Source organism: Vidua chalybeata, chromosome 1 (assembly GCF_026979565.1).
Source record: "Vidua chalybeata isolate OUT-0048 chromosome 1, bVidCha1 merged haplotype, whole genome shotgun sequence".
Lineage (NCBI taxonomy): Eukaryota > Metazoa > Chordata > Aves > Passeriformes > Viduidae > Vidua > Vidua chalybeata.
The window spans coordinates 89962017-90034105 of record NC_071530.1 but is presented as its reverse complement, the minus strand read 5'-3'; the positions used below and the strand labels follow the sequence as shown (position 1 = coordinate 90034105).

Sequence of the window (72089 nt, the reverse complement as noted above, 5' to 3'; positions counted from 1 at the left end):
CAACATATTTAACTGGATTTTTTTGTAAATTGGTAGGAGTTATGTATGCCAGATCTATTCTTGTGAAGTGGATACAAGGCAACACAGACACGAAAGCAACAAAAGGGAAAATTCTACAGTAAACTGAATTTCATTATGATGATTTCTAGCATTTTTATCTTAGAGTTCTGAAGAAATTTAACATTGGTGTGTCTAAGCTCTTGTCCAAAACATCTACCCTGTTTATCTAGCTGCCTGAACTAGTACATCAACAAGCTGATATACGTCTATTTCATCAAGCATGCGTATGGGAATGACAGATATGAAAGTTACTTAAAGTACAAGTAAATCAGGTTAGACAGAAAAGTTATGCAACATAATGGCAACCAAAAATAGTAACTTTTGCAAAGGTCATTTGAAATATGAACCAGTTTTCTTTGATGATGACAACAGAACCAAGGACAAAGGAAAAATTTAAATCAACTATTTGATATTTTTTTACTTCACTTTTTATAAGCTTTTGAACAATTGCCTGACAGCTTGCTGTTAACAAACAATAAATAGTATGTTTTAGCAAAGATAGACAATAATTTAGCATTGCGTGTATGACTGGGTAAAGGCGCTGTGCAAAATGTCTAAGTGTATAATCATCATAATGCTGCTTATACAAGTCAAACCATCAGATTTGAAAGAATTTCACAAAGTTACAAAGACACTTGGAAGTGAAAGTAAGATACCCACCTATGTCTGGTTCTTGGGAAGACTCAACTCAATCCTCCCTTCACTGACTCTCTGCCCAGTGTACCAGAAAGTATTTGTTATGTTCATCCCCAACAGAGTGTCTTTTCATTTAGCTGTATCTCTCTGGGGCAAAACTGAAGACAGTTTTCAGTCATCACCAACAGGATTTTCAGATTCCATCAGTGTCCTATACTGGGATGTCACATGCAAATCCAGAGGACTTGGAGAAAGTGGCAGCAAGTGGCAGTAAAGCAGAGCCTGATGTCCCAGAAAAAACTCCCACTTATTCTATCAGTACATCTTAGAAGGAAGATGTAGTGGGCTGACTCTGGCTGGATGCCAGACACCAACCAAAGTCACTCCATCATTCAGCACCATAACTGGACAGGGGAGAGAAAATATAGCCAAGGGTTCATGAACTGAAATAAGGTTTGGGAGAGATCACTCACCAAATACCATTGCAGGCAAAACAGACTTGAACTGGGGACATTAATTGAACTTATTACCAAATAAATCAGGGTAATGAGAAATTAAATAAATCTTAAAACACCTTCCCCTACCCCTCCCTCCTTCCCAAGCTCCATCTCTTCCCTCTCCCTAGTGCAGGAATACAGGGAATGGGGGTTATGGTGAGTTCCTCACACATTGTTTCTGCTGCTGCTCAGGGAGGGGAGTCCTTCCCCTGCTCTTTTGTGGGGTCCCTGACACAAAATACAGTCCTCCATGAACTTTTCCTATATGAGTCCATCTCCGTGAACTGCTGCAATGTGGGTCACTCTTCCACAAGGTGCAGTCCTTCAGGTACATTGAACAAGCTGGTGGTAGGACACCAGTTTTTCTACTCACCTAGAAGTCAAGAGAAGTACAGCATGTGCTATCATTACTCAGTGCCTGTGGTCCCAAAGTTGTGCCCAAGAGTTTTGAGTTTAGGGGCACTCCAGGTGCCCAGAACATAATATACTGCACGTTTTTGACAGTCCACACTGCGATTTAACTCAAGATATGTCTCATCTTCCCCCTGGGTAAGATTCATTTAAACACTTGCAGGAGCATCCCAGAGCTGTGGGAGGCAGGAATCCTGGCTGCACACTCTGCTGTCATTCCTGGGGCAAATGGGACAGTCAGTGTCTCAGAGTCCTGTGATCCATTTATTATTCTAATTAATGCTACATATTGTTTCCTGCATTTTCTTCCTTGAAGTTGAAGTGAGGTAATTTCGGTGTCCTTTGTCCCTGTGAGCATTATTTTCTCTAGTACTAGCAAATAGTCAGCATCAGATTTCTAAACAACAGCTTTCAGGACATTATCCTAAAACAGATAAGCAGCTGTGATCCTGAGTTTGCCAGAAAAGATAGCGGATAATGCAGACTCATCAGCTGCATCTCAGCAGTCATAGTACAGAATGCTCATAGTAGGTGTTGCCAGGTTCTAAGATACTGGAAAAATGGATTGGGCTTGTGGTGAAACTGCTGCAGTGAATGTTCAAAATACGTCATTGTCCAAATACAGCAAAGTAAGAAGAAATTTCTGGCCTACATATATGATTAAAAAATTACTGGTTTTCATCTCTTTCATGTGGAAGAACTCCTGCTCAAAGACTGGAGTTTTCTTCCACATTGTGGAACAAAATTTCCTTGCAAACTGTCTTAATGATAGGCATGCTATTCTTCACTTTTTAGCTAGAATCCAAGCTAGAAAACAATGTGTTCTTGTTCTTCAAATTTGTTGGGTTTATACACAATCATCTAGGATCCTGTACACCCCTCTAGACCTGCAGACTTCATCATCCTTAGTACCAAATCAAACCTGAATCTCACCCAAAAAAAGAGGAAGGGGATTTAAAGATCAGAGTATGCCATTATAGCAGTCTCTTTTGACTTTCCTGAATAACAGAAGGCTGAGATTTCTACTAAAGGTTTCCTACATTAATTCTACATATAATAATTTAATCAGAACATGTATTTTATGCAGTCATCAACCTTGTAAAACTTCAAATAATGCAGAAGACATTACTAGAATCAACAAGTTGTGTTGATAAAACAACAGTCCTCACCATTAAAAATATGTGCTTTATCTGAATTTATTTCTCTTTAACCTCCATATGAAAGACCATCATACTTTCTCAAACTAGATGAGGGACTCTTCCATCTGAAATATTTTCAGCTACACATAAAGTACAGAGGCTTAGTCACTCAACGTTTTATGAGATAAAAAAAACCAGATTGACTTCTTTAGTCTGTCCCTTAATGAAGTTCTGTAGATTAGGAATTATTACTATTGCATCCTTCTGAATCCTTTGAGGTGAAAGTAGATCAGTTCTGGCATTAGTGGTACTTTATCAGGTCTGCTATAACACTTATATTAATAGGTTGTTTACCTAAAATAATATGAACAATGTCTCTTAAGAACATAACTGTGGCAAATTTTATAGTGCTTTTCTTAATCTATGTTTGGGACTTGTAAAACGCAAGATTAATTAATATGCAATATGAACAGTCTTGTCTTAATAAACTCACTTATACATTCAAATGAATGAGCAGTATTTTCTCACTTTAAAAATATCTTTCCAAAAGATTTTGATTAATTTTGTCAAGCATTGAACTATGTTTATAAATATTTAAGTGATAATATTTAAATTAAATATTTAAGTTACGTTTACAGTTACTAACTTTTAGATTCCTGGAATCAGAGCTATTTATTTTAAGGGCTTTGTGAACTATGCAAACAATGTGTGTGTCACTCCTTGAACCAACTTGTTTGGTGTATAGAGCTTCAAAACAATACAAAGTGTGTTTCTAAGACCAATGTCTTGAAAAAAAGATTGCTTCTTAGTTTCATAAACTCCAGAGTTGCTAAATTCCTTTACCTGACAAGTCTAAATTTTTTTTGAACCAATACTATGAAATTTCTGCATGATTCAATTACCATAAGCTCTGGGGCAGAGCTCTGAAAGATGTTTACAAAGTTTATTAAGATGTCATCATATTTTTTAACTCTGAAGCTCAAATGTCCATTAGCAAAACATTAGCTAACTAAAAATATACAACAGGAATGCAGGTGGCTGTGATTTTCTGTAAAAAAACCCATATTGCTAGATGCAGGTCAAATCAAGGTAAAATAGCTTCAGCCAGAAATTAATTTACTCTAATTACCTTGGCACTTACTTCAGATGTTGTAGATAAACCAAAATGAGCTACAATGTAAAAGCCGGAGAAAAGACAAGAGATAGTCACTGTAACAGAGGGTGAAAGCATGGATTGTAACAGCAAATTTCCAAAACCCGGAAAGAATGGTATATCAGAAAAAAAAAAAAAAATCTGTTACACCTACATCCCTGCTAATGTCTGAGCTGAGCTAGGACTGTCAAATGAAACTTCTCTCCTCAGCAACATGAGTGTCGGAACCCAAAGTGTCCCTCAGACACTCTTGGATGTTCCGGGCCCAAGTCAAAAGCATTTGAGACCCTGGCATGCAGCCAGAAACCCCTGTGGTTTTGAATCTGATCCACAGAACAATTTACCAACCTTACAAGAAGAAGAAAAAATCACAAAAGTTTAGATATTATGGTAGAAATAGTCACAAAGTGAAAGGAAGAATCTTAGAGTGCTGTACAGGAGGGTTTTAGGCCTTGTACAGAGGGGTCTGAGTTTTGTACATGAGAGTCAGAAGTTCTAAGATGGAAAGATTTGGGCGTGCCCTGTCCTCCTTCTTTCTCCTTCCTAACCTCCATGTCCATAGTGATGGCACTCACAGATTGGTTTAGAGTAGAAAGCCACCATTCAATATAGGAAACAGGCATTGGGGGAAAACTATAAGCATTTAACACGTAATGTGTGATATAAAAGATGGCACCAGCCCCCTGGGCAGTCAGAGGGTGTCAGAGACAGTGTCAGTGTGTGTGTGTGTGCCTTTGTCCGACCTGCTGAATGGACCACAGCAGTTCAGGAAGGAAATCTGTTAGATAACATACAATAAACTACCTTGAGACCAGACGGCTGAAGACTACCAAGTCTTTCTTTGAAGGCCCGGGTTAGAAGAGAGACTTTTCCAGCTTTGGGGGTCACCCCAATCTGGGGGTGAGCCCCGGCACATGAGAATCATTTTAAATCCCAGGATGCATCAGTTGCCTAACTTCCAGTCACAGCCCAAACACTGTATCCAGTATCCAGTATACCTGTGTCTGGGAGGCCCTTGCTGAGGCTGGCTAGGCGTCATGAAAAGTGGAAAAAGCTTAGAACATTTTAAGGACCAACTATCTTTTTGTATGTTGAAGTGGTCAGGCTTCAGCCAGAGCATTCTTAGCTTTACTGTGATTAATAATTTACTCATTCCTCTCTAAAGTTTTGGCATGCTATGGGGTGATCAAATTTATTGCTGAAGTTTTTGCATCCTCTGTTTCAAAAGAGAGGATATACACTGATTATCCTGCAATGGCATACATAAACTTTCAAACTATTTCAGATTGCTGAATGCTCTTCCTATGCAGATGTTCACTCAGTCCAGTTCCAACACAATTGTCCATGCTGTAAATAGCAAAGGAGGAAGTTCTCATATACAAGGCAGAGATCCCAACTAAAACAATAGGATAAGCAAATGTAAGATTTTTCTAAATATCTATGCTAAAATGGAATTTCATATCTTTTCGAGAGGGTGTAGCCTATGTATCTGACAAGATAAAAAGTGAATATTTAAAAGGTATCCTTCAATAAAGAATATTAATCTGTTCGCATATAGTACAGTTATCAATTATATTTTTATATTAAACAGCTGTCATTTATTTTTTTCTTCCATCCAAAAACAATATTGTTTTACTGTCCCGATTTCATAATATAGGTATGCTGTGTAAATGGAAAGCTCTTCTATTTCTATTAAAGATTAAAAGTATTAAATGATCAGAGGTGTTGCAGGAATATAATTCAATTTAAGACCAGCAATTTGTGTAAATAAATGTCTAATAAGAAAGAATCACCACAAGTGGAAATCAAGAATGTTCAATTTTTCATGATACTTATCAAAAGAAAAAAGAATTCATGTTCATTAAAAAAGTTCTAAAAATAGCAAGGTTCAGTTCCTCCTATGGCTTCATATGAATTTTTTATTTTCCATTTGAAAATTAGGATTGTGCCATATACATGCTTTTTTTTGTGCATGCATGAATTGAATTTAAACTTTTCTGTTAAATTATTAACCATGGTTTTAGTATGCTCTAGGGTGAGCAAATTAAGAAATCTTGGATTGTAGGAGCTGTAAAAAGTGCTTGTATCAAGGGAACTGGTGTTAAAATTGCCAGGTGTTATCCAGGAAGAGGTATTTAATATTTTCTTGCAACAAGAAATGTGTGCCTGTTTTTGTGTGCCTGCATAGGTTCTTTTGGCTTTTGATTGATTAATGCTGGTAGATTACAGTAGGTGATTTTTTTTTCACAAAATTGAGTTTAATTGAAACTGAGGGTGTTGCACAATTTATACAAACCCATTCTAGATTTGTATTTCAACAAATTAGAGGTAAGCATGTGATAAATTACTAACTTCCTAACAAAGTGAAAACACAGTAAACAAATTACTTAAGAACAATACTGTCAAGTCAAGGGCTGGAGTTTAGTATTTTGGGTTGGGTTTGTTGTTTTTGTTTTTGTTTTTGTTTTTTCTTTCCAGAGAAGCACAATAGTTTAATATGGATTTAAATGTAATCATTCTGGAAGGGCTAAATTCTGAAGTCTTTCTGCTATGACAAAGATTCTTTCTTTTCTTTACAATTGGTTATCTAACTGGTCTGAACTATGCCTTCCTCAATGTACCAATGGCATCACTTGAACATGCAGTGGGAGACATTCAAGTCTCAGACTGACAAGACAACATCCTCTTGATGACAGTTTTGGTCAGTTTTGTCTACTGAGAAATAAAGGCTTCTTGTAAAATGCTGATATCTAGTGTCCAAGCAAGTCTCATGCTTAATATTGTCAGCTTGTATAAATAAATATTTGTGATTACAAAGATTGTTATTTTCTATATAATGGTCTTTTTTTTCATAGGCTTCTACATAAGAAGACAACTCAGAAAATATCTTCCTTATGAATTTTAGCATTAGCTGACTTTTTATCTATGGGGATAAAATTAAGCTTGATTAAGCTTAGATGTGATTAGGCTTAGATGTGGCAAAGACATAGAGCTGCTCTCTTGACTGAATATCAGTTCCCCATGATGAGATTCTGATGGAGTTTTAGACAATTCAAATTTCACATCTACATTTGAGCTCTTTACTTTAGACTGCTGTTACAATCAATGCAGAGAAGTGCTCCTTAAAGGCAGTCCAGCTGTCCTATTTTAAATGCTTGTCTTAATGACTCTGGAGATGCCTCTCTTCTTCCACTGACCACAGAGAGCACACAGTGTCACTGCATCAGGACTAGACATCATGCCTATGAATGACAAATTGCAGCAGAGGTATCCATCATCAGCCATGAAAGTAAACTTGTGTGATACTGAGTTTTCAGCCTATTAGCAGCCTTTTTATTCTTGAGCCATTGGACCACAGAATGCTGTTAATTCATATCCAGTTCCTCGTTAAGTAGAAGTGGTTTTCCTTTCTAAGAATTTGGTCATCTGTTCATAGCAGTTTTGTGCAGGATTATGGGAAGTTCTGGTTAAATCCTCTGCCACTTCCCTCATATATAAGAGGCTGCAGTGTGTATATCTTTCTCCTATCAAACTTGGATGACTATGCCTTCACCTTCTGAAGTCCATGTCAGTACTTGTCAGTACTTGTAGTTCAGTCCATATCAAACAAAATGAAGCAAAATGTCAAAGGTTCTCAGCTGTAAATATGAGGTGGGGTAGTTGCAATCCCTTTACGGTAGATTACTTATTCTTTTCTAGAATGATCTTTAATTTCTGCCAAATACTGCGGCCTCTGTTCTTACCTCTTGAACTTAGCTCCAAAAGCAAGCAATGTTTTAAAGGAGATTTGAAGTCTGACTAGTCATTTGTAAGTTGCTATATTTAGGCAAAACTTCAGATCCTCCAGACTGAGCCACTAGAAACTTTTTAAACTCATTATATCTACTGTGACCATGTGAGTTAGTAGTGCTTTTACCCAAGTCAAAATATATAAAAATACTAACGAATATTATTTCAGCCATTGTATTTTAGAAGAAACTTGAAACTTTCTACTTGACTTAATAAATTTTTTAATACTGACAATATTTACAGAAATAATTACCTTTATTTGTCTAACATTAAGTTCATACAAATGATAACATCAATAATAACTTTACTAGGGGAAAATAAAATAGGCAGAGTAATTATAAAACTCTGCTTAATAAAAACTTAACTCCTTTGCCTTTAGCATTGACAATATAGCTTCATACAATGATTATAGTTTTTAAGAAAAAATAACTGACGTGTTTGTCTCACTAGCTTTATTATTTAAATGATCATATATTATATCATTACCTTCAATGCAACCATCTTATCTCATGGAAGATCTGCGGGAAGGGAAAATAACTTAAATCTAATGACTTTTCTGGCACAATCAGTCCTTCATTCTCTACCCTTTTATGTGAATGAGAACTGATACAAATTTGAAAAGGGGAGCCTTGAAATGCATAAGAAACACTGCCTCAAATCACCTGGATGCCATAGAGTAAGTAGACTTTTCCAGTCATCTGATACCCAGATCCTATTCCCAGAAACATATCTATATCTGTGCTAAACATCTAACTCATCTTGCCAATCTCTACTCAGGCTTTTTCAGAGGACCAGTTTGTTGTTGTTTTTTTTTTTTTTCTTTTGCTTTCTTTGGGTGCATCTTCAAACTTATTCTCTCCTCCCACAGCTTTGCACTTCTGTCCCAGCTCCCTTTGTAGGTGCAATTTCATAGGAAAATGTTATCATATCACAAGACTCTCTTTGCCCTCCAGCTCAGCTACTAACTGAATCTTATTATGCTAGCAAATTTCACTACAAAGTCACTGGTGCTCTGAACCCAGTGATCAGTGAGCATAGGGAAGGGGGAATCTTCGTGAGAAGGAGAGAAGCTAGCATGGGAGCAAGAGAAGAATCCTGAAAACTGGAAGCCCTCCAAGTCTCATATCTCTAGATAATTGCTTACTTGATAGCAAGACGTGGGCTCCTGCAAATAAGTTAAGCCATGTCATACACAGCTGAGACTAAAGGATGGGTGATAGTTGCTCATTCTGCCAGCCAGGCAATTTTGTGGCAGACAGGACAACTGGCATTTGTATTTTATAGTACTTTGTGTGGCACAGGACCCCTCCATTTTATTTTGGAAGACTTCACACTTTTGACTTGTTTCAAAAGAAGAATTTACCACAGTTCTATCAAAGCTGCTCTAGGAGAGCCAGTGGCTCCTCTGGGCAACCAGTCAAATGATCGTTCTGCCCATCACATCTGCTGTACCTAAGAAAAGAAACAGAAGCTGGGGAGCACTGCCAGAGGCCAAGGAGCAAGATAGGATATATCCCAGCAGGTTTCCCCATTCGTTATGAAACAGAGCTGCCCTCAACCCTAGGCTCCTGTCAGTTTTCGATTTGCAAATCCTTCTCTTGGTAGCCCAAGTGTTCACCCATTTATTCTCCCTAAGATTGGAAAGATTTGCATAGGCTATGCCTCTCTCAGGTATTCTTGAGAGAAGATATGTTGCCTTATCACCTGATGTTTGCGATTATGTGTAAATGAGCTGGAAATATGGAAATTATCAATTAGCTAATGCCAAATACAGAATTACATAAAGCTCAACAAATAATTCATCTGCTCCTGGCCACAGATTTGGCAAGACTGTAAATTATTGCACTCTGGGGCTATATAGGCATAAGGAAGCATACTGTTGTGAAATCTGAGTCATTCTTCAGCACAGAGAAATGAATGTGCATCTACTTTGGGAAAATAGAGATGACTGAGAATAAATGATGGATTGATTAAAAAGCATATGTTTCTGATGAAATTTTAAGTACAGTGTCACAAGTAAGTTATACTACAGTCAGTGACTAATTGAAGCCCCTTCAGCAAATAAATATCTGTGTCATGTGTGAACCAGAAGAGACCTAGATTCCTCTGGCTTCAAACCTTGAAATTGAGTTGGCATCAAACTGTATCATGGTGTGGTGATTAGCCACACTGCAAGTAAGCTTGCAGCAATGTTTCTGTTTGAAGAAAGATTCTCAAACCCCTCCAAAAGCCACACGCAGTGATGTCACCTTGAACACTGACAGGGTGGGTTTTTCTTGGGTCTTTCACATTTGAAGTCTAGGGTTAGAAGTCCCACATTCTGGATGCACCCAAGGAATAGAAGATTGTTTAAGTAAAAACAGCAGGGGAGGATGAAAGGGGCTGACTGAACAGAGGAGTCCACATGTCAGCAATAGGGAGCTGGTACTGTCTGAACTAGAAATGTTTAAGAGCCCTCTCCAGCATGATGCACCCCATTCTGCAGGTTTACAATAGGTTTAACCTATTTCTACGATTCTTCGGAAAAAGCCCTTGGCAGAATATAAAACATTAAATATGACAGTCTTTACAACAGTCTTTTTCACTTTGAGGCCCTACTTTGTGCTGAACTTTGAAGAGAGGTGTTGCCTTCTTCATGGAGCAACCAGTATTAAAGCTGTATGTAAAAGACTGAAATGAATTTTCAGATTTGTTTTTCAATGCAGCAGTGCTTTAAACAGCTAGTAAAAAATCTGATTAAGAATTGCAACTACTGTGTTCAGGATGTTGTAATAGGATTCCTTTTTTCAAAATGTTTTGTAAGTACGGCCTGACAGCAACAGGACTGTGTGGCAGACCCTCAAAGGAGAGGTGATTGCTGTGTTTTGTGGCATGAGAACCACAGGAATGCAAAAAATTGCAATTCAGAGTCTTTCATGTTTGTGCCATTATGGATTCTGTGAAGTTAATGTTAACTGTTCAGAGTGTCTAACATTAGTCAAAGCTTCCTTTAAATAGCACATTAATGTACTCTATTGTTTTTCATGTCTGTTGAATTTTAGCAAATTGTTCAGTTGCCCCAATATTGTAAGTTTAAGGAAATCTAGCTGTCAATTCCTATTAAACTGGCCTTAGTTTTATATTGTTAATTCACTTGTCTTTCACACTCTAGCTGCTAAATCTAAAGAACTCTTTACAAAGGCAGATTTATGATGGATGCCATCTGGCCTGATAGAAGGAAACAGATATTGATTTTTAATATTTTCTCCAAACTTGTTTACTCTAGGATAATACAGCAGCTGTGTGGCGGCTTGTCTCAGAGTGGAAAGGATTATTACCAGTGCCTTTTGATGAGATAAATTACCTAGAATGACTTGAATGGCTAAAGGGTATACTTTGATGTTATGTCGCTTCATTTACCCTTATGACTAAATGATTATTGATTTTATATTTTTAAGCTCTTGAAACGTGAAAATAAGTTGGTAGAGAAGCCTAGCTGTGTTAGTTTTATTAATTTATTTCTGCAGGGCATAATTCACTTTGGACCAGGTTGTGAAGGTTTTGGGTTCATGACCGACTCCAGATACAGTTGCAAAGAAATGGCTTATTTATATAGTCATTGCAAGTAGTTCCAAAATCAATACAGTCTGGGATTGGATGATTAAACTTAGTCCCTTTGTGGGATTCATTCCTGTAGCTACCTCTGAAATGATCTTGACTGAAGCAGATTCATGTGATCCAGTCTACAAATAGCAAGTTTGTTCAAGTTGAAATACTATTTTTTGCTCATCATTTTTTTTATCTACTCTGTTCACTCAGTGACATTTTAACAACCAGAAAAAAAACAGTTGATTGACTACTTCAATGAAATCACTAATCTGCATTCAAAGAGTTGCCTCCAAAGACTACTTAGATTTTCCATGGATAGATTTAACTACTGCTTTGATCAGTTAGTCCCAGTATGCAGTGGATTTAGGTCTCTGTACTTATGTAGGCAGCAGGAATCCAAGGTGTACACTAAACCTTTAAATAGTCTTCACAGTTCAAAACAGCTATTTGCCTTTTGTGTACAGCAGACACATACATATTTCTGTGAACTATTGCCTTTTCTGTCATCATTTAACATGTTGGTGCTATTTAATGTTTGCCTGAAATGTGACTCTTGTCAGTCTGTTGAAGTATTTTGTAGACACTGGAACAAGTGCAAAAATGTGCTCAGAAAAATTCTCTCTCTCTCTAGTTTCCCACAATGACTATTTATATATGCACTTTGCTTGGTGCTTCTTTATACTTTAAACAGCAGTACTTTTAAGCTTAATTTCTTCTGGAAAGTTTCAGCAACAAATACACTGTCCTGTCTTATTTAGTCTCAAAAACTGGAATTCAGAATCCTGGCATTTCATTTATATAGACCATTAGTAAATTATAAATGTTGCTAATGCTATTTCAGCTGTCTAGAAAGAACTGAAGGCAATAACACATATAACAAAAGACATAGCTCTAAAAAAGTTTATTACTTGGAAGAGTTAGCAGAGGAATGACTAAACTGAAGAACAATATTTCACAATTTAACAGTACATATCTATCAATCTCCTGTACAGGCTGCTAACCATGTGCTTGTTTCTTGGACAGATGTAACTAAATTTGAAGTTGTGTGGGTTTTTTAAAAATGCATGTTTCACCTAAAACTGTGTGTTTCTAAGACACAAGGACCTTTCTCAATGCTACATTTATGTAGGGAACATTACTTTATATAAGTCCGTGTGTGTGTGTGTGTGTGTGTGTGTGTGTATTGTCGTTCAAGAATATTATTCCCCCAAAGGTTCCTTCATTGTAAGAAGCCTTGGCAGCATATTTTGCAGAGTTAAAAAAGGTGTAAAACACTTTTCCATACTTTAGCCACATGATATGTATAATTAATGTGTAGTAAATTATATTGCCCAGTTTAAGGCTTGTTTAAATGCATAGAATTTGAAGTCTAATGCAGGAATAAAATAACTTTTGGATCAGTGTAATGTAATATGTTGATCCATTTTACAGGGTGGTGGTGATTATTTAATTAATCACCTTTTGACAATTATTCACACTGGTCCAAATCAAGGTCTCCATTAAAACCAAAGAATAGCTTCATTACAAATGACCCATAAAAGTGTCAAGTGCTGGCAGTGAAGACAAGTAATTTCCTTTCCCTTTAAAACCATTAGATCGAATGATGGGGGTGGGGAAGGTGATGAAGTGCATAATAGTGTGATTACAAAGAAAAGCTTAAACAGTAAATTTGACAGCCATGTTAGAGCAGATAGAAGATAAGGATTATAAACTGTTGGTTCTATATCTCCAAAATATTTTAATTTCATAAGAAGATATGAATGAGTGGGTTATATTTTTGAGAAACTTTTTAAATCGTCTTTTGGTGCTTATTTATAAATTGAGATTTTAAAATTGTTTGACTCAAAGCTTTGGAGATACAAAATAAACATTATCTTGCATTTGAATATTGCTTAAAGTAGCAGTTAATTGAGACAAAATTGCTTTACAGCTCAGTGAGTGTTTTCAAAGCCTCCTTATCTACAAAATCTTTTCTATATCTTATTGGTGAGGATAGCAGCAGGACCTTTATGTCGGTGTAATTATATTGGACACTCTCTTTTACATCTGGAAAGTACCAAGAACTACTGATTGATTTTGTGTAGAGATAAAACTGCTCTCATCTTTGATTAAAGGTGGATTCTGCACCTTTTGCTAAAAGTCCTTGTGTTCTTACTATTCCAAAATATGTTAAACCCTTTTAATTTTCAACTTCTGACAAAAATGTGTCTATTTCTCTAATGACCACTGCAGTTTCCACACACAAGGATTAATTTTTGAGCCTTTCAAATCCAGATATCATATTGCAGTTTAATATTAAATCCTGGCAAATAGACACATACTGAAATTATACAGGAATGTAGCTTCAGAAAGTACAACTAGAATATTACAGTGTCCATTTCAGAGGGGCTGAGCTAAAGAAAGCATTTTTCACAAACTGCATTCTGATTTTGAACACACATTTAATAGGACGCTTGGTTGTAATTTTGTTTGGTTGAACTTTATCTTGTGGAATAGAGTCTTATACTGACCCTACCTCTTATGACCTGCCTGAATTGTGAGAGTTAACAGGTGGTGGTTCTTAGCTCAGTTATCATTGCAAAAAAAAGTGAAAATAATGCTTTCACCTGAAAGTTCTGGGTAATCTTGCTAGCATAGATTCCACTTACTGCAGGAGGTGAATATATATTTACTATATATAAACATAGTAAATATATGCTCTTTTTTCAAAAGAGCAGCAAATATTGACCATTGCCAGAGATGTATTTGTTAAGTCTACTTGTCATTCTTTCTTTGATCTTCATTTGTTTCAAAGTCTTGCACCTAAGGTTGGAGTAGTTACTGTAAAAAAAAATCCCAAAAGTTCAAGTGCTGCTTCTAAAAACTAATGGCTATTGATGTTCATTAGGATTTCTGTGATGTTATCTAACCCTGTAAAGACATTTGCGGTATGCAGTTTACATTGTATCTGGTGATTGTATAATCATTATTGATTTTCCTTGTGTGTAGTACCTATGTCAAACAACCTAATATATTTAAATGGTGATTATTTCAGCAATATATCTATTATTAGATAAGATCAAAGGCGGTTAAGTGTGTAGCAGATAGTGTGATAAGATGATATAATGTATGTTTGTGCCAGTGCCTGTGCCCTTTTGTTCATAAAACTGCAATTCATAGTCTTTAATGATTAACTCTCTGAAGCACGTTGTGATTTCTATCCTGTAGTAGAATAAAGTATGACAGATGGATTAAAAGAAGCCCACTTTTTAAGCAAAAAGCCTAGGAGTTATGTAAATGTAATACAATTAGATGAATTGATTTTCAAAGACCATGGGAAATCACTCTCTATATTCCATTCACTTCTTGTTTTCCTACCAGTACTTCTGAAGAAAACTAGAAATATATTTAGAAAGCTGCATGATTTCCCAAGGGATATAATCGCTGTTAATCCCATGTGTATGGATTAACAGAGTAACTTGGTCATAACAGCAAGTGATTTCTCAAGCTAATCTCATGAGTAGAATGGTTATTGTATTTTATTAGTGATCAAGCAGTTTTCTACTTGGACTGTAGCAGAAAAGCAGGAAATGTAATGCATTCATTTAATATAAAAGAATTATATATTTTACTTGTGGAGTTTTTCTGCTTTTATTAATATAATTTTATTAAAATATGCTTCTGGTGAGTAAATAGAAGTTTCACTATACATTTAATGCAAATTTAAAAAATTAAAAAGTACAACCCCCAAAAAGCAATATACCTGTAGCGCTGAGATGAAAGCAGAAACCCCAGGTTTTTGCTCTGTCTTTTTACTGTAAATATTTTATCGCATTCTACATTGCCCTAAAAAACAGATTATATATTTGAAAATATAGTAAGTGTGCATATAAAATGTAGTACCCTTGAAGGTGTAGATGGACTTTCTTAGCAAAACTTTATTAGGATTTTTAGGTAGTTCTCAAAGGTAAGCCCCTATCATGGCACAACAGGCCTCATTTTCTGTGGCTCCATTTTCAGTTTTGAGGTGGTTCATGTGCAAGTACTAAGCTTCAAATCTGAGTTATTACTCACAAGTCACTGTGTTGTGTGCATGTGCCAGCTGTGTTAGGGTTAGACTGAGATCTTCTCTGTCACTCTTCATCACACAGTATGGAGATGCATGCTTTGGACACTAGTTTCTACTGATGTCCACAAAATTACTCTTTGATTTCACTCTTTGCTTTCCCCATCCAGCTGTAAGAATTGAAACAATTATGATCCCAAACTGTGTGCTCCACCAGGAATTTACCAACATTGACGTCAAATGCTGGAGCAAATCATATCGATCTCTCCCAATTAAGCTCAAGGAAAATCAGACATATTATTTAAACAATTAATCAGATTTTGTGCCATAGCCTGTGTAAATCTGCTTGAAGTAGCTGAGGAATGTCTCAGAAACTCCTCTCCCACCTACTCTGACTGAAGGTGATCATTCTGATGACCAAATGCTAAAGGGGTAACTCCAGCAGAGAGTATAGGTTAGCAGTGAGAGCATTTATCTGTTCACCAATATTCTGGACTGCAAACAGGATGTTCACATTGTTCTGCTTTGTTTTAGCCCATCCATGAGGATGAAGATGCCTAAAAGCCTGTAGTGCCACACTGGAGTGTGCTCCAGTGCAAGGTACTCACACACAGTGTCACTTTGCTGTAGTTTTCCACTGTGGCCTGTTTTTGAATTCCCCTGATGATCCACAATGACCCCCATCATGGGTAAAAAGAACAGTCTTGATGATGGGTACTCTCCTCTCAGATACAAAAACACTGCTTTCAGTTGGAAAAGCTTCTTCGAGTGATGGTGAATATCCTTTGTTAATTCCCTGTTGTGGAAAAGCAGTCTTTTTTGTTGGAAAATACTCTTATGTGACTGAACAGTAGAGCTGAATGATAACTTATTTATTAAGAATTTTCTCTAGATCCTAGTTGTGCAAGTCTCACAATCAAAGCAATTGCAATCAAAGAATTGTGAGGAATAATTCTGTTGAGGCTGGTAGAATAGCAAATGTAGCTATAAAGCTATTTACCATATGCGAATGCAAGGACAAATTTTAGACTGTAAAGAAGATTCCTTCATCTTTAACATTAATTAAAGATATCTTATTCAGCACAAAGAGTTGGAGCGCTCCGAAAATTATTGACCTGTCACTACAAATTGACATAGCTATGCCTGTGCAAACCATCCAGATAGGCACAGTTGTAGGACTTGGACCTATGTAATCATCTCTGTTGTACATACAACTGCACCAGCTGAACATTATGCTACCCTCTCATGTGTCAAGAAGGCAAACAGAAGTAGGAATTGGTGGTTTGAAGAGGAAGGTCCTAAATTAAGCCATCTTCACAAAGAACATCCCACCTTTCTTCCATGTACTCGTGATTCAAGTCCATCTTGGCACTATTCGGAGCTAAGTCAGCCTCACAAAACAATAGGTGGAAAAGCACAAGTGACTTGTTCTTAGGCATTTATTTCTCTGCAGAAAGTACAGGAATGTTGTTTTAGTTTGCATTTAGAATCTTAACTGTATAGGAGTTCCCTCTTTATCCTCTGACATTTTACACTTGGAGTAAAAATGCCATTATTTGCACAAGACTGTGATTCAGCCTATTGCAGTCACTAGGAAAAAATTAAGAAGAAAAGCTCTACGATAGCCCTGTCTTGAGTCTACACTTCGATTTACTATAGTCAGAGTGTGGGAGAAGTCAGAGTAAGCAGCCAGGAGCAATGCTATGAGCAAGTTTGCAGGGGGTATCCTAGCTGTTAAGTTATTCTTCTACATTTCTAAGTGTAATCATTTAACTAAAATACTCATTTGTTTACTTTAAAGTGGTCTTTTCCGTGTGCAGACAACCAAGTACCCAAACAGGAACAAACTTGCTCTTTATGTAAATACACATTTTAATAATGTTTTAAATGTATTTTTTCAGTTGATACAGTTCTTTCTCAAACTCCAGGCATATAAACATTCCAAATGAGTCTGTATTTACTGCCTGAAGCTTTAAAAATGTCTGTTAAACAAGCCCAAGTAAACTCCCCCAAACCTTAAATCTTTTTATGCCAAATACTAAATCTCATGGCATAAGGATCCAGAGGCTAAAAGGGTGCCATGGGAGGGATTGCAGATGAAGTCTCTAATTCTCTGTGTCCTTGAATTTTATTGCACAATTTTTGTCATTCCTAAAGGGTGCAGAGAGGAAGCTGGGAGAAGCACATTGAGAGTTAGACTGTTATTATGTCTCTGCATCCCATAGAGCCGCTGTGCCAGAGAGCTCTGTAGTGGTTGGTTACAGCAGCATAACTTCCATGCATCAGAGCTTTGGGCTGCAGGGAAACAATTCCCCCACCAACCCCCACTCCACCCTCCCCTTCAAATTGTCATTGGTTTTCTCCTTTGCCAAGTCCATTCAGTCAGATTTTGAGTGGGATGCAGGAGAGCTGGAATGACATTCCACTCATCCATTACCACTGCACTTACGGACTTGTGCTTGGAAGAAATTCACCCTCCAAGGTGTCTTTAGGACCAAAAAACTTTAGAATACAGAAATTTAGAATTTCTGTAGGGTAGGATGCCATCTTTGGTCTTTTATTTTGTGCTACCTTTGAATATGTGACAAGCAGTTTCCCCTCTCTTCTTCTCTCAGCTCCCAGCAGCAGGACAAAGCCTGGGAGGCAGACACCCTGACGGACACAGCCTTGTGCTAGGGTGTGTAAACCCTTGAAAAAAGTTCACTTACAGATACATGATCCAATAAAGAGACTTGTAATTTCTTCTGTCATCTGCTGCTAATTATACTCTGGCCAAGGATTTACCCCATATCCCAATCTTTCCTTTTTAACCGGCTATCTGGCTAATATGCCTCCTGGCCTCTCCTAGACTCACCTTCACTTCACAGTTATTGAGCATGTCTGAAAATTTTGGTGGAGAACAAAAATCTCTACCCCAAGAAAAAAAATAAGAAAAACAGACACTATTCCTTTTTTCTCCTGTTTGGCTTTGGACAAAATTAAGCCTTTCAAAATATTCCATCCAAACCTGTGGTACTTTAATGGAAGAGAAAATGGGAAGGATTGTTGTTTTCACCTTTAAAAATCAAAAGGCTGTTAGGAAAGGTATTCCCTGCAGATGTCTGCCATGAGAGACCCATATGAAGGCTTCTGCTTGGTGGAATACAGAGCAGAGACAGGGCTCTCCCATGCTGGAGTCTTCAGATCTACTATTCCAGAGGCATCCCATTGCCCTATTTAAGCTTCATCAAGGGATGTTAGGGAGGAGTACCCAGTCTGCTCTAGATCCAGGCTCTACTGTACTGTACTTAAATTAAATCCACTTACTGTAAGCCCTTCTGCATTTGTTTCAAAAAAAGTCTGTCTTTTCATGTGCTAAACATGGAAAAGATATTTTACTGAAATTAAAAAAGAAAAAAAGAAAGAAACACACTGTATTTTAGGTTATAGTCATTACTTATACAAAATAAATGATCAAAACTAAGTAACAAACTCACATCTCTCTTTTGAGATTTTTATGCATAAAGAAATTGGGTTATCTACAAACACATTATGGTTTTGAAATGTGTTACTGCATTCTAAATACTTGAATTAAAACAATTTGGTTTGAATTGTACTATTATAGCAGACTCAAAATCCTTTTATCAGAGGTTCTTTTTTTCCGCCTTCTTTCTTTTTTTGGTGTTATTAAAGGTTTTCAAGCTTTGTTATTCGAATTAGATAAACACTATGGTAACTAGGAAAGCCAGCATGTTTTAAAAGTCTGCAGTTCTGAGTGCCTTCCAAAGAGACAAGGTAGTATCTGTATACTAATATTCTCTCAATACATGAAATATAATAAAAAGGAACTATTTCAATAATATTCCTTAAAAACTACAAGGCATAAAAATCCTGACAGACTGAAGATAATGCTTGAGGCACACCTTCAGTATCGAGGTCAGTCCTTATGCAAAAGTATCATAGAGTGGAGGAATCTTGTTTTTTGCGGAATAGAACACAACTTTTTTCAAGTCAATCCTAAATGCTAAGGCAAAATATTTCACTCACAGGTTTGTGAAGATTCTACCTGTGCATGTCCTTCTTTTGTGGACAGGTGGCTTAAACAGCCATGTGAGAAGAATAACATATGTCTTTGCTATTCAAATGAAACAGGAAGTCAGTACTAAAACGTTCATGATTGAAGCTTACTAAGTAAAGATGGCCTAATTTCAAAAACCTTGAAGTCTCAGTTTACAGATCTGGATATAAGCGTGAAGGCTTCTGAACCGTACAAATGTTTTGGATGTGAAAAATATGGACGGACATCTTGTGAGAATTGCCTGTTTCATTTCAGAATATGTGTCCTTCAGACTTTTCTTATTTCCTTTTTTGAATCAGAGCCATGTGCATGAGGACATATGGCATTGTGCACTTGCTGATGGTCACAGATCCATCGGAAGGTGTGTCATAACCATGGCGAAAAAGTTCAAATATGAAAAAAATTACTTTTCAAGATGCACTAACATCCCCATTGTATTATCTTACTTTAATTAATATATATCTTAGACATATTACTTTAAAATAAATAATTTCTTTGACTATTGTGAGGTTAAACATTGTTGAATTTTTAATTTCGCTTTAGTTTATTTACAGCACACATTTTTGCTAAAGAAATTACAGATTCAGAGTTTTGATGTCTTCACAGCAAATTCTCTGCCTCTAGAAGAATTAACTACAAATTTTAGTAAGTTACTCAGTGTTCCTATACTTCAAATTCCTTTCCATAAGCTAAAATACTATTTGTTATGGATAGACCCTTTCATCTATACACAGCAAAAAGACTTCTGCAGAAGTGGCAAATATAACTAGACGGAGTTTGCAAGTAGGTCAATGGGTCTGCAAACATATGAAATTATTTACTCCACATTACAGATTAAATGTGAGTCAGTAGAAGAATGAGAGTCTACTATTCTTTTTGTGAGTCTTTGATCAGCATGTGTTTTAACATTTTAGTGACTTATTTTATAAATAGCATTTAGGATGAAAAGTTTTCAAACATTTTACATATTTAAGATGCTTGGGACATTTCTTCTGTAGGTACTTAGCAAAATGCACTGCTTTGTATCTTTAGTTCTAATTTCTGTCTGCTCTTTTAAGAGAACTCAAGATGTTAGATACAAATCTAGAAGACAAGAAAATTAATGTATACCATTGACACCTTAATTTAAGTCAAAAGGGCAGCAATGTAAATATGTCTAAACATAGCCCATTTCTGGATTATTTCCATCATCCTACTTGGTCCTCAATTGTTGCTCCAGAAGTGTACGGGTCTTCCTTCTATAAGTCTCATGTCATATCTGACATCCCTGCACAGGACTTCCATATGTATCTGGACTCTTTGTTTAGGCACCCGAGTCACTTCCAGGAACCCTAGGACAAAGATACAGAGAATATTCCAGGACAGCATTAAGCTGTCCTTCGTCTGCTTGCTCAGCTCTGGTCAAAGCACCATTTTCAGCATTTGAGGTTATTTCCTGACAGACAAGATGTTTTTTTTGTTATGCTGCCTTATTTGAATCCAGAAGCAAGATTCCTCATCACATCCCCTCCTCAGCAATTATATTTTTGATCTCTGATTATAATTTTTCCCTAAATGTCAAAAATCATGTTTGCATGAGTCTTTCAGGGCATGGAAATGTTAGCTTCCCTTTTTTGTATTTTGGCACTAGGCATAAATGTGATGGGATTAATTTCATCTGAAGGATTCTTTAAATTAAAGCACAGTCCCGTTGGGCTATTACTCAATTACCAATTAGGCGGGATACTTGGAATATTATGAAAAAGAAAATAAATCCTAAAAAATAGAAACTGTAGAATCGCCAAGAATTAATGCAAGAAGGCAAAACTCTGTTTGGAAGAAAGCCAGATTATATAGGTAGACAGTGTTAAGATGATGAAACAATTGCTGATGGAAAATTTATTACCTGGAAGTTATACAGCATCTGTTAAAGCTAGACATTTTCAAACCATTAACTCTAGAAAATATGCATTTTTAAAAAGACCTTATGAAACAACACCTTAGATTATTAGGGCTGTTTTTCTAGGAATTTGGAAATGTTCCCCAAAATGGACATGTTATTATGTCCATATTTTAGAAAAATAAACAGGAGGACCATAGTGATTACAGGCCCTCTAATCTGACACTTGCCAAGGACTAATCAAGCATGATATGATTTTAAAAATAATTAGGAAGAGTAATATAACTGATCCAACTGAATATGGATTTACAGAAACTTGCTTTGTACATTTTTCCATAAGATATCTTTTAAAAAGAAAAAAAAAAGAAATAAAAAGAAAAAACCAACAACAACAACAAAAAGCAAGCAACAAAGCAACCAAATAAAAAAAAAAAAAAGGAGAGAATAAAAAAAAATAATAAGGTGGTGGGAGAACTTCAAGCAGTATAGTGAAGGATTGCTTTTCTGTTGACCAAATGCTGCATATCCTAATGAAGAAGTCAAATTAATAATGAAGCCTAACTAACCTTCATTAAACAAAAAAAAAAATCTTTCTAACTCTCCAGTAAGAATATAAAATGGGAAATATTATTGATCAGTTCTTATTCCTTCCTACTTAGTCTTTCTATCAATAATCTGAAACTATTGATAAAATCAGTGATTGATAAAGGATGGGAAATTAATCTGAACAGAAGATGAGCCTGAGATTATTTGGCATGTGGATAAACATGAAATATTGGGGAGAAGATTTTTTGTGATGGATAATGATGCCTGAAAAACCTATAGAATTTTTTGAAGGAATCAAAGCTTAAACAAACAAAAATTTAGTTGATTCTTTTTTCTCAAATATCCAAAAGAAGTTCAGAAAAACTAATTTTTAAAGACTTTTTAATGGAAGGTTCTTAAGTGTTTTCCTCAAACATTACGTGATCTTGTGAAAAATTATGTTTGGGATTGATGCCATTAGGAAAAAATATCAACTAGAAATTAATTCATAAATAACTCCAAAGCACAGAGTGACACCCACATAAAAATACTTTGTGACACTCATTCTGCCACATACTGTCAACTTTCAGGATTTTCCCACCAGTTCAGCTGAAAACGTTAAATATAAATGTACAGCTTTTTCAATTAAATCTGCTCAGGCAACAGCTAAGATGGAATTTTGGAGACCTGTGGCATCTAAATGTTAGTCTATGATGACACAGTCTCTCAGTGGGTCAAACTATGGAACTCTTCAGGTCTGAAGTTAGATTTCACTTAACAGAGGAAACGAAAGACATGATGGCAACATCAGTACTATTAACATAATAGAAATATAATAATATGAATGTCATATAATGAGAAAAAAAATTTTTTTATTTTTCTGTGGCTGAAACATAACTGTCAGGACACTGATCAAAATGAGATATTGCTACAATCGAGGGCTGCAAAATATGCTCAGAAACAACAATATAGTGTGTTTTGAAGTTAGTGGTATCTGAATGACAGATGAAACCTTCATTTTTGTTTCTGCACTTTTCTTTACTTCTCTCTCCTTTACTTTCCTCTTTCTCTTTCCATACCTGTAGAAAGAAAAAAAAATCTATTATTTTATGAGAAGATTAATAGAGTTTATTCAACAAGGTTAGTGGGTGTAGATTTCATTTGGCTTACTCATCATCCATTGACACTAGAGAAGGATGAAACATGCTGAATTATGTAACATTAGGTTTTGTGAGCACAAGGCCTTAAGAGGCTAAACTATTTCTCATTCTGAAATACTCCATACTCATAAATTACAGTGATCATTTATAGTCTTACTTTTGTGTAAGCATTGCAAGAATGTTTACAAAATTAATTTAATGTGAGCAGTAGAATTACTGTATTATAAACCAGTTAATAAAGAAACATATAATTTAAAGGCTTTACTTGAGGATATTCATTATTTTATAATAATTGAACACATAATAATAACTATACAAAAATTCTTTTTAAGGGTAAACATATTTAGTATTTTTTTTTTTTTCTTCAGAAGAGTGTTTTAGATGTCCCTTGTTCATGTTGAATACAGCTGCATAGGAGCACACCTGACAAATTATAAATGCTGGTGTTTGCAGTTCAGTATGCTGTTCAAACAGCCTGAGGCACTAACTGGACACCATTAGTCTTTATCAAGCTCAGTATCCTTTGTTGCAACTGCTGCCTAAAAAGATGTGACAGTCTTTGTCATGGTGCAGAATGGTGGATGAGGTACAAAGCAAACTAGTGGAGGAAGTCAGTGACAGACTAAAGGTGCAAGAGACTGACAGTATTACACTTTGTCATTCTTTTTGCCTAATGTCCCTACGTGTAATGTCCCTACAGAGGTTATTCTACTCACCTCCCTTGATACACCAACCCCAGCAGCTTTTAAGACAAGACATGTAGTTTCCCAAACTTTTCCAAGATTCCAAGACTTTTTCAAGTGAGCTTTCATATCCAAAAAAACATTGTTTGTTCTTTTCTCTTCCATGCATATTTTCAGAAAAGCATCCCTTCCCACTAACTCTTTTGGTTGTCTGCCACAGCACAGTGCCCCGAGACATCACGTGTAGCTGGCCCAGAAAAATTGATTCATTCTGAAAAAGAACAAAAAGGACCAGTTAAAGATCCCTTGACTTTCTTCACCTGTTTCTTCAGGAAAAAGTCTTGGCCAGAAAATAGTTCATCCTTCCACTCTAGCAGCCATTGCTTGTGCTTGTTTTCTACCATTTGTTGTATGAGCTGGGTGAGCTCTGCCCACAGCCAGACAGGAGAAGTCAGCTACATGGGTACCCTGCTCTGTACCACATACACAGAGATTCAACACTGCAAACACAATGGGCCAATGCTGCCCAATTTCCTTAGCAGCAACATAATTCACACATAATTTCTGTACTGAAATTTCTATGCAACTACTTTATTTTCACCCCTCTCGTCTCCAGTTTAGAGAGAGGCCACATGGCAAAGTTCTTTCACCATCATAAAACCTCCTGCCCTTACGGGGACTAGGGCAAACACAGATTAGAAAACCCCATTTCCTATTTAAATGCTCTATTTCCAGCAATCTCCTAGCAATTTGTTGTTTTGACCTTTGCACATGTTTTTGCAGACTGAAGATGGGAGGAGGCAAGTCTGAGACAACTGTAGGGAGACTGAGTTATAAAGAGATACATTCAGCAAGGAAGTACACTAGGAAGTAATTGCTAATTTTCAAATATGCTAATTTTTTTGTAAAAGTAGAGAAATAGGCTTTCTTTAAAAAAAATATATAAATTATTTGGGTGGTAGCTGGATTACACTTTTAATGGGAGCTAGTCCCATGGTTCTTAATCCTCAGTTTGTAAAGGGTTTTGTGTATAAATAAATGTACCTGCTATTATTACAAGCTTCCAGACCATATTTTGGAAATCATTGAACAATGAAGTCTTGTACAAATAAGCATAGAGCAAACAGATGCCTTATTATAAGGGGACTGAGACGAAGGACAGGGTGCAGCCAAGCTCTGGCACCATGAGGGCCAGGTGCAGTGTGAATGAGAGAGGGTGGGCTCAGTACCCTCAGCCACCTCTGTAAGTTCATCCTGGCCAGCTGTAGTCCGAGAACCAAAGGCTCATAACTGAAGTATCAAGCCATGGCTTTGCTTGTACAAATTACATCCAGAGAACTGCATAGACACACACATGAGTTTCATAATATGCCTACTAGCAGATCTAGATCTGTTCCAGGTTAAAAACACATGCTAATGTATTATTCCTCGGAAGTGATTTCCTTAGCTGCCTTAGAGAAATGGGACCTGAAGGGCAGAGCAGATGGGAGTTCCCCTGCTGGAAAATATGCCCCTTTCCAGGTGTGCACATGGACTAGCAGAAGGGCAACTTCAGCTTATGAATACACTGCTTCAGGCATCTGCTGGGGTTACTAGCACTAGCTTTTTCAGATCTGCTTCCAATACCCGGGGTAGTACTTAAAGAGTAAAGAGAATATTCCAATCAGCTGACACAGACAGCCACAGACAGTATTTTTTGCAGCCAGAAGAATTTTAAGACAGTTAGTTCTGCCAGGTTAAATTAAAGAAGGCATGTCATCAGTAGAAAGCAGTGCTTTGTGTAGGTATGATATGGTATAAACTCCCCACAGCGTAACAGGGCTGGCTGTAAACATGGTGAAGTAGGTAGTTCCTGGAGGCAGCAAGTAGTCCTGGGTATTCTGTCTACTTTCCCCTTTCCTGGTGAGCCTGTGGAGGGATGGTATTTCATATGCAAGCAAGGCATTCCCTGCCATAGAAGCAGTTTGCCCAAAGAAGACAACCTATTTGGGCAGAAGCAAAACACAAAACAAAACAAAACAAAACAAAAAAAAACAAAAAAAAAAAAAAAAAACCCAAAAAAAAAAAAAAAAAAAAAAAAAAAAACACAAAACACCACACAACCAGAACTACCCTAACTCTCCATGGTTTTCCTCTTGGTTCTTCATTTAATTCTGCTCTTTCCCTCTCTCCATCTCACTTTCTCTGCAAGCATTCCTACCCTTCTCCTGGCCCTTGCATCCCAAAAAAAATCAGTTCTCTCTGCAGCCACTGAGAAACTCTGAGCCAGCTTCTAGCCAAATGAGACCTTTCCATCTTGCCTTCATGGCTTCTTTTAACCAAGCTCTACTAACTGGACATTAATGCCCTCCCTGTTTGGACTGATAATATGGCAATGCTATTTTGCTGCCCTGAATCCTGCCCTGAGACTGCTTTTCTGTGTAGCCAGTGGTTGACTGCTGTCACTACAGACCTTAAGGGAATGGTGGCATGAAAAAGGCCAAGATCCACATCCTCCATCACCTCCTCCTGTTAACACAAGCTGGAAACACAAGCTTCCATAAATATATGCAAGATTTTATACAAGGCTTGGACATGACAAGGCCGATGTTGTGACTGAAGCAGATTTTTTTGCTTCGTCTCTTTGATCAGTTGTCCTTGATGCAATATGTGACTGGGTGAAGTAAAACACCTGGGACAAGAAGGAGAAGGTTTGCATAGAAATGCAATGGACTTTTCATTTGCCACATTTTGTTGTAGGGGTAGAATGACTGCACTTATTGGGCATTCACAAATTCTTATTCAAACACATTCAGTAATCAGGTGGCTTTGGATAGCACAGTCCAAGAGCTCTGCCCAGCTTGGTCATCGCATTTCCTGGCAAAGACATTCTGGTTGTCACCAATTATGGTAAGTTTTTGTCTATCTTTTCAGGGATGAAATTATTCACCATAGACAAGGCATAACATATGATATGATAGACTGTGCAGTTATGAAAGTTTATTATCCCTTGCTATTAATAAGTGGGGTGGGCAAAATCCCTTCTTTCAGAACATCCGCCTCTGAAATACAAAGTAACCACAACACATGATCTGTCAAAAACTATCATGATGATAAACAATAGGGTTAGTTCCAAAATAAATAAATAAACACTGCCAAAGGAGTTATTTGCATTTTTTTTCTCTCTCCCCAACCAGTGCTTGAAAAATGTCCTCATTCAATGTGCTTGCTCATCCACGCAGCTGCCAGCTGTGCCTCCTTCCTTTAGCAGTAGTCACATGTTAAATGGTTTTTAATACTGAGTCCATACTGCTGCAGTAACCCAAGCTATGCAATATGGCTCTCTCCAGCCCCTTAGAATTTGTGTGGAATTGTGATTTCAGTGCTGCAACAAAAATTTGACATTCGATTGAAGACTGTGGCATGCAGGAAACCAAGACTGACAGAGTACAACCAAAAATGTCCAGACACTAAGAGACATCTCCAGCAACCCTCATGTAATTAACATAAATCTGAGCTGCCAAAAATACTAACAGCACTTGAAGCAGCTTTGAAATCCCAAATGCATGACTTCTAAATTTAGAGCACTGTTCTTACTATATTCTGTTATGCACATGTTTAGATTTCTGTTGATTGTTTGCAGAAGAAAAGGAATATAAAGGTTACTTACTTAGAGTGAAACTATGGCCTACAACTGCAACTTAGTGTTGGGCGATGAAGAAAAACTACCCTACCCATGCAGGAATTTAGAGTGGCATGAGTCACAGCAAGCTCAGAACTGAGGCAGCTGCTGTGTCCTTAGATGTGTTTGCCAGCACAGGCAGGCCACCCCATGCCCTGTGCTCTGCCTCTTGCAGATGCTAAAAGAAATGGTAGATCTGCACAGCTGCTGCACTCCCCAAGTGTGACATCTTGACTATAACTGTTCCCTGTGTGGATGGCACAGATATGGGAAGGAAAATCAGAGCGCAGTATAGTGAAACTGAAGATGGTTGCAACAAGCACAGAGTAGAAATGCAGACTTCAAAGATGGAGGAGGAAGGTAAGGACCAACATGGATTCTTTTTCTTTTTCAGAACCATCACCGTTCCAAACCTGGTACTCAATAGACAGATGGGTGTTTCACACCCCCTTTAACATGTCAAAGACAGCTATATTTGGCTACAATTTCATTGTTTAGCCTCACCAAATTATCCATAATGTCTAAATTTTTGATCTGTGTATTTGTTGCAGGGCTTCTACTTCAGCCACCTCCCTTGGACATTTTTCTTATGGGCCTCTAAGGCACGTCTGTGCCATTACATAGCTGAGAGAACAAACACATATCTGCTATTTTTTTTTTCAGTGGTACTATTTATTTATATCCTGTATGGAAATAGATAAATAAAATATCATAGTTTTCAGCTACATTCTAAAATGTAAAACTTTTTTATTTCCTGTTTCTTGATTTAGGTACGCCTTAATGAAAGTGAAACTGCTTTAATATGTGCTTTCACATGTGCTTTTGTAATGATGAGACCATTTTACTTCATTATTATAAAGCTTTTATGCCATTATGAACCTGGAGATTTTTTTTTCACTTAATTATTCCCCTGTAGTTCTATTAACGCAATGAAATATATTTTGATGGGAAAATGTGATAGCAATTATTTATTGGTCTATATCATTAAGTTTCTCATTTTTCTCCATTTCTTGTGGCAATTCTGTAAGAAATGCCTCCTTCTCCCAGGAACCTGAAAACTATGTTTTCTAAAGTTTGAGGTCTCTTTATAGCATTATATCTTCTTTCCTTTGTAAGTAATTTTACCAGTAGTCTAAAGAGGTAGACTTGTGTACTCAGTGGAGTACACAAATACTATGGGCAGAGACAGATTGCGTGATTCTAATGGATACCATCTCAGTAGAGGATGGGATAATCTCTAGGTAAGGTATTAGGTTGCTGTTAATGTAACCATGGAGGCAGAGGGTGGTAACAGGATAATCCTAGTAGATATCCTCAAGTGTTGAAACCAGTTTTATGGTATCCTCCGCACAATAATGTAAGCAAAAGGGGTCAGATAAGTAACATATTTTTAACCATTAGTGTATTGGTCAGTGGAGCCTAGATAATAAAAACAGCAGCTAGAGATCCTCTTGCCTGAGAAGAAATATTGTGCATCTAGTACTGGAAATAAGGTAAGGTAGTTGTTATGACTGAAACAGCTTTTCAAATTTCCAGCTTCTCCCATAAGCATAAAATGGGGGGAAAATGCACAGACAGTGTCTTCACATCAAAGACGTTCTTAGTTGTTTCTAAAAGGTCAGAATGGGAGGCAAATGTTATGCATGAAGCATCTACATAGAAGAAAAAAAGAACTGAAAGAAAAATCTATGGGGCAGTCTGTAGAATCCACAACACATAACCTATTCATGGTAGATAACAGCTTGTACTGTTCTTTAACATCTGTCCTTAATGTGTAACAAAGTTAAAATTTTTAACAGGGATGACTTCATCCTGGAAGAAGCTTGCTCATCATCTCATGCATCAAAAAATTTTCCAGCATTTCTAAAAATAATAAATGTTAATATCTTTTTGCAGAAACTCCTGAGATCAAAAAAAATATAACTGTTTTGGATCTTATTTAAATTAAGTAGGAGTTAAATGCTAACATAAAACAAACTGTTTCTAGGTATAGCTGTCATAATCTGATTGTGCAGACTTACCTTGTGCAGACTGAGCATATGACCAAATTATTTGCTTATATACATATATATATATATTCATACATACATACATATATATATAGTTTTTGTTGGCTAGTTTTTGTATATTTTGAAATGAAACAGTCATTGCAACCACATATTTAAAGTGATAAGTATTTTCTAAATATGAGACGTGTCAAAAAATAAAATCCTAGATATACACAAACCTGGCTCACAAGTAAAACAGATTTTACAGAGCAAGAAGATATCCTAGTTAAAAGAAGATTGAAAACAAACTAGAATATAAAATATTAATATAAAACCTGAGTAAATAACAAAGCATTATAAACCACAAGTTGAAATATACTCAGCCTGAAGAAAGGACTGCATGTCCAAAAGCTTGTCTGTTTTTTCCAGTTGCATCTATGAATTTAGTAAAAACATCCCCTTTCCTTGCAAAATTTGCACTAATTGTACCTCCAGATAACCATGACTACAGCAATACAAATTATCAAAAAGAATTTAAATGTAGAAGACCAAGAAAATCTCTAGATTATGTGTGCTCATTCTAGATTGCAAACTGTAGCTAGGTGTGTATTTTCCATAGAAATTTTGGGAGGTGTCATTTTAACAAAACACCACACCAATCACATGCAATAAAGTGCCAGGGACTGAGTTTATCACCTTCAGAGGATGACATGAGGAAATATGTGCTAAGATGGTATCATTTTAAACTAACATAGTGTATGAAAATATTGTACAGGCAAAAGCTGTATAGAAACTAATCATACTTTTGAGCAACCACCATTATGTTTTGTAAATACATGAGAAATGGGGAATTTTCAATTGTAATTCTTTCAATTAAAACATTTCCAATTGTATTAATACAATTCTGACGGAAGATCACTCAACTTCATTTAACTAAAAGATATTGAACTTAGGATTCTATTTACAGATTAGCTTGCGTAAAAAATTGTGACCAAACAACCATTTTTGCCAAGACTACAAGTCTAATCAATGCATGCTAGCATAATAAATCTGGATTTCTCCAAAACACAGGACACTTTAAAACTGACAGAGACGACACAGATCAGGTTGAAATTAGCTCACTGAAAGATCTCAGACTAGACATTCCTGTTCTTTAGGGAATTTCTTTTAGCCGTATTACTTTATACATGTGGCAGTCATGTAAAAGATGTTATAAAAATCTTTGTAAATAAGTTTTGCAGATAACTCAAAGATTAGTGAGATAGATAACTGAGAGGATCATCCAGAATGATCCAAATAATCTGCTTAAAATGTCATCCTCCCACCCCCAATTTATTTGTTATATAATAATATGTTACCAAGTAATATACTCAGGAATAAAGATTGAATATTGTGCCTATACACTGAGCAGTTCTGCTTTAGAAAATTACAGCAAAATGATCAATTTAAAGATAGTGTGGGTTAACCACCTCCACTACCAGTGCAAGTGTATGGAAAAAAATAAAAATAGACTTGACATGATCCACAGTCTTATAAAACAAGAATAATTGAGTGGAAGCAGAGAGGTGGTCTTGTCTCCACACACTGCCTTAGCTGTCAAGCACTGGCTGGGAGACTAGTTAAACAGGACTCTAAGCCAAAAAGCTCAGCTGCCAGATTCCTCTACACAGACCGCGGGTAGAGATAGCCTGTGACAGGGCCACCCAACACACAAAGCTGAGCTGCACTGCTGTGGGTCATCTCACACCAGCCTCTGACCGGGCAGAGATTTAATGAGGTTTTGCTTTCCTCATAGTGATAGCATGAGGAGCATTGGTGGAGAAATCCCCTCCAGTCAGTGGTGCCATGGTCTTCACCTCTCCTGTGAAATGCAGCTTAGCATCCCTAAAAACCGCAAAGTTTAAATCTAAATAGCTTGCTCGGTAGAGGACATTTATTAGAGGCATCTGAGCCATGTCTGGCATTGACAGTTTGGGTCCTGGAGAGAGCACAGCTGGGAGCTGCCGCGCCTGGACTCCGTTAGCTGTAGTGCTTTCAGCAGTGCTCCCAGTCTAATGCAGCTTTATTGCTTCCTGTAGCTGAGCTAATTTGTTCAGAGGTAGCATGTGTATCTCTGCACGGCACTGCACCATGTCATGTGCATATACCTTTTACGGGCTGTAATGCATGGGATGTCAGGCTAAGATGATCTAATAATCCTTTCTGGCCCTAAACCGCATGAAACCATCATCAGTCACTTCCATTAATCTTCCATGAAGGAAAATAAGACACCTGAACATAGCAAGACAGTGAGATACAGCAGTAAAAATGTTGAAAATGTTTCTCAACTTCACCCTGCTCTCTCTCAATAATTCTGCCATAAATTACTGGTCCGCATCCATACAGACGCTGAGATACTCTCAGGCTGCTGCAGAGGACCCCAACTTGCACTTCTTATCAATGTCGAGGCAATTAGCACATTTTGAGGGGAGAATAAGAAAGAGATGGTGGTGCACAAAAAAGTCCAGCATGGTTATCAAAGCCCCTGCACGGTAGCACAAGGCTTTTTCGGTACAGGCACACCATGTTAGACAATGATGGCCATGCAGCCCTTACTATTTTCATTAGCCTGAAAGAGAAACAAACAGTCTCAAATTAACTCTCTCTGCTTTCATGTGTTGCGTAAAACGCAATGAGCAAATTGCAATCTGGAAATGGGTAAAAAGCTTTGGATCAAAAAATTCCGATGGATCTTGGCCAGTTTGTGCAGAAGTTACCATAACAGGGTCTCATTGCTCCATACACAGGAAACAAACAGCTGGAGGGCCTAAGCATTCACATGATGAGGATTTGAGAGAACCAAGCCTGGGAGATGTGCTGATTTTCTCTTCTGGCATGTGAAAAGGTTTATTTTGGACAGCATCTGTTTTACTTTTTATTCTCCGTTCCTTTAAAAAGGGAGTGACTAGGTCAGATGGACCCCCTGGAAGGAGCAGAGATTCCTCCTTTCCCTGGAGTGCAGATGAGCATGCTTGAGGACTGAGTGGGAGGAGGAGGATAGGAGGAGCTCCCAGGCTTCTTCAGGGTGTACTGGGGAGAAGAGAAGAGAATGAGAGCCCTAGTGAGGAGATGGAAGCCTGCTGTTCAGGAGAGGTTCATGAAAGGAGAGGGGAACATATGCACAGCCAGGCTCCCTTGGTGACAGGAAAAAAACTTCCTAGGGATCAGAGGGGACTGCACAGAAATTGCTGCAACCCAAAAAGTTAATAAATTGACTGTAACCAAACCTGGAAACAAGTACCCACCTAACAACACACAGGGGGAGAAGAATGAAGCTGTTTATAAACTTTTCTTCTTTTATATATAGATGTATATTTAGTCCTTACAGAGAGAGAAACTGTTTCTTTATTTTTAAAGTTAAATGTTCTCATTTCAATTCAATACAAATTGTCTTTATGCATTTTAAAGACCCTTTGGTCTCTTCAGGTTTCTTGCAGGAAAGAAAAAAGGTCTAGATCATCACCAAAGCTTTGTCTGTCTTCTCACAAGATGTGGAGCCCAAAGTTACCCACCCCAACCTTGCTCCTCAGCACTAGAGATACATGAATGATAGAAACACTGTGAAATAGTTATTGAATTTAATCTGTGACATTAAACAGCCTCTAAAATGTATATGAAATATTGGGAAAAATATATTAGTCAACATCTCAATAATTCTTCATTTAGTTTCAATAGGTCAAATAGGGAGAAAAATGGATTTTGGTTTATTGGTGGTTCAGGGGAAAAAAAACAAGCAAAAAAGGAAAGTGTTTATTTATGATCAAATTGAAAACTATTTTTTGTTTTATAGTTTCATGAAACATTATAAAAGTGATGTAACCCAAAATATTTTATGTGGCTTCAAAAGCCATTTAAAACTGTTTTCTCAAAAAAATTGAAAGGAAATTTCAAAATAGAATGATATTTCAAATTAAATAGTTGAAATGCTTGAATTAAAATAATGAAAAAGGAAATATTTGGTTCTTTAAAAAAATTATGAGGCTCTTTTCAAAGTGAAGCACTCAACAAAATTAACACAATTTTGCAAAATCTTTTGGTATATCTCTGCTTCTGTTGGAAAAAAAAAAAAGAAAAAAAGAAAAAAAAAAAAACAGTTGAAATTTTTCACAAACGAGCAAACATTAAGAGCCAAAAGACATGTAAGCACTAAACATTTTCTGGCCCTACAGACCAGAAGTGCTCCCAGAGAGTTTATTTAGTCATAACCAGAAAAGCCTACCAGAAACCCAGATCTGTTAAGAATAAAATTGGAAACAGATATGTCATGAATGGTTTTTGTTGCCTTTTATTATTTTGCATTTTCTTTTGCATTCCTGCTCTTCTCCTTTTGCCCAGTCCTTCTTAGATGCCTGTGTACCAGACACTCCAGGACAAAACACCCTGTGATCTCCACACAAATACCTCCCCAGAGTAATTAGGAGTCAAAGTCTGTGCTGGCAGAAATTGTCTTCCTACTTGTAAATTCGATTGTGTTAGCTGGAGATCTCACCTGATCACTTCAGGTACAATGATTTTAAAAGTTTGTTTTATAGAGAGCCTCAACATATTTCAGCAGTTTTTATTCCATAGATTTTCATAGGCATGACGAAAGTTTCCTCTTTGGAATTTAGAGAGGAAACAAAGCCAGAGTCATCATCACTAGTGGATTTCAATTATTAAAGAAATATAATTATTTTGAGGGCAAGGTGAAGAACATGCAACAATGCAACACTCCCTTTGCAGACTAAGGACTCTCCTGAACAGGAGGAAGATCTGAGAGGTTAAGCAGATGAGGAGAACTTGTGGCCTTAGGAAAAACAGAGCCTACAGGGTATTTTCACACGTTCACAGACGTCCCAGAAATGTACAAGCCCATCAAACCATTCTGGAGGAAGAGCACCTTGAGCTAAGGCTGACCCGAAATGCTGAGCCATATGTCCTGCTGCTGTGCCATGCAGATGCCCCATCTTCAACTGTCAGCTGCATTTATTATTTTTGGTATCACACCTCAGGAAGAAAGCTACTTTGCTTTTGAATCCACACAGGCTCCCAAAGTACCAGGTAAGCACAATTCTAGGTCACAGGGAAAAATCCTGTGTGAGTGTGTCAACATGGGTTAGGTTTAAGCTGTCCCTATTTAGTAATGCTGGATGAATATGGATCACAGCAGGTACCAGGATGCTGGAAAAGAAAGCAGGTTAAATCAGTTTGATGTAGCTGAGATTAAAAGTATCTGCTCTGTTTCTTATTGACTGAGTCCTCTGGTGCTGATGAATTCATATGGGGGACTTCTGTTTTTTCTAGTGTTTCTCTGGAGGACAAATCTTCCTTTTTGTTAAATCAATGTTAGCTTCTCTTTTATTTTATTTTTTTTTTTTTTAATCTGAAAAACAGAATTCACTGGAAAGCTCTCTCACTCTTTTCTTCTCTCCCTTTCCCTCCTTCTCTTCCTCTCTCTCTCCTTCTCTTTCTCATTTTGACTTTTGGAAGGCTTTTTAACATCACAGGAATACCAAGTTTGGTCTTTGTCACTTTAGATTTTTTTCCTGGAGGAGCTCTGGGAAGTCTTGTGTTCTGGGTGCTCTGGCGCTGCTGTAGAAAGAATGAGGATCTTGAACAAAGACTTTCTTTGCCCAAAACTGAAATTAGTTGCTGAAGTTGCTAACAAAAGCAGAGGCAGACGAACAAAATTATTCTAGACACTGAAAAGTTTGTACAATGACAGATTGAAGAGATAGAAACTGTTTAGGAAAAAGAAACAGGTAATTTTTTCTCAGAAGAACAATCAGACTTATTAAAGTAATAAAAATTAGGTACTAATAACAGTAGCACAATTAATATGTCGCTTTGCAAATCAGTGTTGCACCTTCATAAGGAATACTTTGCTCTGTTGGTTAAGGTACCGTCACAAAGGTGAAGTGGGTTTTGAAAATTATCCTAAGTTTCTCAGCTCTTGCCACACTGAGAGCAGCAAGAATTCATGAGTGGATAAACCTGTTGATAAGAATGTCCATGTCTATTTACTGAGCCTAGCTATTTCATGAGATTTACAGGATGAACTTTGTCATCTTTTGTGAAAGTCCAAATAAATAATGTCTTCCAATCTTCTTGTATTCACTCTCTTGTTATCACACCCAATAATTAATGTGAACAAAGAATGTGAATATCTTACAGAGGCACAGATTTCTTTTACAGAAGCCGTGGTGATCTGTCTCCATCATATTATTTTCAGCTAGGTCTTTTATAATTCTGTTTTTAATTAGCATTTCAACCAATTTTCTTGGTGCTAAAGTAATAATTCTCAGCCCTGGATTTCCCAGAATAACCTTTACAGTAAAATGCCATTTGCAACATAGCTGTTTTCTGAGAGAGCAACTATTTGAAACAACTTTGAAAACGTCTTTGAGACCCAGAAGTCCTCTTGAAGCAATGCCAAAATACTCCCTAAAATCAAGGCCAAGCTGCTGATGCAGCTTTTTCAGAAAGATCTTAACCACAGGAATTTACCCCTTGTAGTATTTTGTTTCTGACCTGCCATGGTGCCGGCTTCCCCAGCCAGCTGATTTAAATGGCAGTCCCGTGGTCCCCTGTATGTGCCCACGGCCAGTAGGCCCATCAGACCAGTGTCCATGGCCCCAATCCCTGCACAACATTTGGGTCAACACAGTGGAGGAAGTGCCCTCCACAGTGCAGCCTACAGGCTTGAACTTTTGGTCATCCAGTCTGGATGGTGATCATCACAGTTACCTTCATACTCACACAAGAAATTAACTTAGTCAAATGGAAATTAAGGGGGTGTCAGCTGAGACAGATTTTGTCCTGATAAGCTTACCTGGAGTCCCTCTTGCTGGTCCAGAGAGTACACATTCCTGATTTGTAAAGCGTGCTCTGTTTGTATATTGGTTTTGAGTTTTATCTCTAAATTTGGTGTGAATTTTGCATTTTATATACAGCTCCTATATACAGGATGAAACAGGGAATGCACTAATGCTTGAAACTATTTATTGTTTTATATATATATATATATATATATATCTTATCTGATAGAAACTTTTTATATTAGTCTGACAAAATCTAAAACTTCCATATCACATGGAATGACTTGAACAATAGAAAAGGGATGTTTCATTGTGGGACTAAATAAAAACATAATGTTTTAAAGTATAGAATTTTCAAGTGTATGAGACAAAGCAACAATCAACCTTCTCAAAGTTGTGGATGTCCCATCACTGTAAGTGTTCAAGGCCAGGTTAGATGGGGCTTTGAGCAGACTGGTTTAGTGGAAGGTGTCCCTCACTATGGCAGAGGGCTCAGAACTAGGTGATCTCTAAGGTCCCTTTCAACCCAATTCTGTGATTCTCTTGGTGTGTAATCCAACCTTTGGTCCCTCAGCTGAATTTCCTCTCCTGTTGCCCCCTAGGCATGTTTTAAATAACCAAGAAAGATCAAGTGATCAGCTCCAAAGTACACTAAATAAATAATTTTAATGAGTTTTGGCATAAATATCAATAATTGAATATGAGAAATGTAATGAAAAAAAATGAAAAACAAGTGCTGTGTGAAGGAAGCAATTCTTAATCCATTTTTAAATAAAAGTAATTAAGACAACACACTTACTGCTGATGCTTTCTTGTGCTTTACTGAATTTTCTTCTCCTACCAGGCTAAATGATGAGGAAGTCAGGTCTGAGTGTAATTGCAGTGACAATGTTTACTTGATGATATCCTAAACTGAAGTAGTTAGCCTCCTGTCCTCCTTTGGTAGAAAGAGTGAAACTATACCCATGCAAATGAGAAATCTTTTTGCCTCTTTGAGATGGAACAGCAAACTGCCAGCAAGAGTAATAACACCAGAGGCAGGCACAGTGGATTTGGGAGAAGTTTTTAAATTGCTTCTTCTCATGGCTCATTCTGTGTAAAGTTTCACATTGTGGGTAGACACTCAGTGGTCACCTGTATTAGTCCTGCTCTGCACTTGGTCCTGCCTCTTGGCTGGAAAAGTCAATTGCTTCCACAGCCTTTCACCTCTTAACATTTTCTTTTATTCTTCCATGCCTGTCATCATTTTTATGACCTCGCTGAAAGTCTTCAGTTGGAAAACATATTTTATATTTCTGAACTTACTAACAGGTCTGTAAAAGTCTGTTAGAAATAATACCTCCTCAGTGGTATTTGTATATATGTGTCCTATTTACTGTGAAGGTTAGGAGCTGTTCTTTTAGCTGTGCATTTGTGCTGCACCTGGAAGTATGGAGTTTCTTGATCTCGTACATAATACAAAAGACCAATCTTGAATATCGATAAAAACATTATTTACTTCTTTAAAACATTATTTACTTCTTCTTTACTTTGTTTAAAAAAACATTATTTACTTTTCTTAAAAAAAAAAAAAAACAAACTTCACTGAGCGATGAATGTTATTGTGAGTCTGAAAACTAAGCAGCAACCATGGCTTACATGTTCCTTTGACCAAAACACTAAGCAGTGATTTAAAAAAAAGTAAATCTGGTAAACAGTAAATCTGGTATGCAGCCAACTAAAGTGGAAAAGGGAGGAAGCAAAAGACTAGTAAAGACTAGTTCTGAGTAAAAGTCACAGATCAGTTTCAAGTGTTAGTGGGCTAATTATTTTAAGCAACCTTTAAGCAACATCTCTTACTTTAAGAGAGCCAAAAGAGACCATCCCATCAATCAGGTAAAATCAGAAAAAGTAAATAATAAAAAAAAAGCACAGCATATTAAGTGTATTGCTTCTTCTTTCAGTTGCATATTTAAAACAAGCATATTTATGGAAAAAATTCCTTTATATCCTGTACTTTTGACAAGGATTAGAATTAATGTTTCTTCCCCTTATACATAATTTTTAATCAAGTTCATGGAAATATTTTTAGTGGATAGAGCTCATAAATCTGGTAAGATTCATAAATTCAGCTGGAGCATAAGAGATACTAGAAACAAAACAAAACAAAATTAAAAAGAAATTAACTGATTTGCAAATGCATACATTGTATTAAGTGTGTTTGTGCAAATCCAAAGACCTATTGTACATTCTTAAAAGAACAGTGCTGAACAATTTCTTAAAACAGCATATTTGTGGAATTAAGACTCGTTAGTTTATAAGGAAGCCTTGCCAACCTATAGTGAAGGATATTTGACATGTCTGACTCTTGACTGGAGTTCAAACAACGAGAAACAGGTCATAACAGTCTTCCAGTGAGATTATTCCCTTTGAAGGTCACAAAGGCAAGCCCACCATTGCCAAGTCGTGACGCATCTGGCACAACATTTCTTTCTAGAAAATCTCAGCTAAGTGATGGTAAAGGAATCAATGCAGGGGAAGGAAAGCATGAAAGAAAGGGAGAAACTTTGGGGTTACTTTTGTTTTGAGCTCCAACACTTTTAAAGAACTCAAAGAACAGAACACCATAATCATGAAGATCCCAGGACAGAATTATTTGAGAAAATGTGTCATAATGGAAACTGCTGGTTAATTATTTGGGGATTTTTCTTCCTATCCTTATCACTTCCTATCTTTCATGTTCATGGACTACACCAAATGGACCCCAGATGAAAAAATCGGATGGTATATTTGCATGCAAAACAGAATTTAAACTTTGTGTACCTCTGGTATTTAAAGTAATGATATCCCATAATTCACAACAAAATTCAAAAGTCCATGTTCAAAAGTGCAGAGGAGGTACAACCTTCAAAGACTTCACTAATTCACAATTGGGGAACTTCCAAGCAAAGAAAAAAGGATCATTTCACTATTTCCCTTTTAGTGATACATTAAAAGGTCATGTGTTATAAGGCTGCACTGCATAAAGCAGAATTCATTGCCTCTTGATAAGCATGAAGAAATTTGTTATTTTAAATTTCTGGAACCTGCATTTTAAAAATAAAATATCTTTTTGAAAGCTGAAGAAAATGTATTGATTAATTTGTACCGGTATTAGTTTAACATAGATATTTCAGAAGACCTCAGTCAAGATTTCTTTTTCCACAGCTGTCTTGCTACAAGCAAAACAATACAATCTCCCCAAACCTTCCCTAGAGTGAAGATTCAGCCTATACACAGTATTTTAGCTACAAGATCCCACTCTTGTGCTGAGCATAGTCAAACACACAACAAAGTCAACAGTTCATGTCATTCTTAAAGTCATTTTGATATCAGAAGGAATGAAAGCACAACTTTTTTTGTGAATTTTCATTCTCTGCCCCTTATGATGGAAATGGGTCAGATATATGAAAGGAAATGTGTACATGGTTAGACTTCTCACTGATAAAATCGTGACCAGCCTTTCTGAGACAAAAGTAACTTAAAATCTGCACAGTTCTAGGCTGAAAAGCTAGGGGCCAGATGGTCTGTCTGCCTTTCCTTTACGTGATGTAAGGGAATGCTATAAACTTGGTTCAACTGGCAGTCTACACCAGTATTGCTATGAAGCCAAGAAAAGCAGTGAGACCACATGAAGAAGTGTAAATAGCATTTTTAAATGAATTTTTGCTTGTTTCAATATTCAAAGTAATATTTTGGGAGGTTCTTGTTTAACATTTATATATAGGGACTAATGCTATGAAGAATATTCTCCCCCAGATTCAAAGATTCTAACTCAGAGTGAAGTTTGAAAGTAAAGAATAAAGAAGAAAGAAAAAAAAAATTAAGTTATTCCTTAATTAAATGAAAGGAACACTGGGAGTTCAATATTGACTTAAAGGAAATATCAAGTTAAATTTTATGAAAATAAAAACTTCAATTGCTCTTGACTCTGCTCATTAATGGAAAAAAAATTCAAAATTACCATAAATCTACCTGCATGTTTGTGAATTATGCATTAGTTTAAAATAGATTTTGTTTTAATACATCATGGTATTACTAAGTACATGAAGATGTAATAGTTTTCCCGACTGTGATGACAGGTTTTCTGTCCTTTTTTTTTCTGTCTACTTCTGGAAATGCTCCATCAACCTCAAAATGCTTTAACATACAATGGGTATAATTGATTGTTCTGAGAAAGGAAACTACCTGGTTTTAAAAGGATACAAAGGTGTCTCATTGTTCAGGAAGGCTATTTAAAGGAGAGAGTAAGACTTTCTGTTTTGGGAGTGTGGGTAGGCTTGATCTAGAAATGTGTTTGTTGGTCTACGAAGGAAGGATGCAGGTAGTCATGTACACACATAGAGGTGAATGTACGTATGAATGAACAAGAGAAAAGCACAAAGCAGGTGAGCAGGTGCTCTCTAGTGTTAAAAGCAGTGATCAAACAGATGACGGTAACAAAACTGGAAAAGGCAGACTGACTTCAAAATTGTTGAAAAAACTTTAACTCTGGCACAAGTATAAGGAAGAACCAGTAGAAGAACTCCATTTATACACAACTACTCTGGGTGAAGCACTCCCAGAGTGCCCAAACCTACTTGTTGACTATCCCTGTGCCAAATAATCCATTTCAACATGAGCCCTTAAAATAAAGCAACTGTCCAGTTAAACCGTCCCACTTTTCCTGTACTCTGTCCACCACCCACTCCGCAAGCGCGCCAGGCGCTGAAGGCACTGAGCCTCCCGCTAGCGCTGGAGCAGCCTTCCCGAGGCGCGCTGGCCCGGTAGGAAACGCAGAGGCAAAGACGTGGCACTGCCTGCCTACCTCCCGGGGGCCCGGGGATGGAGAATGGGGGATGGGGACGCTCCTTCCCCCGGCAGCAGGCGGCCCAAGGGGGCCTTCTCGCCCTCGCCTGTGCGCCCGAGCCAGCTCTTCACCGCCCCGCCGGCCCTTCCCGCAGCTCCGGAGGGCGCCCGCCCTCATTCCCTCCCTCCCGCCGGGGGTGGGAGGTCGTCCAGCTCAGCCCGGCACGGACAGAGACCGAGGTGCTGCAAGAAGCAGCCGCGGCTCCGCGCAGGCGGCGGCCGCCGGCCCGGGCGGCTCCGAGCGCTCCACTGGGCAGCGGCGGGACCTCCGCGCCCCTGCCCTCACTGCCTGGATTGCTCGCGGCTCGTTCAAAAACTAAATAGTGCGACTCTTTTTTCTTTTTTCTTTTTCTTTTCTTTTCTTTTCTTTTCTTTTCTTTTCTTTTCTTTTCTTTTCTTTTCTTTTCTTTTCTTTTCTTTTCTTTTCTTTTCTTTTCTTTTCTTTTCTTTCTTTTCTTTTTTCTTTTTTCTTTTTTCTTTTTTCTTTTTCTTTTTTTTCCCTTTTTTTTCCTTCCTTTTTTGTCCCTTTCCCCCTTAAGAATGATGAACTCTCCCACCTGTGGATCATACACTTGTTTTCTCCCTGAGAAATGCTGTCTGCCTTTCAGGTGAAAATAGCAGGCTCCAGGAAAGCTTTTGAGGTCTTTTATCTTATATCTTTATACCTACGGATACATATTTGCTTATATTTCCCTAGGCAGAAAATTACTAACAATCTTAATAACAGTGTGACATAAAAGAAACAACTTTCCTAAGCCTCAGATCTGTTTTTTAGAAACCCGCTTTAGTTTGGTTTTTGGTTTTATTTATTTATTTATATATTTTTAAGCATTCCCCCAATAACGTCTGAAAAGGAGGAAGGTAACTCCTGGAAAAGATACGGCCCGTTATTAGTGCAAATTGTCGAAGCCACAGACACCCTGGGGAATTTTTTTTTTTTTTTTTTTTTTTTAAAAAGAAGCTGCAAACAAGGGGTGTGTTTCATATGGGTCTATTCGTACGCTTTTCATGTTACAGAGAGTCGTCTAAATGCTCGGCGCTATCCTGGGCAGACTCTTCTTGCACTGTATTTTTAAAATTAAATGCATTATTGCACTTTTTCTGAACTGAAAATTAAAAAAAAAAAAAAAAAAAAAAAGAAGAAGAAGAAAAGAAATTTGGCTAAGGGGAAAACAAGTGACCATAACTCATGCGAACAGTCCACTTTTTAGTGCAGGTATTACAGGAGGAAGTTAGATTACAGTGTTAATAAAAGTAATGACCGAAATATTAAAAGAAATTTCAGGGAAGGAGCTTCCATGAGCAATTCCGCTGCAAGTGCTCGGGAGCGCTGGAGTATCCATTGCCACAGCGCCCCCTCCCACACGCCGCTTGAACTAACGATTTTATCCCGAAGACGGCCAAAGAAAAGTTCTTTCTTTTCCTTTTTCGCTCGCCGTTTTCACCGCTCTTCGCTTTAACCCTGTGAACAGCTCCACGAACGGCTGGCCCGGCTCACCCCGTCTCCCCGCGTTCTCACAGGTCGCTCCCGCAAAGCCCGTCGCTCAGAAAGAGCCCTGTAAACTGGGCTTCTTTTACTAGAAAACCGGACAAGTCCGCTTGCACAGTATGCGTGTGTCATTTGTTATTTTTAAATACAATAGTCTATTATTTAACGTCGTTGTCTCCGGGAGATGGTGGCGGTCCCCCATTTCATGAGAGAAAGGAGAAAGCATTCCCAGACCATTGTGTGGTTATGTCACAGGAAACTGTTTCAGCTGCGCATTGTGTTACATCTTCAAACCCCACCAAGTTCTACTTCTCTTTGCTTGAAAAGTTGCTGTGACCGGTGTCACGACAATTGGGCAATTGGCATTGTGCGGGTGACAGGCGTGTGCGCCTCTCCGGGCCGCAGGGAGCCCTCCCGGGGCGGGAAACCTCTCCTTCACCCCAGCGAGGCTTGTGTATTTATGTTTTTTTTCCTTCTTCTTTCACTTGTGTAAAGCCAAGGGGAGCGGGGTCCGGAGTGAATGGCCCCTGGGCAGACGCCCGAATGCCGAACAGAGGCAGCAGGAGCCCCATCCCCACAGACGGGGCTTTCAACTTCACCCGCCCGAAAACTTCAGCCTCTAACACTGGTGCAAGGAGATGTAGCTAATAAATGACAAAACGCGAAACCTGTCTCCCAGGACAGCAATGAGCGATTGCAGGGGGTGGTAGGGGAGCTCTAGTCTACCTTCTCAGCTCTGCTAGAAGAAACTGAATTAAAGAAGACAAGGCGAGGTCGCAGTTTAAAATCTGGAAAGGTAAACGCTGACCTAATGAATAGATTATTAAAATTAAAAACACAGTGTGTAAAGTCTTAATGTCTCTGTGTAGGCATGATAATTTGCCACAGTTATTACCAATAAAAAGTGCATGTAATACTATTCTGGTGTTTAACAGCGCAAGTTAGACGGCTTTGTATTAGTAACGGGTAGTACTGTGGGAAAATTAGATTTCGGCGGTGGAGCCAAGCAAAAGAAAAACCTCTTCCCTGCGAAAGGCATTCAAATCAAACAGAGATAACTCCGAGAAGAAGTTAAATACAGACACTGATCGCTGTTTAGAAACGTTATTGAAACAGTTTTCTGGTTTGTGTACTGCAAAGCCTTCGCCACCTATATTTAAATGACCCCACTAGCTATTAGTCCTCCACATTGTGCAGAGTCAAATTAGTGGTGTACTTGTAATAAAATGCATACCGGCTCCTTGCAGTGGCTAAATCCATTCCTTTCTGAAGCCATACAAAAATTATGCAAATCAAATCAACGCAAGAACTTGTCTTTGAAATGATAATACTTTACTCCATTAATCTCTGATTGCGAAATTAACCCTGTTTCTGTATATGAAACAATATTTTTGGACTGCACAAATTAAAACATCAGAAACATAATCTGTTGCTCTATGTGTCTGGAGGAAGGGGAGTAATGTTCCTGATTCAAACATTCCTCACACCAATATCACAAAAATTTTATTCTCGTAGACGAAAGGCATGCAGATGGAGGCAAAACCAGCACCTACATTTTACACGGATGGCCACGTAGACCTAACGTGTGTAGCATATGTCTATGCGTGTAGATATGTGTGGAGATTTGTATCTCTCATGTGTGCGTGTGTGTCTGAGCATATCTACACACACTCCGAACTGAATTACATCAGTTCTCCTGGGATCACGGTATTTATTTAAGTACTCTTCCCAGGTCATAACTGTAACACTCACTTAATAGCATTAATCCCCTGTTATAATGTAAACACAACGGCCATTGTATTCCCAATCTGTATTGTTCCACTAATTATTAAAGAGGAAGAACTAAAAGCAATCAATTCGCGAAGATAAACACCACTTCTCCTGGAAAAAGAACAGCTTCTCAAATAAAAATGCAGAGAGTGTAGCACATTTTGCAAGGCATGCAGGTTGGCTTAGAGAGATTCATGTATGACTTTATAATGTTATAATTAATTTTGCATTCTCGGCTCTCCAGCTGCTGCTCCTTTCAGAAGCAGAGCTCATATACTTAGAAATCGGTCTGCGGAACACAGCAATTGACTATTCAGATGTAGTCGCATGATATCGATTATTCCATAGAAATACTGAAATATGAATATGTTTTATATAAAGCCCTTGTTTTTAGAGTTTCTATTTTTATTTAATATATGCGCATTAATCACCAAGCAGGGAAGCAAATGTCTTTTCTGTAATCTGTTGCACTGAGTTTACCAGTTGTTTATCACTCTCTTATCAGGAAGTCGGGAGTTAATGACAAGAAATACCTGTTGGTGTTAACCTCCTCCCCCTCACCTGCTTTTTTAAGGATTGCCTCTTCTACAGGCCAGCTGATAGATCTGGATAGGAATTAATCCAGTGTGTCTGGTGGCCAGATCTCTGCTGCTGCTTTCAGCGGCAGGGGTAAACTGGTATGTGGGTTTCACAGAAAAGGAGGAGAGTAAAGGAGAGAAATAAAACCTGAGATAGAAAAAGAAATCAAATCTGAAAGCTCGGATTGCTTCAGACTCTTTATATGTCCCGAGGTTTGACTGTAGTTCCAGCACAGCATTTTCCCCGCTGTGTGCGCCAAGCTATTGAAACGGCTTCTCAAAGTGAATTTTTTTTTTATCGGCTGCATGTTTAATTGATTAACAATAGGCTGCTCTGCACACCCGCAATTTTTCAGCTACTGCCATCTCCCCTCCTGCCGGTGGCCAACCGATTCCCCGGCGTCATCTCCATCCTACCTGACTGAAACTACTTGAGGTACTTCATGAAGAACTCGGCCATAAATGTCAAGCAACTTCATTTGTTTAAGTGCAGACTCATATATGTTGAAAATAAAACACAGTTTCATTAACTTTTTTCTTTTTTTTTTTTTTTTTTTTTTCCGAGCACCTAAACAATATTAATGAGGCCGTTCCGGGCTAGTAACTTGCTGAAGGCTGCACGTGAATGGCTTGTGGAAAGTGCGGTGGCTTCCAGACCTGCAGCCCCATCCCTACCTGCCGGACTGCCCCTGATCCTGCTCCGCACGGACGGCGGCGGAGTTGCGGAGCGCAGGTGCGGACCAGGATGCGCGGAGAGGCCTAGCACGCCTCGGCCCCCTGCAGCGGCTTGGTGGGACGGGCAGGGCCCAGCGCCGTGCCCCGGGGCTGTCGGACCGAAGGAGCGCCAGGGGAGGGGAGCCCCGGCTCCACCGCGGGTATAGGGACACTGACACAGGGGACCGCGGGCACCGCGACTCGTCCCGGGAGGCAAAGGGCAGAGCTTGAGTGTGGCAGCTCGCCACCGGCTTCTGAAGGGACCTTCTGGACTAACCATTAAAGAAATGCACATGCACACAGACGTGTGTATTTAAGTTTGCACTGAGGAGACAAGAGCGGTGCCTCCGCCTCGTCCTCCTGCGCCCGGGCCGGAGCAGCGCTGGCACTGGCTGGAAGCTGAAAGTGTCCAGGGCCGAAGGGAGAGGGCAGAAGAAATTAATTACATAGATGCTATATTCCAGGAGATTTATCCGATCTGCCAAAAGGAGGAAGGGGTGGGGGGAGAATGCAGATAGCTCCCCGGAAGGAGTCACCCAGGCCTCTTCCCCACGCATCAGCGAAGGAAGAATAGAACTGAAAGAAATATGGGGGGATTTTTTTTTTCCTTCATGTGCAAACGCGCTGCATGACTAAATCGTCACTCTTTGTGGCAACTTATAAAACTGCAAAGTTCACGCTGCCAGGGACAGCGCGATCCTGGATCTCCTGATTTGAGCAGTTGCTCCTCTCCCTACCATATAGGGCAATACTTTTACCAAGTGCTCGCTCTCCCCTTGCGCGCTGCCCGGCTCCGCCGCGCCCGGCCCTGCGCGCACACGCGCGTGCGAACGCACACATCTCACACGTTTGTGCGCGCCTCAGCGCTTCGGAGAGTGCGTGCGGGAGGGGATGCAGATATCTGTTCTACACATTCTTCTCAATTGCCCCTGTGGATATAGAAAGAGGGAGAGAGGGTGTGTAATGGAGAGTGCGCGGAAGAGTATGCATGGCTCCGCGAGTCCGGAGAGGAGCTGATGAACGGTATCATCGTTTGGCTTCAGCAGCGTGCTCACAGTCGGAGAGGCTGTCTTGCATTACAAAGCCTGCCTTCCCTGCCTGCCTTCCCTGTCTGCCTTCCCCGCCTGCCTGCCGGCCGCGGGAGGAGACGGAGCCGGGGCCGCGGCCGGGGCCGGAGCGGGAGGGGGCGGGCCCGCCGGGCTATGCAGATGAGCGGCGGTGATGGACAGCTCTGTTTTCCAATGTCCCTCAGAAACTGGAGTGCTGCTTCCCTCAACTCTTCACTCCAGACTCTATACTTCCCCCAAAATACAGGCTCGCAGGCGCTGGGGGAGCTGGCTGGCTGACTGGGAGAACTCCATATGCAGCAGCCACTTTTCTGATTTCGGGGTCTCGCTTCTCTCTCTCCCCCCCTCCCCTCCTCCTCCGTCCTCCTCTCTCTTTCTGTTTCTTTCCCTTTCTCTTTTTTTTTTATTAACCCTCTGTGCTTCCATCTCTCCCAGATGCCCTTCCCCTCCCGGATAGATTTCTGACCTTTCCTACTAATTTTCCATTTGGAGGGTTCTTTTGGGTTTTTTTTTTTTTCCTCCTGTTTGTTTTTTATTCTGATCGGGTGCGCATGGGGGGGAGCCTATAAAAATTCTGATTATCTACATAACTGCACAGAGCCAACCGGGGGGGGGGGGGGGGGAGAGAGAGAGAAGGAGGGAGGGAGAAAGAAGGAGGGAGGGCGGGAGGGAGGGAGCGGGAGGGCGGGCGGGAGAGAGGGAGAGCACGAAAGCAGCGCCAGGAGCAGCGGCAGCAGCAGGGCCGGTCACCCTCGCCCCCTCCCTGCTCCTGTGCACGCCAGTGCAAGCCATGTCCTATCCTCAGGGTTACCTCTACCAGCCCCCCGGCTCACTGGCTCTGTACTCCTGCCCGGCGTACGGGGCGTCGGCGCTGGCGGCCCCCAGGAGCGAGGAGCTGGCCAGGTCTTCGTCGGGATCGGCGTTCAGCCCTTACCCGGGATCGGCAGCTTTCACCGCCCAGGCGGCGGCCACAGGCTTCACCAGCCCGCTCCAGTACTCCACAGACCCCGCCACGGGATTCCCCTCCTATATGGTAACTACCGAAGAGAAACCCTCTCCTTCTTCATTAGCATCCGCATTCTCATCCTCATCATCTTCAGCCTTTCTCCTCACACACTCACCATCAGCCCCCGACACCACGCCGCAGAACCGGGCGCCCCGCACCGCCGCCGCCTCCGCGCTGCCGGCGCCGGCCGCGCATCGCTCCGCGCCGCCCCGCAGCCCGGCCGGGGACGAGCAGAACGGAACGGAGCGGAGCGGACGCGGCGGAGCGGCGGGCCGGGGCCGGGGCCGGGGCCGGGGCTGGGGAGCCGCTTCGCGTCCCAGCCAAGCGCGGTGCAGACAGGCCTGGGTCCCGGGCTCTCCGCGCGGTTTGAGGAGCCGGGAGGGCGCTTTGGTTGAGGAAATACGGATGGTCTCAGCCAGCTGGGTAGGGTTGGATGCTTTCATTCTATCCCCGTCCCCGTGTCTGTGTGTCTCAGGCTTTTTTTTTTTTTTTTTTTTTTTTTTTTTTTTTTTTTTTTCTTTTAATATATATTTTTTCTTTTCGCAGTGATAGCACAAGGGAGGGTTTCCTTTTTCTTCTTCTTTTTTTTTTTTTCCCCTAATTTTTTTTCTCTCTCTCTTTTAAGTCGGTGTTTAGAAGCGCTGGGGGCTTTATCCCCGTGTGGTTTTATTTACTTTCAGTGTGTTTTGTGCTAATGGTTTAACTGGATTTTGGGAATGAAAAGGAGCATCTGTTTGCGATCTGTGAGCTTCGCTTAAGCCCAAAATGGTCGTAGTGGCCGCAGTTTCGGATTTCACTTTCTTCTTATTAGTTTAAGGAGCAGTTGCAATTCCGTGTTGTGTGTGTTCTGTGCATAAAGTATATAAATAAAACCATAAACTATATAAATAAACTGCACGTCTAGATGGTTATATAGTTTTATAAACACGCACGCACACAGAGAGTCAGACATATCTCTAGTCCGTACACACAAAGACCTGTGCCCGGAATTTGAGACTAGAGCCGCTGTCGATATCCTAGCAGAGGATAGCAGCGGGGTAGTTCTCTCTCCCTGCAAAGTGACGGGGAAACTACTTGCTTTCCGTCTGTTCATAATACAGTGCATAAATTGTCGTGCAGTCTTTATTCGAGGTGATATAGAAGATCTGAGGGTCTCTCTTGTTTTTCCTGTTGAGAAGCAGTAGGCGAGTGGCTGGAAGTTGCAACGAGGTTGTGAACTGTGCGGGATATTGGGCGATGTTGAGCCTATGACTCTCCGATCTGCGGGGTTCAGAGATGTGCTGAAAGTTAGCGAGTTTCTTAGGGATATCTTTAACTTTTCTTGCATTATGCAGACTTAAATAAGCGCAATTTAAACGTTAAAGAGCGAATTAAAATGCTAATTACATCGCATTTGAACAATTCGAAACGGTGCATATCTTCTGATTTGCAAATTGGATTTGCAATGCATTAGTGCAGTGAATTGCTAAGTGGCGGCTTTGTTGTATTTTCTATAGCAAAAAAGGAAACATCTTTTGAACCTTTGAGAGAAATGTTGATATCAAGGCACTACCTGTAGGGCCTTTAAAATGTCTACGCAGTTCAAAAATTATATTGGGAAACATTCAATTACAAGGAGCTGAAATTAGTCATAAAGATTAAAACATCGCCGATTTTAAGCGCGTGTGCCTGTGTCTGTGTGCTGGGCGGAGGAAGGAGGGGGGGAATTGTAACTTAATGGCCTTTGGGTGCTGCTACTCCCCCTCATAGAATATGGATACAAGACACCATCCCGGGGAAATACAAATATAACCGCCGATCTCGCCTTGACAACTCACTAATGGCTATCAGCAATAACAAATTGCCAACCCCACCGTTTTGTTCTGTCCAGGGCTCCCCTTACGACGCCCATACGACGGGGATGACCGGAGCCATCAGCTACCACCCGTACGGCAGCCCTGCCTACCCCTACCAGCTCAACGACCCCGCGTACAGGAAAAACGCCACCCGCGACGCCACGGCCACGCTGAAGGCCTGGCTGCAGGAGCACCGCAAGAACCCCTACCCCACCAAGGGCGAGAAGATCATGCTGGCCATCATCACCAAGATGACCCTCACCCAGGTCTCCACCTGGTTCGCCAACGCCCGCCGGCGGCTCAAGAAGGAGAACAAGATGACCTGGGCCCCCCGGAACAAGAGCGAGGATGAGGACGACGACGAAGGCGATGGAGCAAGGAGTAAGGAGGAGAGTCCCGAGAAAATGCCCGAGAGCAACGAAACCTCCGCGGAGGACGAAGGTAGGCGTGGGGTGCCTGCGGCCCCGGCGGGGTGGCTCCATCCCGCCCCGTCGAGTCCCCCGGGTCCGGGGCAGCGGGGTAGGAGTGGGGGCCCGGCATTTAACAAAAACGACCCCCAAACCTGCCCCGTCCCGTCGCCACCGGCTGCTCCGGTCTCTTGTCGCCGATCAGTGCCCGTGGCCGAGGCGGGCGGGGGGAGGCTGGTGACGCCGTGAGGGGCTAGGCGGGGAGGTGCGGGGGGCCCGCGAAAGAGCCAGCCCGTGGGGATGGATGCTCCTCGGAACGGGAAAAGGCCGGGATGGCTTGAGCCTGCCTGGCCGCAGCGGTGGCGCGGTGGTGGCTGGGCTCGCTTCTCTCCCGCTCTGTTTTGCCGCCCCTCCTTACTGCCTCTCTGTGCCCGGCGGGCCTCCGCAGGGATCAGCTTGCAAGTCGACTCGCTTACGGACCACTCGTGCTCCGCCGAATCGGACGGCGAGAAGCTGCCCTGCCGAGCGGGAGACCCCCTCTGCGAGTCGGGCTCGGAGTGCAAAGACAAGTACGAGGACATCGAGGAGGAGGAAGAGGACGAGGACGAGGACGAGGAGGAGGACATCGAAGAGGATGACGGCGGCGGCGGGGAACGCGACCCGCCGGCCAAGCCCGCCACCTCCTCGCCGTTGGCGGCCGTGGAGGCCCCTCTCCTCGGCCACCCGCACGCCGACGCCGCTCGCAGCGCTAGCAAGGCGGCGCTGGGGCCCCGCGCCTCCCCCGGCCCCCCGACGCCGGCCAGCAAGCCCAAGCTCTGGTCTCTGGCCGAAATCGCCACCTCGGACCTCAAGAGTCAGACCCTGGGCCAAGGCTGTCAGCCTGCACCGCTCTCCTCGGCCACCCCCGCCTCCGCCCCGCACAGCGCTGCCTACTCGCCCTCCTCCCTCCTGGGGAGGCATATTTATTACACCTCACCTTTTTATAGCAATTATACAAACTATGGGAACTTTAATGCTCTGCAGAGCCAGGGAATCCTGAGATACAACTCCGCAGCAGTGGCTTCAAACGAGGGACTAAGTCAGACTGTCCTAAATGCCAGCTCTGTGCACAAACAGAGCAGTGACTCTTTGAAAACGATCACTAACCAGCTAGAACAACATTACAGGCCCCCTAGCTATGACTCTAAGAAAGGTAGGTGAATTGTTTCTGCCGCTTTCTTCCCTCTTCTCCTTCTTCCTCCTTCCCTGACCCGTAGATGTCCCCTATGCTCTGTAAATACTGAAACCCTCTCTGGAAAAACCAGCGAGCTCGGTGCCACCGCTGCCAGAGCGAAGATGGGCACTCACATAACCTGGGGATTAAAACCGGCGTGTCGCCGTCGTATCGGTACCTGCCCCTAAGAACCGCGAGAGGAAATGTGAAAGACGACTTTTAGATCAGTCTCGCAGGCTGCAGATGCAGCTTTGAGAAGTAGGTTTTTTAAAAAAGGAAAACTACACACAAAGCTATCCAGAGAGCATTGGTGTCATTGCCTGTAATTTTTTTTTTCCCGACAAACTGGTTTGACTCTCTTTGTTTCCAGTATTCTCACGGGGTTTTTTCAGCTTTGGGTTCAGATAATTGCTGACCTTGGACGTGAAATTACGTGGAGCGTGACTTTGTGTAACTGATTGCTTCTTGGTTTGTTTGGGTTTTGGGTTTGTTTTTTTTTTTTTTTTTTTTTTTTTTTTCTGAAAAACTTCTGCACTAATATGGTTGTCATCTTATTCTACAAAATTACTCGAGATACAGGCAAATATAAAATATTGGCTAGTCTTTTAAATGACACAGCTACGAACTGTGCACCAATGAGGGTTGGGACCTACACAGACTGTATAATCTAGTTAGCTGGCTGTGTCCTGTGACTAACTGACGGTTATATTTTGACAGATCCCACTGAAGTCTGCACAGTAGGAGTACAACCATACCTATAGAAGTGAAATCACACAGCAATGCAAGTAAGTGAGAACATTTTCTATTACACTGATCATTTGGCATCAGATCTGGGACGTGCTGCACGGTTCTAGACTCACTTAACGTTAATTTCTTGCTTCGTTACTTGAGAGTTTGGTCACAAAGTAAAACATTTTTTCTGCTGTTTTCAGAAACCTCTTATGACTACTGTTACTTCTTGGGTTTGTCTTAATTTTCAAGCCAGGTTAGACAGTTCCCTCACTTTGCTTACTCTTCGCTTGTGTAAGGCAAAGCCGTAGGGACTACTTAAATGTTACTGAGAGAAATCTTCAGGAAAAAAAACAAAAAACCTTTAAAGGTATTGTTATTTAAAAACAGAGTGCTTGTGCTCACGTGGCCGTGCTAAAATTGAGTGGGGCTTCACGCAGTGACTGAGTATTTAAAATAAAAAGGGACAACTGTAAGAAACCCACATGAATCTTAAACAAGGTACCTTAAGCAAGGTATGTGACTTGGCTCTTGCCTAGCTAGCAAAAGCACTCCGAAGACTTCAACTATTTAGAGCTAAATAAACAACAACCAAAAAATCACCTTGCCGATATTTTTCAACTAACTTTTATTTCTGTTAGGAGAAATTAGAGGAGTAAGAATTTTGCTTTACTTCCTTTCCCGCCCACCCCGTTTAATGGCGTTAGAGTTTAATTGAAGGATTTTTGGATGATCTGGTTTTTTCCTTGGTCCACAGGTAGGTGTCACAATTGCTTTGAAAAAAGTCAGCAAGCCATCATCTCTCCCCGAGCTAATATATATAACAAATCTCTAAATCCGGATCACATCTGGTGCCACTGTATAAAAGAAGACCACAGAGCACTATTAAATCTTCAGAATCTAATTATTAAACCAGAATTTTGTTGGACATATGTGAGTTTGCTGGTATAGTATAGTTTCCCCAATGTATGTGTGACTTTTGAAAACAGATCTGTTTTTCTCAGGATATCTTGAATTGATCACTTCATTGCCACGGTATCTATTCGATAGGTGTGATAGGATTTATTGTAAAATTTATTTGTAAAAGATGTATACAGTAGAGATAATAAAGACGTGATTGGAGAACTTGAGTCCTTACAAAGTGGAAACAAATTTGATATTTATTTTTGTAACGATATAAAGCTTCTAGTAATTTATGCAAGTTGTATTGCAATGAAATCTGAACTTTTTGTAAATAAATTTTGCCTGGTTTTTATTTGAAACGTTGATGGTTATACAATCTCTGGTTGTTTAACAAGAATTCTTTACTAATTTATATCTCTAATTGTAAATAAAAACAGACTAGTCTGCAACAACGTTGTGTTTTTCGTTCATTTCCCTCAAAATATTAATTTATTATTTAGAAAAGGAGGAAATTTGTAATTTCACTAGTAGAGCTAAGATCATAAAATGAGTAAGCAATTTAAACATGTTGCAAATATATACTTTGCATAAATTAATTCCTTCTGCCTTGTTCCGTTATACTCAAGCTTTAAATACACTCATATGTACAAATACGTATTTGTATATATACATGAATATGCGTAGAAAGGGTGATGGGAATATATGCATGTTTCTTACAAACTATACGGGGTGTGAGGTAGCTTTTTATTTATCATTCTTTAAATCCACTGTTTCTAAAGGAAAAATATTATCAACCGTGGCTTACTTCTAGTTGCTTATTTTCGGCTTCTGGCTAAAATATGCAAGGAGGAAAAAAAAAAAAAAAAGAAAAAATATTAACCCCAATACCTGTTTGGGGTTTTTTTATGGTTTTCCCTCTTTATATTGGTAACCCATACCTTTACAGTTACATTGGAAGTCTGCTTTGATTGAATCATAAAATTAGCCAACTCATAATTTTAATTTTTAGTAAAATAATGGGAATCCTCATGTAATATAATTTCAGAAAAGAAACGAGCAATCATTTATTTTCCCCAAAAGATAAATTGAGTGAATATAACTTACGGTTATAAAACAAGAATAATAGCTTCTTAGATTGCCCTTTAATCAATCATACACTTATTTTTCAAGAGGCTCATCTATTTTATTCCATGATTAATAATGTTCCAGCGTGAGAGCATTATTAGATCCCAGCAGGGGAGATCCTGAATGCTTTTAGCTGCTTTGGAATGGTCAGTTGGGGTTCATTATGGTCTGATATTGAACAATTTATAAAATCTTGTCTAAACATCTGCCAGCTCAGATAGGCTGATGTGTCTGAAGATGGGAAATTGCTGGACCAGTTGATATTGACAAACGGATCTCTCTCCAGTGGCTTTTTGTTCAGTGAAAATTAGTGGCCTCTTGCTCAGGTCTTGTTAGAAAGGGCATTTGAAAGTGATCTTAGATACTTCAGGCATCAGCCTTGGGAAGGTTAACTGGATAAAGAGCCCTGCTAGTCTGGAGGCCAGAAATATGTTGTGATTATATTAAATAGGGGAAAAGGAAGCTGGTGTGTTTTTTTTGTTTTTGTTTTTTTTTTTTTTTTTTTTTTTTTTTTTTTTTTTTTTTTTTTTTTTTTTTTTTTTTGAATGCATATACACAATTCCCATGCACACACCCCTAACTCCTCTTCGAAATTTACCCCTATAAAGACATCTAACTGACTGGGAAAATGCGTGTGTTTTTCAGCTGAAAGGGCAGAAATTAATAACGTTATTCTGGAATACTCTGGGGTCTGTCTAGCTAAAACTAAAGCAGTGAAGATCTTTGCAGCTGGAGGCCTACTCACACTCTTATGCTGTTTGTGGAATGATGCTTCTTTGCTCCTGTAACATCCTCTTTTTCATTGAGGTAGAATGCAATTGTATCTGCATGTAGTGTGTAGTACAATTAGGCAAATAGCTAAGAAGTAATTAATTTTTTACCCTCCAGTTTAGCATATGATGTAGATTGCAAATATTTACTATAATCATCCTCAACTGTCTTGACTGTGCAGTCCAGGGAGGTCTTATGGAGGGATTTTTATGTCAGGGGAAATACCTGAACTTTCTTTTCCCCACTCTTGCTCCTACTCCATGATCCCCTGCCACCCATGTTATATGTCCCAGGTCTCTGTTGGACACAAAGTGTACATTTCAATTGGTAAAAACCAAAAGCTGTGGCAGAGATTAAAAAAGGCTGACGACATTCCTTTGATGTTTATACGCCCAAAGACTTATAAAAGATTTCCATAATTTACCCACCCTTGCTAGTATTTAGACCTGGATTTCTTTCTGGAAAGAAAAGTAGAAAGACTCGGGAAACTCGCTTTCAAGTATTCACTATGTATGTAAAACCCAATGGACTTCTCTCATCCTCTGAGAAATTCACAAACGGTTAATGGATGCAGATGGGCGCCACTGAAATGATTTGGCATATGAATTTATTTTTTTTAAATAAGAAACTAATGGGCGAGAACTGCATATTCAACATCATTCGAGATTTAGTAATCAAAATTGAAAGCAGGAGGAAAGTGTAGCCTTGCTAGATTGTTGGCAAAAACAATGTGATTATTTCAGTGTAGCAAGAAAAAGGGATGAACGATAAAATACATCACTCTGTGTATGGTTTATTTCATAACGATGCTAATGAGCCCGCTGGGATTAAAATCTCACACCCCTTTCTATATTTACTCTCTCTTCTCCCCACCCCCTGCCCCTCGTTTCTGTGCTCATTTCGGAGCGGGAAAGGCAAACCCTTCCCTCTTCGGGGCCAGAGGTTTCATTAGAGCTGATTTATTGAAATTCGGGCTTTAATCTCAGGTGGGATCCCGGAGGAATTGGCGCTGTCGTCGAATAGGAAGAGGGTCGCTTTCCACTTTACACTTCCTGGGCTGCTTTTTCCCTCGCTCCCTGCAAATGTCAACATTTGTTCTCAATAAGAGAGTTATTGTTTCAGGAAAGCTGCTTACCAACTGCCTTTAGGAGCAGAAAAAAAGCGTCGCCCACCTTTGTTTGGCTGGAGGCTGGGGGAAGGGATTGGGGACAGAGGTAACATGCATCTCAGGCCAGCCGCGGACAGACAGACAGACAGACATGGGAATTGCTGCTGTTGCGCACCAGCTCGTGGCTGGAGGGAAACGGGCCCTGCTAAGGGGAAAGTTAATGGAAAGCGCCATGGGCATCTGCGTTTCTCTCCCCACTCCATTGTCGTATTTTCCCCCGTCTTGCTCAGCCCCATAATAGAGAGGCAGGCTGCAGGGAAACAAACAAACAAACGAACAAACAAAAAAAAAAAAAAAAAAAAAAAAAAAAAAAAAAAAAAAAAAAAAAAAAAAAAAAAAAAAAAAAGAAAAACCCCAACAAACCGGTAATAAAACCCACCAACACAAGAACGAAAAGGACTGCCCTCACGGATTTCTACCCGCGGAGATGGTCTTCAGGTTTTGGGGAGGGATGGAAGGGTGATCTTCCAGGTGAAGAAAGATGTAAGGTTGGCTATCTGATTCAGCCGTACCTGACGGCAGCCACCTCCCTAACGGGCCATCCATCAGTTCCCGACACGGCAGGACCCTCAGCCCCGCGGCGCGGGGCGGGAGTGGCCCAGCACCGGCCAGCCCGGAGCGGAGTGAAGCAGCCCGGCCCGACCCGCTCCCCTCCGCTCCGTGGTGGCCTCTCCGTGTCCATCTTCACGGGGAAAAAAAAAAAAAACAAAAAAAAAAAAAACAAACAAACAAAAAAAAACCCAAAAAAAACAACAAAAAAACCCAAAAAAAACAACAAAAAAAAAAAAACACAACCCTGTCACCACTGAAAGTTTCTGGCTCTGTCACATGTTACATCTCACTTGAAGGCAGTTCAGACTCGGTGCTCGTCTAAGAGGCTGTGGCAGGAATGTAATCAATACCGGGAGGGTTTTATTGCTTATTAACTTTTGAAACAAACAAACCACTCCTCCCCCAAACTCTAACCCACCCCCACAAAACAAACAAACAAACAAAATAAACAAAAAACCCCAAAACAAACAAACAAAAAAACCCCACACCACCCCAGACAAAATTTATATATAGGTTGATTTTTGCCTTCTGCATTCAGACATATCTTGGGTACTTAGGCAAGTTTCCCACGATCCAGGTAGTCGAAAAGAGCCTTTCCATTGTAGGAACTGAATAATGATGGTAAAAAATACTGTTATTAGAGTAATACTCCACATTAAGTAATGTGATGTTCACCCCTTTGTTTTTAATCCAGTAACTAATAACTTAGGTATGTTTCCAGCTTTTAAAGAAATAAAAGCGAGGGGGAGAAAAAAAGTTTAAAACAAAGGGATCCATAGTGCATAGTCAAAGCACTCATGCATCTAATCCCTGATTATTACTCGGCGTGTCTGAAGCAGAATATTTCTTGAAAGTACAGAGGGAAAGCGTGGTCCGCGGGACACGCTGGCCCACAGGTAGCTCGGAGCTGCAGGCAGCGACCTGGAGGCAGGCGGGCTCTGGGGGAGTGTTTTACCTGCGAGCGCCCTGCCCGAGGTGACAGCCCCGCTCCCGCAGCCTGGACCCGTGCTCCCCCTCCCGAGCCGTGACTCATGGAATAATGTCACCATTTCACATCCAATCCCGACCGAGCTGGCTGCATTTTTTCCCTGAGCAAAAAGTAAGGGACAGAGGGACGTGGCCACTCGGCCTCGGGAGTGGCCTCCGTTAACCTGGATCCTTTCGGGATTTAAGGACTGAAAGGAAAGGGCGGGGGGTGTCACCTCGGCCCAGCCGCTCGCGGAAAGGCAGGAACGCACAAAGGCAGAAAAAGTCACTTCTCCACTCCGTCATCCGTGACGAGGGATTTCAAAATACTCCCGAATATTTGTGCAGGGGACAAAAAAAAGTCATATTGCTTCTCGCGCGGCGGCTATGTGGGTACTCTTGCTGCTCGGGCTCTTAAAAAATGCCTACGAAGTAAATAAAAATAAGTATGTGCATTTTTATAGGGAGATAAATTGACAATTTATTGTGTATAACTTCTGATCAATTATTAATCGTTAGTGTCAACAACAGGGTTATAATTACCTTCAGTTATTTAAAGGGATATTTATTTTTTCTTCTCTCTGATCTGGTAATTAGTTAATGCTCTGGAGTAATGAATTCAAAACTGATTTGATAATGATTGAGACAGGTTTTTTTCCCTCTCTTTTGGCAGCCCCCCCTCTCACGGAGGGGGAGGGGAGGAGGAGGAGGAGGTGTCTCCCCCCGTTTGCAAAGAGTCCATGTAACGGCAAATCACTGCGCGTTTCACTTTTCAGACCATAAATAACGACTCTGGGAGTAAAAAGACGAAATGACAAACAAATAGAGCGCAGCTGGGATGAATAAGGTCGATCAAAGTTAGCGGGGGCCGACGCTTCCCTCAGCCGCCGCAGGTCTGAGTCCCATAAAGGTGCCAGCAACTCTTACCTCTCTCCCCGAGATCAAGGGAGAGGGCGAGCAGGACATTTTAACCCTCTGACATCTTTCCGCGAGCGGAGGAGGGGAAAGAGGGTAAGGGAAGAAGGAAACGGCATATTTCTTTTTGGGGGGAATGAATGCCTTCACCATTGCTCCAGGGAAGGAGTTTCACCTGGAGCCCGTGAAGCTCCCGCCCAGCCCACGGAGGATGCACGGGGGACAGAAAGGGAGAGGCGCAGGGCAGTGCGGGGCTGGCTCAGCTCCTCGCAGCAGCAGAGGCGCAGCCTGGTGCCTCTAAATGATCCCCAACCCGGCTCAGCCTTAGGATGGGGAAGCAAGAAATATTTTTTTTTCCTCCTCCTTGAGGGAGCTCGGCAGAGCTTCATCGTGAAGAAAAGCAGTAAAAGAGCAGCCCGCAGGAACTGTGGCTGCCGCTTTGCTCCGGTGTCTTGGGGCGTGGGTAACCCCCTCCTCCCTGGGCCTGGGACTCGGCAGCCCGGGGGAGGTAACTACGGAAAACTCCCCTCCCTCCCCTCTCCCCAGAGGCGTGTGGCGCTGAGCCGAGGTACAAGCCCCATTGTTGCCTCCCTCCCCGCTTTCCTAGACCTCTACTTAATTTAGCGTTAGGCGAGGTGTCGGAGCCAAAAGGGGTGATTTTTTTTTTTTTTTTTTTTTTTTTTTTTAGCGCGATGGGGCTCGTTTTACGGCAGCTCTGAGCGAGATGGATATAAGTACATATGATATTATATGTAACAGTTATATGTTTATAGAAAAAAAATGTTTTCCCAGTGCAACAAAACTGCACTGGGAATTGCAGTGCAAAATGCAAGTTTTAAAATTAATTCATCCTGACAGGTTTGACATCGCCCGGCTCCCTTTTTCCTGCAACTACGTCCGCAAATGAATGCCGCTTCCAGAGTGTATGTTTTAATTTGTCACATCAAGGCAATAAAAGGGAGCGATATATACTTAAGCCAGTTAACATTGTAATAACAGGTTTAAAGGAGCAATTAAATGGTAGTGAGTCGCATGTCTGACTTTCTATAGGCATTACCACATCAATGGTACCTTTTAGGCTGGCTATAACTTAGCATGATTGTCTCAATTAGTTTAGCTACATGATAGTTATTGTGAACTCTTTGTGAGTAATCAATGTTACGCAAGCTTATGGGAAGGAGGTTTTAATAGGGATGAGCCGCAGCTAAATAACACGGACCTCCTATTTTAAAGAAACACCTTTCTTTCTCTGTGTCTCTGTTTCTCGCTCTCTCCCTCTCCTCTTTATTTCTTCCCTCCAAGCCCCAAGAAAGAAACGGCAATTTATAGACTTATAAATCTGTTTCCGAGGTCGGTGTAGCCGAACGTAGATTTACAGGCAAAAAGCAGCTCCTGATCAACGAAAAAGCCCAGCGCGGATGGCCAGGCACTCCCGCTTCGCCTCTCCTTGGCTTTAGTGGTGCGTGTCGTGGCTGTTCACTGTCACGACAAAGCCCCGAGCCACAAATAACCTTGCGGGATGCTCACCTCGCATGATACGTGTGTGCAGAACTCTCGCTGGCGCCTGAGCTTCCCCATGCTGACACCGGAGCCAGCCCGAGCGGAGCGCTGCGGGGACAGACACGCGTGTGCGTGTAAAACAGAAATGGGCGTTCAGACGAGGGGCAGAGGGAGGAATGACTGTAAAGTGGGGTTATAAACACGATTTAATGCAGAGAGAAGGGTCCTGCCGGAGCAACGGGCCGCTTTGTAATTTGTTAGTTCTCCACTTACAGACTTTCTTCTTAAATACTGAGCCACGGGTGGCTAAAGCGAAATACAGAGGGCTGGAAATTGAGTGGGAGCTGCTTGAACTGCTTCAAAACACTAACAAGTATGTACTGGTTTCTGTCACGGGAAAAAAAAAAAAAGAGCAAGAGAGCGTGTACCATTGAAATTCAAAATAAAAAAAAAATGCAGGGATATTTCTGTTGGTGAAGTTATTCTCATTAGTCCTAACAATGTCTCGCCATTAGACAAGGCTGGAGTTAGCCTCAGTCATAAGATTTCAGATCTGCAAGGGGTTTTTTTTCTTCCCTTTTTTTTTGCATGCACATTACATTTCTGTCATGCTTTGCAGAAGAACACGATATCCCCAAAGAACCCAAAGAAGAAAAAAATACTCTGACAGCAACCATTAGTTAAGAGTGCAATGAATAAACCCCTTGCACAAGAGTATCAGGACTAATTAAGATTCTGTTTAGCAGCCCTGGATGGAATGTTAATGTAGCTTTGACTAACTGGGAATAAGCAGGGGGAAAAACTGCATTTTAAGAGGAATGCTGGGGTGATAACATCTCTCACTTCTTCTGTCCAAGGTCTGCCCAAGCCTGTTACAAAGTCATTATCTCAAATTACTCCTGTACTTCATTTTTAGAGGGTTTGGGCAAGATCCCCTGGCGTTGAAGCGCTGCCTAGAGCCTCACAAAGCCAATACTCTCTAAGGGGATAAAGGCTGAATCAACCCACTATCTCTACCTTCGAGAGTTTGCTGGTACCAGTTTCTTGGACAAATACAGCCAGGATTCTGGAGGCAGATTAGGATCTATTGCTGGCGTCTCCTCACAAATCCCTAAAGGGTTTTTGACCCTTTGAAGTTTCGTCTATTTTGCTTACACAGAAGTTTACATGATTAAGTCAGGATTTTACAAGGCTCAACAAGGCAAATTTAGTCACCTCGGAACACTCAACACCAAAAAAAGAGTAAAATATCCAGTTGTCCTGCTACTCGTTTAGCTGCAGAAATACTAGCATACTGTAGCATTTGGACTGATTAATTTAATACAATAGAAAAATATCTGCAAGACTGCTTCAGCAGGGAAGGGTAAAAAAATTCCCCTCCCTCTGCATTATTATTATCAATTATTATTTTAATACTTTTTCAGAGTTTTATATAGCATCCCCCCTCTTCATTCCCAATGTTTGTCAATACAGCCATGTTTATCAGACAGTGGCTAAAACTTCCTGAAGTCCTTTCCAGCCTTTTTAACATTTCCAGCCTGCCTTTGCTTCCTCCTATCTAGACATTTTTTTTTGTCGTCGAGCAACAAGCCCCCCTAATCCTTCCCTCTGAAGTAAACTTTTGCAAATGCTTTACTTGTAAAAAGCAGCCTCGCATAATGCAAATCTTCTTTTCCTGGAATGAGAGGGCTGGGAACTGACAGCAGGAGAGGAGGAGCAGAGCTCCTTCTCATGGAATAGTTACCTATTTAAAGAAGTCTCCTGCAGTCAGAGCAGGAGTGCTGTAGCCAGGGACTGCAGTTGCATCTGGCCCACCCTACTTCCATGGCCTCTTGTGGAACACAGATTCTTTCTCTTTCTCCCTTTCAGTCTTCCTAGCTCTCCCTTTCCCAACAGAGCAAAGATCACTCTGCTAAGGAATTACTCCTGCAGTTATTACCAGTGAAGGAAGGAGTTATCTGTTCAATTCATCCTGCCTCTGAAATAACAGTAATAGTAATAGCAGTAATAATAATAATAGCTGGCAGGCTGGATCAGTGAGTAGCAGGGACAGCAAGGGCAATCAGGCGAGCTGCAGATTTCTCTTCCTCAATTGATTTATAATTGATGAATGGATTTTCTTGTGCAGCTGCAGTGTGGTTAAAATCTACTGAAGAGGTAGGTGTTCTGGAAGGTGTTATTTTGTACAGGAGACAGTTAGGAGTAACTGGGTGCATTTATCAGCCGGAGATCTGAGAAGACAACACGATTACATTGCTGTTAGTGGCTAGGATTCAACTTTCCTTAGGCCTCCAGCACCTGCAGTCTTGTAGGTGACTCACACGGAGATGGTTCCTGCCGGCTGCCGGCCACATGCTGCATCAGGGCATTGATCTGGCACAGACCTACCCACTGCTTTTGGCCAGGAATGCTTTGCCCTCCTCCCGACAAGCCGTTCACTGGTGTGTGCTGGTGGAAATCGGTCAGGCATGGTTTTGCAAGAGAAGGGGTAACAGTGTCTTGCAGCATTTCTCTGACACATTTTAAGGAAATGGAAGGGATTTTCATGTCTCTTAATATGAGCCGTTTTCCTACTTCAGGTATGGTGTTTCCCCCGCCTGTAGGGATGTACCTGGTAGTTAGTGCATTTGCAGTGTCTCTTAAAGAAACAGAGCTTTAATGTGGGTATCAAGAGATATGCAAAGCTGTTATCAAGCCTCTGGATCGTGAGTGTTTACCATAGATCTGGATGAAATTTAGGACTTGGTCTCTGAGTGGGCTTTTTTCCATATGCTCTGGATTCACATTGTAAACCATGTGGGCTTCAGTGTAGTACCTTATTTTTTTGTTGCTCTTTGGGGAAACAAACCCCAAAAAACGATCATCATAAAGGACAGGCCTCCAGGCATCAGGAGCTGCCTTTGCTGCTTGTAAAGGGGCTTAAGGCTATGTTCAAGAAGGAGACAAGGTGTAAATGGGATAGAAATGTCTTACTTGGCTTCTTATCTTTGAGAACACTTGGCTTCAGGACTGTATTTTTTTTGACCTTAAACTCACCCAAGAAATCAGGTGCTGTCTTTCCTTATGTCTAGAAATGCTTCAGCCTTACCAGAGGTGATTATGACTAACCAAGTCTGGGATGCTGACCCCAGCAAGGTGACCCCTTGTCCTTGAAGGGCTCAGCTGGTATACCCCCTCCAAGCAGGCCTCAAACTCTAGCCCCTTGCTGGAGGTGGTAACCCTTGCCTTTTGCAGCATGGAATGGGGTTGCTCCTGCTGGTGAGAGCACAGCACAAACCCAACAGAAAACCTCTGAAGCAGGGATAGAAAATGTGACTTAAAGCTCGCAGCCACGCAGCCATGTCTCTGTGCTGCCTCTCCCTCTACGGAGCTGTGCCTTGTTCTGCACAGCCCCATTAGGAGAGGGGGAGCGAGCAAGCCCCCTCCCACCCCTTCCCCCTTCTTTACCTCTCTGAGAGAGGGGGCACAGAGATTTCCCTGGAGAGGCGGGCTCCAGCATATGGACATTATCTTCCCTGAGCTTGGAGTTGTGTGTGCCTGTGACGGGAGCAGATTTAAGCCACATTTTGCCGCTTTTTGTCTCTTGTATGGGATGTCTGCACACAGGCGAGGTGGCTTCGTGTTCAGGGAGAGGGCTGCTCCTGGGCAGCTGCTGAAATGCAGGTGAGGCCCAGTCCCACTGATGGGGTTGTAAGAGGGAGTGCGAGGGGAAAGCTGTGGGATTTAATGCCTTTCTCTTCCTTCTTGTTCTTCTGATGCATGAGAATAATCTTATTCTCAGCACATGTTTCTCCTGGGAAAAAACAACCCACTCCAAACCCGAAACCTCCAGTGCTGTGCTTAGATCTGTTTCTTTCTACAGATGATGAGACTTTTTTTTTTTTTTTTTTTTTTTTTTTTTTTTTTTTTTGAGGGGGAGGGGGTTTAATTTGTCTTCAGATTTTTAAACTTCTTTCATACTAAATTTTACACTCTAAGTTTGGAAGAGAAGTATTAATTTATAAAATCATGAAATGTGGAATGCTTACCTCATTACTCAGTTCCACAATCTGGGGCTTAGAAGTGAAAAAAACTCCCCAACAAAATGAACATGAGATTTCCCTTAAAACACTAAAATCTCACTTGGCTTTAAAATATTATTGTAGTCAGCAAAGCAACTGCATAATTAGATTTCTATTTCTCTCTTTAGTTTATATTAATGTCTGTAAGCTAGATCTTCCCTCTTCATTAGCCCACACATTTTTTAAAACTTCTTGTTAGAGCTGCAAAATTTGCTTGTAGAGGAATAAAAATCTTACTTATTTGAATTGTTTTCACATTAAATAATTTGAATTGCAGAATATTATTGGTGAACATGTAGGAACACATAATTTATCTTTTCTATCTGAACATGGAAAGTTTGCCATATCAAACAAATTGTTTTAATTGTTTTTTACAACAGTTACAAAGAACATATAGTGGAATCTTCCTAACCGCCATTGTGCAAAGCCCCTTCTGAATTACAAACACACATAATTCTACTTCAGCTAACTTCAGTGGGAGTTAAATACTCAAGAAGTAGCATTAAAAGGAAATTTTTGTTATGTGTAATAGAAAGAATGAAATTATAGTCCTACAACTGACATAATAGGAGAAAAATGTTTACAAGAACTAATAAACAGAAGAAACTACTCAGTTAAAAGCATATTTTTGGGGATGTTTTAGAGGACTAGAAACAATAAAAATGTCTGTGGAAATGTGGTCCATAATATCCTTGAAAAATCCATGCAGCTGAGTCCAATTTCTATTATTGTATCCAGTCCTAAAAAACCTGGTAAATTTGAACAATTCATCCTTAAGTTATTTTAATGTAGCATGCACATAATATTATTTTTATTAGTGGATTAGGATTAGTTTTGTGATTCTGAAGATAATAAGTCACAGTCTAAATCCATAATAAACTTGTTTTCAAGCTAATGTTAAGGATTGGACAACAGATAAATCTACATTTTGTCCCTCACTTTTTTTTTTCTTTCTTCTATTCTAATCCCTTCCATAATGCCTAGGAATATTAAATATGAATGCATTTGGTGCTTGTGTGACTCACTGGATAATACAACTTCGGTCTTCTTCTTCCATTATCAAAGTGTAATTAGAATATTATAATAAAAGTATATATTGGATAGGCTGTAAAAAATCATATGGGTGAAGCAGCCTCTTTTAAAATATGTGAAATCACTCATCAATCAAAATGGGAAAACAGTTTCTAATATTGTTCAATTACAAATTAGCTATTTGTACTTTTAAGGATAATAGGAGAGCATGCCAGTTCTAAAATTCAAAATCTAAAATGTACGCTTGAATACAAGCCTAAAAATTAAACAGAAAATACCATCTTTCTGGTGGAAGGTTGCTACCATGGATATGTCAGCTTTGTACAGAACGAAGAGAAGTCCAGTGAAATAAACCCAGTGAAATAATTTACTTTATTGTAAAACATATGGACTAGAGGATAAAAGTAAGATCCCGTAGCCATTATTTATGTGATATCCACACTACCAACTGCTTGAATAGAAAGAATGAAAAGTTAAGTGAGTTTTTTTTTTGGTACTGTAATACATAGGATTCCCTGAACTGGGTCATGCAGTGGCCAAACTCCAGCTGCTCTGGAACCCAAGACTGATGGTCATGCCTCCAAGGCAAGCTAGGCATGTGACAAGGAAGGATATTATCCTGATCTGGATCTGGGAGTGTTCTGTGTTTTTCTGGAAGAAATCTGCTGTGGTGCACTCTTCCATCTCCATCTCTTATTGTTGATAGTTTCTTTCTCAGTCTGTGATTGCAGACACAGCTGGTTAGTACATCACATATCAGGTCAGACAATTGCATTTGATATGTGAGGGTCATATATAAGACCTATATGTACGAGAGGAGGAGATGGGTGGGGAGAGAGAGAAAGAGAGAAAGAAATCACTCTTTGCAAATGTGCGAGGCACAAGCACTATTAAAGGGCAATGTGTTGGGAATCAGATGGTGTGAAATATATCAATCTGATATTTCCTTATGTATGCTATCTCCACGTTTTTAAAAAGAGATAAAAGTAACTTGTGCTGTAACTAACTCTTGCCACCTATCATCGTCAGTAAGAATCAGGTATTTTGTTTATACACACCACCAACTGAACTGAATGACTGATCCATTAGGTAGTGTCAGATGTGAGGATCAGGGACTGTCCTGACTGTTGGGAGCTTATCCTGACGGCTTTCTTTTCACCTCATCTGTCAAAGCCATCAGATATTTCTGGAACAGCATCTACCAGTGGCAGAGATAGACTTCTTGTTCCGTGTTAGACAGTCTTATTCATCACAGCAATTATTTGACGTGGGGAGTAAAGAAGGGCAATTTTTGTGACCTTCCTTTATTTTCACTCTGAATGCTTTCTAATATTGAGAACATTCTCAGGAGAAATGTGGTTTGTTTATATGCAGGAGAGTGCAGGGGGAAACCACAGTTTTACCAAAACTGGAGGTTTATAATGTTCAGCCAGGATTTGTCTATTTGCTGAGACAGAGCTATCAACTTGTAACATAACATTGGCAATGCCCAAGTTAATGGAAAACTATATATTTGTAAAATATTTTTTTACACTGAAAATGCGGCATCACATTACCGTAGCTCTACATGGTTACATGTTAAACATATTAACCTCTTCAAATATGCTAATAATGCATAAATCAATAGAGAAGGATCTATGAGTTGACTTTAAGGGAATACAGTTGCCTTTATCTAAGAATGTAAACACATTTAGAGGTATAATAGATAAACCATAATGAGATTAGACTTTCCATCAATTCATTTAAAATTTATGCTTGCAACTTTTGTTATACTCTGTAAGGTTCTCCTACATGAATCCTGTGTAAGGAAACCAAAAAGTGAAGATAAAAAAATTAAGATATTCTTTACCTAGTTATTCAGGCTTTATTGCAATGTATAAAGAGAATGGGATAAATTTTATAGACATTTGAGAAAAAGTTCTTCTAAATAAGGTGGGTTTTTTTTCTTTGTTCTTAAACTGTCAATAAGTCAGGCTTTGCATTGGTAAGTAACTACGAGCAGCAGGATTTCACCAAGCCCATTCAATATATGACTTTGAAGAGGAACTTGGAGCATGGTAAGATGTTCAAGTAATTTCCATCTCAGAACTCTTAAATGCATTTACAGTTTTACATGAGTATAAAGCATACCTTGGTTGAAAAGAATCACTCATATTACTCAAAAGAGACTGGTGAATTTGTTCAGATATTTTGGTCTGATGAGTTTTATGTGAATTTAACAAGAGAAACAGATCATGGGTTTGACGTGGTTACATGCAAATGCAGGTAAACAGAAAAAAACTTTGAAATGCATGTAAAATAACAATTCTAGCAGATTGTTAAAGATGGATAATGTTCAATGAACACTTATATGTATATATATGCTGCAGATGGAGCTAAAAGTAAGATCCCTATTTAAAGATGGATAACATTTTCTTATATAAGATTCTGATGTGGTTCATATTGTTGTAATCCTTCGGACAAGAATTTTTTATGACTGATGTCAGCCTTGCAATGCAAGAGTTGCTTTTATATAACAAGAAAGCTTCAACAAAACAGTTTAACTGTTTCCAGGAATGATAGGGAGAAATTGTTTGCCTTGCTAATGTCAAAAATCTGCGTGACCTTACTGAAGAAACTGCTTTACAGTAAATGATCTAAATTTAAGAAGGAGGTACCTCGAGGCCAAAGGGAGGTACATTTTTTCCTGTCCCTGTAAAAATACACACCTATTTGGCAGAGTTATCATTAGTTATGCTTGATATAATAGCTAGAGTTTAATTATTTGTAGATTTTATCTGTAGTGTGTATGTTCAAGGCTGGCAATCTCAGAGCAGAACTAAGCATGTCATTCCTTATAATTGTTTCTCTTCTATGCCTCGGTAACTCTAGAAGTGAGGGTAAGAATACTGTCTCTCTTTCTGCTCTCATTCTTCCTTCATTGCCATCCATATCAGTTCAGGGCAGTCTGAAGAAGGGCAGATTAATCAGCCTTGAATCAAAGTCTGAGTGGGGAGAAGAGCTGGGACAGGGCCAGATGTCTGCAGGACATGGGATCTGAAGGAGGAGGCAACTGGCTTTAGAAGAGGTCATAGACAAGGTCAAGCAGCAGAAACAATAAAAAAATAGGAAGAGAGGTGAGAACAGCTTGTCCTGAGGAAAAGATAAAAGTGGAAAATGACAGGTTAGAAAAGAGTGTGAAATGTCTATGGTCACCAAAACACATCATCTTTCAGGACCTGGGCGAGGACCCAGGATTTCTGTTTTTCAGAGTTCCTCTTCTACTTACTAAATAATTGGGGTGTCACTGGGAGTGTACGTATTTTATTCCCTATATCAGTGGGACCAAAATCACTGTTGATTACTACCTTGTTTCAGGTGAAAAACTTCTGCTGGAATTCAGATTCCAGTGTTGCAGTCTAAAATGAGAAAATTGGAAACATTTCATATGATTAACATTTTTGTCAGACTGAGAAACAAAGAAGTGATTATCTTTTTTCTTCCCTAGGCCTTGCATCATACCACTTGATTGTCTGCTGAATAGACAGATCTCTCAGAATGAGGCACTGTTTCAAAAAATAGCCTTCACTAGTGGATTTCCTAACTTTTGAATGTTTGTCCTTGTAGCCCCAATGTTTTGTTTAAACCTGATTCTTGAATCAAGCAGCAAGCACTAGAACAAAATGACACAAGTGGTTTTCTCTCACTCATCCATCCTATGATTGTTTAAATGTATGCATGTCTGTGTATGTGTGTGAATGTACACATATATGTGCTTTATATGTGTGTGTATATATACACACACAGACACAGAGGTATGTGTTCTCTCTCTTCATATGTGTTTTTTGCGGCCTGAAAATGGAAAAAAGTGTAGCAGGGAATTACATAATCCTATAAGCAGTTGTGTAGGTGAAGTAATTTACCTGATTTGAGTGAAAACTGCCAAATCCAGCATGAGAATTTGTGACATTGATGTTATTCAGATGTGAGAGTTTCTAGGACTGCAACTACTGGCTGTAGTTATTTGGAGACTTTCTGTTTCTTCCAACTGTTAGTGCTGCAATACGCTGTAACTAACTGATTGCAGCAAGGCTCCATGCTAAATTTACACATAGAGAGTTCCATATCTGTCCAAGAATGTATGTACATAGCTAGTGTCATTGCAGGCACTGAGTCATTTGTAAGTTTAAAGTTACTGATTTACATTAATATTTGTAGGATTTGCGCCTTGGTTGATTTGTCGTCTTCTTAAATGGGAAAGGGATATGGACGAGTCAGGGCTAAACTGACAAATGTGTTAGTCCTGCCAAAGTATTTATAGTGTATCTAATGCTGTTCTTGAGTCAGTTGGTCAGTCAGTCAGTGATTCTTTCCACCAAAAAATTACTCCTAGAAAGGAAAACATGCCTAAGAACTTAGCAGCAGAAAGGGTATGCGTTAGAGAAGAATTAGTTTTTCTCTTGCTTCTTTTCAGCTACTCCAGAGAAATAAGACTTGACATTATGTATATGAACTAACAAACATCTAACACTTGATGAGATCCAAGAAGGGAATGTGAAAATAGGGAATCACATGAAGTCAAATTTTATGGAACTTGCAGCGCACAACTATGCTGATCAGTAGTAACACTGGCAAGAATTCAGATTTTTGTTTTTCATGTATGTATACATATATCCTTGTTTCTCCTGGTGTTTTACACAAATGTTGGTACATATGTGCACAGACACTTCTCTAGCATAATGAGAGTTGATTCTTTTTGTAAATTACCAGCACATTTTGACCTCAGATGCTGTGTTTCAGAATGTGTTTGCTAATTTTTGATTAGTATTTCTAATGCCAAAATAATGATATTAAAGCATTTTCTTCAATAGTCAAGCAACAGGACTAAAAAAGTCTATTATACCATATAAATGCCACAAATCTCAATAATTTATGAATCAGATCAGGAGAGCACCACTGTCTAAAAATTATGCCAATTTTAGGAAGGCAATTGAAATGTGCTGGAACAGGCCTGAGCCTGGCAGGCTGTGAATTTACAGTTAAAAATGTCTTAGTGTAATATGCTCCTGTCTTGCCAATAGCCATGTGTTGGACTTCTTTGACACAGTATAATAAGGTTTCATATGTTGTAGAAAAGGGTTGTCTGGGTACAGGAAACATTGAGATTATATGCAAGACAAATTTAGGGTTAGTTTATCTGACCTGTTGGGTGCCTGATTGTGCCACATGGGAGAATGACCTCTGGCTACTCCTGCTTGGAGATGTCTTTCTTTCTACTAAAGACTTAGGAAAACAGCAGTCTTAAGCGGAGCAAATCCCTTACTCCTGAAAGAAGGTTGGACACTAAGCAGGGCAGTATTTTGTCTGGTAGCATTAATAACAAATGCAAAAGGGCACAGAGATCTAAAACATGCAGAAATTCACAGCAGAAATTTGGAGAATTTCTTCAAGATGCCCAAGGATGATCATTTGGTCTGACTAAGGTTTAGGGGGAAATACAGTTTTACCTTCCCAAGTCTAAGGAGCTTGTGACTGACAAGGGGAACTGGGGCCCAGTTCTGGGAAGGAAAGCATCCAAAACCTGCTCCATCCATAGGGATGGGGCGGTTAGGACTGCATCATTTGCAGTACTGTTGTTCTCGGTGTCACTTTCACAATCCCAAGTGCATTCCTTTAACAATCCCCTGTCTCAGGCAGCTGTTTATTTTGCCTTTGTCAGCCTTATTAAAAAAAAGAAAATAGATGGAAAATTATTAAATAATGAATAATGTCTCATAAGCATCCACTATAACATTTTGCTTAAATACCTCCAGATTTTAAAGGTTTCTCTTTATAGACATTATTAGTGTTTTAAACATCAGGTTTTCAAAGATCCTAGCATGTATTGTGGATGTTTAGGTTATGCTGTAATGATATCCACCTATAGGCAAAAAATGAAAAATAACAGGAGCTGAGCAATTGAATATTGTTCAAATATTCAAATACTGTTAGAAAGTTTCTTATATATCATCAGGATATTGGAAGCCTTGAGAAATGCAAAAGGAAAGAAATAAGATCAATCAGATTCAGTATTTAGTGCTTTTCCCCTGGAATTTATTGACACTGTTATTTTTTAAATTAATTTATTACAATCTGCTTTGTTACTGATACAATTGAGTTCTTCACTATTTCAGGTTAAGCAGTAAACATCTACCAAACCTGAGGCATAATGTGTAGTAGCTAAATGTGACCCTTTAGACTTCTGTCAACTGATTAAACTCAAGTAGGTTGTGCCAGTTCACAGACCTTATTAAAAGTTCACTGGAATTATCAGAAAATTTCTCTTTTATTTAATTGATATGTGGATGAAATTGTAAGTGGAGGCATTTTTTCATATTTAAAAAGGCCTGATTAAAAGAAATTGAGTTGTGACTTTTCAAACCCTTTCCTGGCTCTAGAATGGGAAGTGGCTAATGCTCTGAGCCTTTCAACTGTTCAGGAGAATAATATAGTCAAACAAATTGACTGTTTTTACTTGTCAATGACAGATAAAGGTGTTTGTGCATGCTATTATTTGTTGAGATTGCTTGTTAAATAGCTTTACTAGTGCCTTTAAACAATAATCTGAACAAATCTGACTATTCAATGTATTGTTTTATAGAATGAAATTCCTTTCAGAACCATCTGACTGGATATCAAAGCGACTTGACAGCATTTTGGTATTTTAGTTGAACTCATTTTAGCCTGGGTTCTTTTTGGTTGTTGCTCGTTTGTTTGCTTGTTTGCTTTATTTTTCCTCTCTCTTTTTTTTTTTTTTTTCTTTCCTGCGAAAGAATGGCAAGTCTGGTTTGATCATTTGACAAAAAATACTTAGTTCATGGCTTACATTATGAAATGATTATAATTGTAGCTTAGAGGGAGGGTGAATTCACACAAAGTGAATATTTCTTGTTAGGCAAATCTGGAATATAGATCAACTGTAAGTACCAAATGATGAAAGTAAATCTGGAATATCTTATGTCTCCTCTAGTAAAACATAAACAGATGCAAAATGTCCAACATAATATTTTTGGTTACTTTCTGAAGCCCATTGTTTTACCTAAACTACCAACATTTGGATGAGTTTCCTGTATATTGAGAATTCTATATTGTGCAGCTTCACAATTTTGTTCTGAAGAACTTTATTTAATGTACCACCACTCTGGAATAACCCTCTGAGCTTTATATTGCAATAGAACATTAAAAGGGTCCTGACAGCAGAAAAATTCACTTAGCTTATTTACTTATTTTAGGCATTTGTATGTACTTGGTTGAAGTGGGACATCAAAAAAATCAGTTAATTTGTGCCTTGGTTCAG

The 72089-nt window shown here is 39.8% G+C and overlaps 1 protein-coding gene across 1 annotated transcript; it reads left to right on the top strand.

Moving 5' to 3' along the window:
- The first annotated feature begins 47335 nt into the window (after positions 1-47335).
- On the top strand, positions 47336-53117 carry IRX2 (iroquois homeobox 2). Its single transcript, XM_053946285.1, has 5 exons — positions 47336-47624; positions 49468-49873; positions 50288-51031; positions 51770-51837; positions 52539-53117. The coding sequence occupies exons 1-4, from the start codon at positions 47382-47384 to the stop codon at positions 51811-51813; spliced, it is 1437 nt and encodes a 478-aa protein (XP_053802260.1). The 5' UTR covers positions 47336-47381; the 3' UTR covers positions 51814-51837; positions 52539-53117.
- Positions 53118-72089: the final 18972 nt, after the last annotated feature.

What these genes read in the sequence shown, in the direction of transcription:
- IRX2 (XM_053946285.1), top strand. Translation starts at nt 47,382, where the DNA reads ATGTCCTATCCTCAGGGTTACCTCTACCAGCCCCCCGGCTCACTGGCT. An exon ending in CGGGATTCCCCTCCTATATG is followed by an intron (nt 47,625 to 49,467) that starts GTAACTACCGAA and finishes TGTTCTGTCCAG; the next exon opens with GGCTCCCCTTACGACGCCCA. An exon ending in TAGCTATGACTCTAAGAAAG is followed by an intron (nt 51,032 to 51,769) that starts GTAGGTGAATTG and finishes ATATTTTGACAG; the next exon opens with ATCCCACTGAAGTCTGCACA.